Raw genomic sequence first — 72089 nt, forward strand, 5'->3', positions numbered from 1 at the left:
GACCAAGCAGAACTAATAGACATCTGTAGAATTCTCCACCCAAAAACAACAGAATATACATTCTTCTCAGCACCACATCACACTTTTTCTAAAATCAAACACATAATTGGAAGTAAAGCACTCCTCAGCAAATGCAAAAGAATAGAAATCATAACAGTCTCTCCTACCAGAGTGCAATCAAATTAGAACTCAGGATTAAGAAACTCACTCAAAACCGCACAACTACATGGAAACTGAACAGGCTGCTCCTGAATGACTACTGGGTAAATATCAAAATGAAGGCAGAAATAAAGATGGTCTTTGAAACCAATGAGAACGATGATGTACCAGAATCTCTGGGAGGCATTTAAAGCAGTGCATAGAGGGAAATTTATAGCACTAAATGTCCACAAGAGAAAGCAGGGAAGATCAAAAATTGACACCCTAACATCAAAATTAAAAGAACTAGAGAAGCAACAGCAAACAAATTCAAAAGCTAGCAGAAGACAAGAAATAACTAACATCAGAGCAGAACTGAAGGAGATAGAGACACAAAAACCCTTCAAAAAAAACCAAAACCAATGAATCCAGGAGCTGATTTCTTGAAAAGATCAACAAAAAAGATAGACAGTTAATCAGACTAATAAAGAAGAAAAGAGAGAAGAATCAAATAGACACAACAAAAAATGATATAGGGGATATCAACACTGATCTCACAGAAATACAAACTACCATCAGACAATATTATAAATACTTCTATGCAAATAAACTAGAAAACCTAGAAGAAATGGATAAATTCCTGGACAAACACAGCCTCCCAAGTCTAAAACAAAGAAGAAGGCGAATCCCTGAATAGACCAATAACAAATTCTGAAACTGAGGCAGTAATTATTAGCCTACCAACAAAAAAAAAGTCCAGGACCAGACAGATTTAAAGCCAAATTCTACCAGAGGTACAAAGAAGAGCTGGTACTATTCCTTCTGAAATTATTACAAACAATAGAACAAGAGGGAATCCTCCCTAACTCATTTTATGAGGCCAGCATAATCCTGATAACAAAACCTGGCAGAGACACAACAAAAGAGGAAAATTGCAAGCTAATACCCCTGATGAACATCCATGAGAAAATCCTCAATAAAATACTAGCAAACTGAATCGAGCAGCACCTCAAAAAGCTTATTCAGCACAATCAAGTCGGCTTCCTCCCTGGGATGCAAGGCTGGTTCAACATACACAAATCAATAAACATAATCCATCAGATAAACAGAACCAAAGACGAAAACTACATGATTATCTCAATAGAAGCACAAAAGGCCTTCGATAAAATTCAACACCGCTTCATGCTAAAAACTCTCAATAAACTAGGTATCGATGGAATGTATCTCAAAATCATAAGAGCTATTTACAACAAACCCACAGCCCATATCATACTGAATGGGCAAAAATTGGAAACATTCCCTCTGAAAACTGGCACAAGACAAGGATGCCCTCTCTCACCACTCCTGTTCAACACAGTATTGGAAGTTCTGGCCAGGGTAATCAGGCAATAAGCAATAAAGGGTATTCAAATAGGAAGAGAGGAAATCAAATTGTCTCTCTTTGCAGATGACATGATTGTATATTTAGAAAACCCCATCGTCTCAGCCTAAAATCTCCTTAACCTGATAAGCAACTTCAGCAAAGTCTCAGGATACAAAATTAATGTGCAAAAATCACAAACATTCCTATACCCCAATAACAGACAAACAGAAAGCCAAATCATCAGTGAACTCCCATTCATAATTGCTACTAAGATAATAAAAAACCTAGGAATACAACTTACAAGGGATGTGAAGGACCTCTACAAGGAGAACTACAAACCACTGCTCAAGGAAATAAGAGAGGACACCAACAAATGGAAAAACATTCCATGCTCATGGATAGGAAGACTCAATATCATGAAAATGGTCAAACTGCCCAAGGTAATTTATAGATTCAATGCCATCCCCATCAAGCTACCAATCCCTTTCTTCACAGAATTGGATAAAACTACTTTAAAGTTCATATGGAACCAAAACAGAGCCTGCATTGCCAAGAAAATCCTAACCCAAAAGAACAAAGCTAGAGGGATCACGCTACCTGACTTCAAACTATACTACAAGGCTACAGTAATGAAAACAGCATGACACTGGTAGCAAAACAGAGATATAGACAAATGGAATAGAACAGAGGCCTCAGAAATAACACCACACATTTACAACGAACTGGTCTTTCACAAACCTGACACAAGGAAGCCATGGGGAAAAGATTCCCTACTTAATAAATGGTGTTGGGAAAACTGGCAGGCCATATTCAGAATACTGAAACTGGACCCCTTCCTTAAACCTTACATAAAAAGCAACTCGAGATGAATTAAAGACTTAAACGTAAGACCTAAAACCATAAAAATCCTAGAAGAAAACCTGGGCAACACCATTCAGAACACAGGCATGGGCAAAGACTTTATGTCTAAGACCAAAAGCAATGGGAACAAAAGCCAAGACTGAAATATGGGATCTAATTAAACTAAAGAGCTTCTGCACAGCAAAAGAAACTATCATCAGAGTGAACAGATAACCTACAAATGGGAGAAAATTTTTGCAATCTATCCATCCAACAAAGGGCTAAGATCCAGAATCCACAAAGAACTTAAACAAATATACAAGAAAAAAAAAAAACAAACGACCCCATCAAAAAGCAGGCAAAGGATATGAACAGACACTTCTCAAAAGAAGACATGTATGCAGCCAAAAAAAAACCATATCAAAAATGCTCTTCATCACTGGTCATTAGAGAAATGCAAATCAAAACCACAGTGAGATACCATTTCATGCCAGTTAGATTGGCAATCATTGAAAAGTCAGGAAACAGCAGATGCTGGAGACGGTACGGAAAAATAGGAACCATTTCACACTGTTGGTGGGAGCATAAATTAGTTCAACCATTGTGGAAGACAGTGTGGTGATTCCTCGAGGATCTAGAACTGGAAATGCCATTTGACCCATCAATCCCATCACTGGGTATATACCCAAAGGATTATAAATCATTCTACTATAAAGACACATGCACATGTATGTTTATTGTGGCACTATTCACAACAGCAAAGATGTGGAACCAACCCAAATGCCCATCAATGACAGACTGGATAAAGAAATTGTGGCACATATACACCATAGAATACCATGCAGCCGTAAATAAGGATGAGTTCATGTCCTTTGCAGGGACATAGATGAAGCTGGAAACCATCATTCTCAGCAAACTATCACAAGAACAGAAAACCAAACACTGCATGTTCTCACTCATAAGTGGGAGTTAAACAAGGAGAACACATGGACGAAGGGAGGGGAACACCACACACTGGGGCCTCGGTGGGTGGGGGACTTGGGGAAGGATAGCATTAGGAGAAATACCTAATGGAGGTGACGGGATGATGGGTGCAGCAAACCACCACTGCACATGTATACCTAAGTGACAAAACTGCACATTCTGCACATGTACCCCAGAACTTAAAGTATAATTTAAAAATTAAAATAATAAAATAAAATAAAAATAAAGCAATTTTTCAGAAAACAAAAAATTTCAAAACTCACCCGACAAAAAGAGATAATCTGAATATTCCTGTAACTCTTACATAAACTTAATTTTTAGTTCAAAAACTTTTAAGATAATCTTTAGGCCCAGAAATACTTTCACGTGAGTTTCAGAAGACAAAATAGCGCCAAATTTACACATTTCTTTTGGACAACAGAGGGAAGTGAACACTTCCCAAATCATTTTTTGAAGCCAGTCTTATCCTGACATTAAAACCAGGCCAAAAGAGAACAGGAAGAGAAAACTGGAAGCAATTATCTTTCACGAATATAGATGCAAAAGTTATGAGAAAAATTTTAACAAATCAAAGTTATATGTTATATATATGCATATACATATATACAGACACACACACACATAGAAACACATAATGGCGAAGTGGAGTTTATACTGCCAATGGAAGGCTGGATTCATATACGAAGATAAATCAATGCAATACACCATGAACAGCTTAAAAAAAATCAATGTATCATATTAACTGACGCAGAAAAAAATAATATTCAGTGTACCTCAATAATAGAAACTCTCTGCACGGTAAAAATAGAGAAGACATCTTCTACTTAGTCAAAGATATCTACCAAACAAAACAAAACAAAAAGCAACAATAAAAACAATTCCAGCTAAGATTTTACCGAATGGTGAAAGACAATGCAACTTCCCACTCATGATTAGAAACAAGGCATGTGTATCCTTTCTCAACATTTCTAATCAGCATCATATTAGAATGTCCTAGATAATACAAGGCAAAAAACTAAGATAAAATTAAAAATGGAAATTGTCCCTATTTACAGATGATATGATTATTTACATTGAAAATCCCAAATAATCTACAAGACATTCATTATACAAACGTGGGATTAGGAAAGTTTCAATTTACAAGGTCTATACAACAAAAAATACGTATTCATATAAACTAGCAATAAGCAATTGAATACCTGTATCATAAACCAAATTTACAATAGCTACAAAAATGAAATAATTAGGTATGTCCAAATGGTTTCTATAAGACCTGTATGATGCGTACTATAAAACAGTGTATAAAATAGTGATGGAAAAGATCCAGAAAAACATAAATACATGTAAAGATAAACTGAGTTCATGAACATATGATACAGATTAGTAAAGATGTCAATTTTCTCCAAATGGATCTATAGATTTAACTTAATTTTTAATAAAATTTCATGCAGAATTTTTTTGTAGTTTTATACATGGCAGTTTTTAAATGTTTAAGGAAAGTCGAAGAAACAAAAACAGCCACAGGAAGTTTGAAAAATAAAATGAAATTGGAGGAATGACACTAGCTAATTTTAAGATTTACTCTACATGAGGACAGTGTTGTACCGGCAAAAGTATAAACACATACATCAGTGGAAGTATGGAGAATCCAAATGTAGACACATTCAAATATGGCCATTTAATTTTTGATAAAAGTACAAAAAAATTTTCATCAAGTCAGGCTGGAGCAATTGGGCATCCAAATAAAAATGAATTTCAACACAAAAACACATGCTGTATATAAAATAAACTCAAAACGAATCACAGACCTTAATTTAAAACCCCAAACTATAAAACACTTACAAGAAAAGGTAGGGAAATATATCTGTGAGCTGAGGTTAGGCAAACAGTGTTTAGATATGACAAGAAAAATGTGTAATGATAAAATGAACTTTATAAAATTTTTAAAATATCTATGAAAATGACATTAAGTGAATGAAGTCAATGCAGAAATAAAAATTAGCACATAATTAGCCAATACAGAAAAGTAAGTTGAAACTGTAAAAGAATATTGCTACATAACTGCCTGAGTGGCTTAAGTGAAAAATGCTGAAAATATCAAGTGCTGACAAGGCTGCAGAGCAACTCAATCTCTCATGCAAATCTGGTGGATTAAAAACTAGTACAGCCACTCTGCAAAAAAAAAAAAAAATTGTTAGGCAGTATTTTATAAAGAGACACACATATGTGGGAACTTCATTATTTGGCATTCACTCAAGAAATTTGAAAACTATCGTTCATATAATAAACAGTACACAAATGCTTATAAAAGTTCTTTTTTATATTTGCCAACAACTAGAAACTACTGAAATGCCCCTCAGTGGATAAAAGGAGATACACACCTTGGTATATCCATGTAATAGAATATAACAGCAGCAAAAGGGAATGGGCTACTTATTCATCCAACTTGGGTGGATATCAAAGACATATGCTGAATGAAAAAAAAGCCAGTCTCAATAAGTCACATGCTATATGTTTCCATTTATATTATATCCCTGAAAAGACAAAACTGTAGTGAGGGAGAATCAGTCTGTGATTGTAAGAATTAAGGATGAGTGGAAAGTGTGTCACTGAAAAGGAATAGCAAAGAGGGAGTTTATGGAATGGTGTAACTGTGCTGTATCCTGACTATGCTACTGGTTATGTGAATCTCTACAAGTGTTGAAATTCATGAAACTTTATACAAAAACAAAAATCCCACTGAATATTTATATGAAAATATCAACTATAATGTTAATAGTAACAAAAGAAAAGTAATTGGGAGAAGAATTTCTAGACTTGATTATCCATATAAAGTCTAGAATCTTATTCAAAAAATATCCCCTTGCTTACTAAAATTTCTCTAAATGTAAAAGTGCCATTTGGTCTGTGAAAGAGGAAGGAAGGAAGGAAAGAAGGAAAGGAAGGAAGGAAGGAAGGAAGGAAGGAGGGAGGGAGGGAGGGAGGGAAGGGAAGGAGGAAGATGGAAATTTATCACTAATTAAATAATATGACAATTCTATGGTTTCATAATTTATTTCACATGAATACAAACATTAATGATCAGGTTCTAAATATACACCCTGAAAATACAATTATAAGACAAATCCATTTATATTTTATTATTTATAACTTGATATGATAAAGTGAACAGCAAAGAACTGAGAAAAATGTTTCCAGTATGAATTGTGTGTCTTTTCAACTCTTCTCTATTTATAACTTTGCATAGTTATCTAGATGCAGTAACTTAAACTTTCTGACTCTTCTGTTGAGGTGATGATAAACCATACTTTGCTGAGTTATTATGAAGATTAAATGAGAAAATGTATACTGTGATATATACTGAAATATACCATTTATATCTCTGACGACTACCAAGGAGCCAATACCCTTGAGAAACATCATCAGTTAACAATTTGATTGATGTACATTAGGTACACTGCATTAATTGTTCAGAAGGTATACCTGTTCAGAATGGGACATTTAGTAGAACCAAATAAATATAACTAAGCAACCAAATAGAAAAGCGAGACAAATATGAAGCCATGACCTATCACAGAGACAAAAATACAAAGCCTTTCAAAAGAATTCACAATAGGTTCACTGATTTGAAATGGCAAAAAAAAAAAAAAAAAAAAAAAAAAAAAGATTGGAATGAAAGTTTTAGCATAAATTTTCAGTGTTGTGATAGTGTGTATTCACAGATAATACAAAAAACTTCATGAACAGTCTTCTTGTGTGTATCTTTGCTATTTCCTCCCACCTCTATATTCTACTTCCCACCATACACTGAAACACATCTACAATCTAGTTTGTCACAAATTAGCCGAAGGAAGCTTAGAATTAAAACCAGGCTTGCCCTCATCTCTTCTCAGATACTCTAATGTTTCTGTTTAGGGAAGAGAGGGGAAAAAAAAAAGAAAAAGAAAAGAAAAGAAAGAGGCTCGGCATGGTGGCTCACGCCTGTAATCCCAGCATTTTGGGAGGCCGAGGCAGAAGGATCACCTGAAGTCGGAATTCTACACAAGCCTGGCCAACACGGCAAAACCCCGTCGTACCAAAAATACAAAAACGAGCCGGGCGTGGTGGCGGCGCCTGTGGTCCCAGCTACTCAGGAGGCTGAGGCAGGAGAATGGCGGGAACCCGAGGGGCGGAGCTTGCAGGGAGCCAAGATGGCGCCGCTCACTCCAGCGTGGGCCACAGAGCCGGACTCCGTCTCAAAAACAAAAACAAAACAAAAGAGAGCCCGCGACAGAGAAAGAGAAAATGTTTTCACAGCCTACAGTAACACTCCTTGTTTTCCATCCACATGGGCTTCCTTTTCGTTTCCCAGGTGTGTCTAACTCACTCTATTTAGCTTCTGAACATGTACACTCTGGAACGCTCCCTCCATGGTTCTTAGCACAGCTAGTCTACCGGCATCTCTTGGATCTGGGTTTCGATGGTACCTTCTGTAGAGGCTTTCTGATAACCATATTTAAACGGACTTCTTTCATTTACTGTCAACTTCATTCATATAACTTATTTGTAATTTTCTAGGCTTTTTATTTATATTTATGTGAAGTATATATCATTCCCAGAAGAACACAAGTTTCATCATTCATGTCTTCTTAGTTCCAGCAGTTAGAAGAATGTCTAAAATAAGAGAGATACTTGCAGCATTAATTTTGTTGTTGAATTTCTTTAACCTTTATTTTTTCATCAGGTAGCTTAGCTTTGAATGACCCTGAATATATAAGGGGAAAAAAGAAAACAATGAATCTCAATTTATAATAGTGTCAAGTAAAGGAAAAAAAATAAAATGATTAAAATATGCCCAAGCAAAAGTTGCTTTCTGCATAAATATTAAGATTATATTTCTATTTAATAAAATTAGAGTTCCTTTTGAACTGAGCCCTATTTAATACATGTACTCTTACAACCCAAATATATGTATACCCTAAAATCTAAATGTTATTTCAAACACTTACATTCTCAGTGTAACAATGCATTTTGGTTTGCAAAAGAGAAAAGTCTGCGACTGCCAAGACCATTCTTCTCAGAAATGTGATTTCTTTTAAAAATATTCTGTTTCTAAATTACAAGTGGTTTAATCAGAAAATTGATTCAGAGAAATGGCTTTCCAGACAAAATATACTGAATTAATTATTTTCTTGGAATTAACTACCTTTAATTTTTCTCCTTTATGTTGTTAAAGTTTAATAAATTAAAATTTGCCAGAAGGAACTAAGTCATTCGGGTTTAGATGCTCACATTCTTTGGCATTAGCTTTCTGGAGACACAAGGATTTTGTCCTCTCTTTATGCTTACCACCCTAGATGCATCTGTCTGTCATCTTTTTTAATTTAAACAGGCAACATTGAGGATTCTTAACAATACCTCTGACCCCTGAGAAACAGGATATATAGCAGTCCATTAATTAATTGTTTGAAATGAAGGAATATGGCACATCAAATATCATGCCTCTCTGCTCCATTGCACAGCACACCCACATCACATTGTCCATTTATATTTCTGACGACTACCAAAGAGCCAATACCCTTGAGAAGCATCATAAGTTAGCAATTTGATTGATGTACTTTAGGCTGTCAATGACTTGTTCTATCTGGAGTATTTTCTTTTTTGCATGAAAGAAAGATGGTCAAAATATGTATCAGACCTCAAATCAAATTAAAGCCCAGAAGATTTCATTGCCATTCTGCTTTTTGTTTCATACATAAATTTACATAAAATTGAGTTAAGATTTCATATCTGTTTCAATTTTCTTCCCATTTTAGACATTCTGAAATGAAAAGCGGTTTAGCAGAACATTGCATTAATTGTTTCAGGAGAGTTACACAATCAACTCAGCTATTTTCTAATTTAACTTCAGGAGACACTATTGTTCTTTTGCATATTCTCCTTAGTTATAATTTATAAATTATTCACATTCATAGTCACTAAAAGAAACATGAACAGAAAGAGTGTTATCAAGAGGCAGTAAAATGACAAGTGGGAGGCCTGGACTTTCCTTCAATATTTTAAATGATCTTTTGACCTTCACAAAGAGAATTTATCTTGCATAGAATCATTTCATAAGAATTAATAATTATAGTACACTAAAGACTTTTAAATGAGGTAAGTTACTTTTTTTTGACACAATTAAGCATTAAGACTATTCCTATTGTTGGGACTAGTAAAGTACTAGTACTTTTACTAATATAGTAACTATTAAGAATAATCCAGTTTATTAGATATATTAAAAGTTTGACGACGAGTTTCTGAATACCTTTATAGAAGGTCAAGTTAATTCAGCTTAAAAACCTACATCATAAAAACTGACAGAAATGTTAGTTCTGAGAAAATCACAGCCACTCTTAACATATAATATTTCTGACTTCAGAATTAAATAATTCTTATACAGATAATTGTAGATCGTGCCTTACATGTTTTCTGCCAATCTACTACACTAAGAATATGTACATTTGATTGAAGTTTGAGCAAATCCCTGTTGGGGGTGTTGTTGTATAAGGAATTCACTAGTTTTGTCTGAGGCCCATTTGCTGTTCTTTTCCATCTCAATAACTTGAATAATCTCTACTTGGTACTAGGAATTAGGACCTACTTTGAAACATTCTCAAATATCTCGATTCATTGCTGCATTTTTTCTTATGCTAATTCCTAAAACCATAGCACGCCTGCAGTACCCAGTTTTCCTGTAGTTTTGTTATGCAATTCTTTCCTACATGCATTAACCAGACATTTTCTTTCCTCTATAATAATACTACACTTTGAATCTTTCATTGTGCTGTTTAGAGATCCCTTAACATCCTTTTTTGACTATATGAATACATGTCTTTTCTGTTGAAACATAACCTAAGGGAGCAAATGTACTTTATTATTATTATTATTATTCAAAAGGGTTAGTCTTATGCGCTCCTAGCTCATTATTCATTTTATTCTATTCTGTCCTTCAGTTGAACTGAATAAAAGATGCACAGAAAGATGAATCTTAAAAAGCAGAATAAGTTATCTCTTCAAGCAAATGGAATTCAGCTCACACTTTACTACAAACTTGAGTGGATACTATAGCATTCTAATTTCAATTTACTAAAATATAATATTCCACAAATATGTTAGGAATTAAAAGGTATTTTTAATATTACATAACCTCTTTACCATATATTGCTCAGATAGTTAATATCAGTATTCCAATTACTGGGGGTAGGTTGTGGTGGTGTGCAAGAAAAAAACAAAACAAACAAACCAAAAAAGTCTTGGTTACCTACATTTGAGGTTTACAGGGACTAATTGTTTCTGAAAATCATGATTCATGAACATTTGGGTCTCCCTTATCACTGACCAACTATAGGACCATAAAATGAAGCAACAGACAACTCTGTTTTCAATATTTTCAAACACTGTGCGCTTCTTTTCTCCTAGACTTTTTGCCTTCTAAATCAGTTATAAAATTTTATTTATCTTTGTAGGCCTAAAGCTTAGCATAGTTTCTCACTCTTCTCATGCTGATAGAAAGAATGGAAGCAAGGATGAAAGAAATATGCAGATGAGGAGGCAGGAAGACAAAAGATGCAGGAGAAAAGCAAACTGGCACAATAGTCTACCTACTTTACAAAGCTATGGTAAAGATGAAATATGTGGAAAATGCCTGAAAAAGAAAATATTATAGTAAAAATATTATATATTTGTTTTGCTATATGCCAAGGCACTATTATATGTGTGTATATATATAGTACATGTATATATAGATGTGTGTGTATATTTGTATGCATATGTATATGTGTTTATATACATGTATGTGTGTATATTCCAAGTTTTACAACATCCCTTTGAAATTGATGCTATAGCTTTCATATTACAGGGGAGGAAACTGTGTCACTAGGAAAAAAAGTAAACTTTCTAATATTTCAAAGCTGGAAAGTGGCAGAAACAAGATTTTTAACCGAGTCTGTCTAACCAAAAGACACCTTATTCTAATATTCACCTAAAAATGAATGTTATCGTTTCATTCCAATTTGAGAAAAATTATAATCTACATTAGTTCAAATAAAGCTAATCCATTAAAATGAGAATTTATCGATTTTATTTTTTATCTCTTCTTTCAATATTTCAACAAGCAAAAAAACAGGAAGAAAGGAACAAATGAATGAAGGAAAGAAGAAAGGAAAATGGGAAGAAATGAGAAGAAAGAAGAGAAAGAGGAGAAGGGAAAAAGGGAGGAAAGAAGGGAAGGGCAGAGGGATGGGGAGGGGGAGGGAGGGAAGGAGGAACGAAGGAAGGGAGGAAAGAAGGTAGGGAGAAAGACAGAAAGGAAGGGAGGGAAGGAGGGAGAAAAAAAGGGAAAAGAAAAGAGGAAGTCTCTTCTATCCTCCAAGCCCACATGTTTAAACTGCCTGTGGTTTCAAATATTTCTGATCGTCACATTGTTGCAGATTCGACGTGCACATTATGAAATTTTTACTTTCCAGATTTAGCATCGATTAAAAAAAAAACCTACATTATTCTTTTCTAGAGTATTACTCAGATGAATTCATTTGATGGTAGCTACTAGTTCTTTGGAAGGTATCATTTTCCATTCCAGAAAGGAATGGTTTCAGCGTACCCTAAAAATTAGAAATCAATCCCCAATGTCATACATTTTATTTCATTTATTTAACTAGTCTAGGTGATACCCTTCTATTTATTTATTTATTTATTTATTTATCTGAAACGGAGTCTTGCTCTGTCGCCAGGCTGGAGTGCAGTGGCGCGGTCTCAGCTCACTGCAAGCTCCGCCTCCTGAGTCCAAGCGATTCCCCTGCCTCAGCCTCCCAAGTAGCTGGCATTACAGGCGCCCGCCACCATGCCCGGCTGATTTTTTGTATTTAGTAGAAACTGGATTTCACCATGTTGGCCAAGACAATCTTGTCTCCTGACCTCGTGATCCGCCCAGCTCGGCCTCCCAAAGTGGTGGGATTACAGGTGTGAGCCACCACGCTGGCCTCTAGGTCATATTATTAAAATCGATTGTGCAGCCTTGTCACGTATATGATGGAAATCTTTACTTAGATATCTAGTCCGCAGCTTCTCCCTGTATGGGGTTATAGATACATTATTTATGAATGATAAAGTAAAAAGCTACACCTAGGTTTTCCCCATAACATTGAAATTTACAACTCAGAAATCTAACGTCAAAGATTGTTTACTTCATATTCCAATGCAAAAATTTTCAGTACAGTTACAGATAATAATAGGAATTAAAATATATTTTATATATTTAATATAATCACTATATGCACATACATAGTTTTAAACTAAGCGGCTACAAATACAGATGATGCTCCTTTGTGCCCCTGCCGGACCTAACTGTGCACTTTCCTGTAAGCTCGCAGGCGATGTTAATACATTTGAGGCTTATATTTCCATTAAAAATAGAGTTGTACATATGATACATTTTTCACTTTGAAAAAGTATATGAATTTTATCATATTGTATGTAGCCTTCTTCAAATTGTGTTCTATTCAACATTATGGATACATTTCTACCATTAAATAAATATTGAAATGTATAAATAAGAACTTGATAATCCCGCATCCTCTTCAACTACACAGCTCTCTTTTTCTTCTCATCTATTTTCTGTGTAGTCCCAGCTGCTTAGGAGGCTGAGGAAGGGAGATCACCTGAACCCGGGAGGCGGAGCTTGCAGTCAGCCAAGACTGCACCACTGCACTCCCCGCTGGCAACAGAGCCAGACTCCCTCTCAAAAACAAAAAAGAAAAAAAAAAGTGTTTTCTTAAGCTGTTCTTGCTTCACGCTCACCTCCCACTTCCCTTTGACTTTCACTCTGGTCACTTAATAGTTCTCACTAAAATTATTCATTACTTTTGCCACATTAGGCAGATATATTTAGATATCATTTTACTTTTCAATATCATTCAAAAATTATTATGACTATTTTATTCTTGATTTTTTCTCTCCTGATCTGCTCTACTCTATGGTTTACAACACCACCTTAGATTTTGAACTGGATCTTTACGTATTTGTTTCCTACCTGTACTTTTTCTCTATCAATAATTACAAAACTAGTTTAGGCAAAGTTAAAAAAAATTCTTGGCAAATCTTATCGCAAAGTATTAGTTGGGCTTACAGACAAATTCCCAAAACTTAATGCTTCCATCTTTCTTTCTACTGTTTAATTCATTCTGCTGGCACTTTAAAACAAAGGATATTTAAAAATAAATAATTTTTATTATATTTAAATTTATATTATATTTATTATATTATAAATCTAGAAACCTGCTATTTAAGAGCACTACTAAATTTTGAATTTGGTAGACGCAAATTGTTCTCTTTCTGAAAATCTTTGGCTTATATTTCATATATTGTGTAAAACAAACCCCAACATTGACATATTAGACCAAAAATCACTGTGAGAGTTACAACCAAAACTACAAGAGCTGGATCTTAGCGGGGTCAGTAGCTTCAGATACAACTTGGTGAAGAATGCTGCCCAAGAACACTTCTACAAGACGGCCAAGTGGCATGGCCACCTCGGCTCTCTATTTTGGAAAGGAGAAATACTTGATTAAAAGAGCAGAGAGCCACCAGCACTCAGGTGTGGACATGGTTTTATGGAAAATGTGGCCTGCTGTACTTTCATGGAAGTGAAAACCACATAGCAGTAGAGTGTAAAATCTATACCCCCAAATATATGTGTGATCTTTGGAAAATTATATATTCTTTTTGAGTCTCAATTTTTCTACCAGTGAAATTAAAATTACTAAATTAACTAAATTACTTTAGTAATTTAAATTTACTACTTTAGTAAGTTAAATTTACTAAATTAAATTACTAAATATGACTAAAACGAAATTAGTCATATTCACTTATTTGAGATATGCAGAAGGATTGTTAATTTCAATAATATAAATGCTCGATGTTTAACTTATAATAATTAGTCAATAAATGGTCACAGTTATGATGTTAGTTTGGAAAAACTGTTACTAAACTTCCCCAGATAGCCAGAAAAACAGTATATTATTTTTGTTTTCATTGTTTTATCCCTAAAAATCCAAACAAATAATACTATAGCTCTCTTTCTTCTACGTAATCTTAAAAAGCCATGTTAATGAAAGGTCAAATACAAAAAGAAACTCTGTTATGCAAATAAAACTGATTTGATCAAATGGACCTTTCAAAAATAGAGTAAACACACATACACACACCAAAAATATGTGATCATATGCATCCTTATGTCAAATATTTCAGTTATTCTAAGATTTGTTTTATTTAAAGAATTTGGATTCTATTTCTTTTTGTAGGAATAGCACTAAGCAAAAACAAATAAATATATAGGCACTACACATTGCTAATTCTGAAATAGCTGGGATTCAGGGTTTTATAAAAAATTAAAATAAAACAATAAAGCTGTATTAGTTTATTTGGGCTACTATAACAAAATAGCATCAATGAGGTGGTTTTTAAGCAACAGAAATTTATGTCTTGTGGTTCTGGAGATTGGAAATTCCAAGTTCAAGGCACTGACAGAGTTGGTGTTTGATGAGGGCCTACTTCCTCACAGACAGCATCCTTCTTCCTATGTCCTCACATGGAAGAAATATTGGGGGCTCACTTAGGCCTCTTTCATGAGGACATCAATCCCATTCATGAAGGTTCTAGCCTCGTAACCTAATCACCTTTCAAAAGTCTCACCATCTAACATCATCACATTGGTGATTACATTTTAATACATGAATTTTGAGGGCACAAAAACTTCAGACCTTTGCAAAAGTCAACCAACACACATTAAGAAGCACACAAAAACAAGATCGGTTTTCATTGGAGTACAAACCCCAAAGATTTGGAATAGGAAATAGTACATAATTTCTCTATTTTCCTTAGTTACATATATTAACCACGGTTATGAAAAGGGTAGGCAGAGGTGATTAATAGTATCCAGCTATCTGCTGAATAGATTTTACATTAAACAAATGTATAATTTGGACAAATTACGGGCTAATATATTCTTTTAGAATTAGACACTTTGCTCAATTATCAATCTTTTAAAACTGATTTATGGTAGTCTATTCTCAGTCATAGTTGTGATCATTTTAAAATGAAGACATACAACAAATCATATCGCTTCTAGGGAAAAAAAAAAAAATCCTCCCATCTCTCCTAACTCACTCAGAATCAAATCTCAGGCCCCTACTTTAGCTTACCAGGTCCTAGTTACTACAACCTTATGATTATTTTACCGGACCTAAATTCTAGCTTTCCTCTTTTTACTCAGGGGGCCTCAGTCACTGATCTCCTTTTACAATTTTGAAAGTGCCAATCATGCTTATTGCGGTGTGACATTTACTGTTCATTATGGTTTGAATTTTTTTTCCTAATATGTCTGAAAGACTTCTTAGTTATCACTTCATTCAGGTTTCTGCTCAAATGCTTCTATATCTGAAATAGTATCCTACTCAACCAACAGCTTCCCATGCTGTAAAGCAGCGTTCATCTTCATAGCTCTTATTGCCATTAACATAACAGACATTGACCTGTTTACATTGTTTGTTCCCAGTTGAATGTAAACTCCAGGAGAGCAGGAATTTATTTCCCAGTTGTATTTGCAGCACCTATGAGAGTTCTTGGCACATAATGGAAGCAAAATAAATATTTGTTGAATCAATCAATCAAATGAATGAATGAATGAATAAGAAGATAGTCATTAAGCACTTTTTAAAGTATAACTATTTGAAGTTGGCAATTAAAAGGGAATAGAGATCTCTGGATAACAGGCAGATAGAAGATAAAAATACTAATTTGTGTTTTATGTATTTAAGATTTTAATTTAGATAGATGATAAAATATTTTGCTAGATAAAGAAATACTCCTTGGAATCTGCTAGTATAGGTTCATGTTATTTTACCATAAAGATGGTAATTATGCATTCTTTATCAGCTACTAATTTAAATTCTTTAAACATGTGGTAAAATTTCATAGTCTTTATTGACTTGCTAAATTAACATAAAGTTCTTTTTAAGAAACTACATTGTATTACACATTATGTGTATGCCATTCTAATCTCAAGTTTAACTTTTCCTTTTTTTCTACATAAAAGAGTCACAAAGTGTAAAAGGGAGATTTTCAAATCATCACTAGAGATTAAAAGAGCGATTCCCTCCCAAATGTGTGAAACTTGAAGGAATTCGGTTAGAAAATACTTTGATGGGGGGAGGGAAAAGGGGAAGGCACAGTAAATTATTTTTATGACTCCGAATCCTGTGTTGTACATGCGCGCGCGCACACACACACACACACACACACATTCATTAGTGTATCTTGATCTTCAGTGATGCCTCTTGTCAAAAAATAGACAGACTCCGTGGAGCCCTACACGGAGCAAGAAAACTGAAGCACTACCTAATCGGTAGCTGGGGCTACAGGTATCGTGAATGACCTGGTGAAGAGGGACTGATGGTAATGAGACATCCAATAATGCACATTTCATAGACTGCTTGTACGGAGGTCTCTTTTCTTGTCGGATTTAACCTTAACAGGCAGCCAAAGTTAGGTTGGGCTTGAATAAATGTAAAATTCAATGTTCTATCACTTTACAATATCACCTCTTCTCCACATAAATAACAGAATCTTTAGGATGTTGAAAATCACAATAACTACAATCCCTTTCCCATTGGTTTTGCTCTGACATTGAATAAAGTGTGGAGGATTTCCACAGTCACTTAGGAGTCTTACTTGGTTTCTGTTATGGAACAAAGAACACATATGTCTGTAAGTTTGAACACACAGAAAAAAAACAACAACAACAAAAAAGATACAGACACATAAAAAAACTTAAAACTTTGTCAAAAGTAAATAATAACATATATTCCACAGTAAACATGGGTCAAGCATTACTTTGAGCTTTTTATAGGTATTGAGTAATTTATTCACTTAAAAAATTCAATAAATATAATACTGAAAATTACAAAGGTAATTATTTCCAATTTGTCTTTCTTTTTTATACATACATATAGATACAGATATGAATTGATAAAGTTATAACTATATAGATATTCATTTTCTATATAAGCATTAAATAGGAAATGATAGTAAACATGGCAAATTATGCCTAAATCATATTTTAAATGTTAACTTAAAAGCAGAGAATATAATTATGGCAAATAATTGAATACATTAATTTTCAAAGGAAACTAATTCAGATTCTTGAAAAACACCAACATAAAACATTAAGGCAATTTTTCTACTTTATAGATGAGTAAACCAACTCAAAGAAAATTATGTAAGTTGCTTATAAACACTTGGGAATAAAACATTTCCTAATAATGAGATAAAATGTAAAACTAGGCTGGACACGGTGGCTAACTCGTGTAATCCCAGCACTTTGGGAGGCTGAGACGGGCAGATCACTTGAGGTCAGGAGTTCGAGACCAGCCTTGCCAACATGGTGAAACCCCATCTCTAATAAAATTACAAAAATTAGCCGGGCGTGGTGGTGTGTGCCTGTAATCCCAGCCACCCAGGAGGCTGAGGCAGGAGAATCACATGAAACCAGGAGGTGGAGATTACGTCACTGCACTCCAGTCTGGGTAACAGAGCAAGACTCTCTTAAAATAAATAAATAAATAAATAAATAAATAAATAAAACAAATAAGTAAAACAAAGCCTATATTAATAGTAAAACATATATATATATAATTATCACAATCACATCAATATTCTATAAGTAAGATCATTCCACATTATAGAAAAAGATGATCTTTTAAAGTTATGTTTCAGATTATTAAATTGACGGCAACCATCAACTAAGCTATCCCAAATAAAATTAGACAGCAATTTCATGTATGAATATAAGTAGAAAATAATTTTTAAAATGTATAAATATATTCAATATTATAATATAATAAAACCCATAAAATCCAAGTAATGTTTATTCTAATAATATGTATTATGTTGTATATTTGTATATTAAGATATACAGTAATATATTTCACTGGTGTGATACTTTAAGGGAAGAAAATGAATGTAGACCACATCAATAGATGTTGACATATAATTCTATATAATTAAGCATGTGTTAATGAGTAAAGCAAATAATAAACTCCCATTGGCTTAAGGGGTTATTCTTAAAAGTGGTATTAGATCTATCCGAAACCAACACCTTAAATTAACTACTACATGCAACTCTTCAAGTTCAAATACTTACAAGTAAAGCATAGAAACAAAGAATGAAAATAAATCATTTCAAAGACAAGGTTTATGAAAAAACAACATCTTTTGAAAAGTGTCTGTTCATGTGCTTCACCCACTTTTTGATGGGGTTGTTTGCTTTACTCTTGTAAATTTGTTTAAGTTCCTTGTAGATGCTGGATATTAGCCCTTTGTCAGATGGATAGATTGCAAAATTTTTCTCCCATTCTGTAGGCTGCCTGTGCACTCTGATGATAGTTTCTTTTGCTGTGCAGAAGCTCTTTAGTTTAATTAGATCCCATATGTCAATTTTGACTTTTGTTGCTATTGCTTTTGGTGTTTTAGTCATGACACTTAATGAAGCCAACAAACATATAAAAAAATGCTCATCACCACTGGTCATTAGAGAAATGCAAATCAAAACCACAATAGATACCATCTCATATCAGTTAGAATGGCAATCATTAAAAAGTCAGAAAGCAACAGATGCTAGAGAGGATGTGGAGAAACAGAAATGCTTTCATACTGTTGGTGGGAGTGTAAATTAGTTCAACCATTGTGGAAGAGAGTGGGGTGCTTCCTCAAGGATCTAGAACTAGAAATGTCAATTGATCCAACAATCCCATTAGTGGGTATATACCCAAAGGATTATAAATCATTCTACCATGAAGACCCCCCACAACATACGTAAGTTTATCGCAGCACTATTCACAATATCAAAGACTTGGAACCAACCCAAATGCCCATCAATGATAGACTGGATAAAGAAAATGTGGCACATATACGCCACGGAATACTATGCAGCCATAAAAAAGATGAGTTCATGTCCTTTCCAGGGTCTTGGATGAAGCTGGAAACCATCATTCTCAGCAAATTAACACAGGAACAGAAAACCAGTACCACATGTTCTCACTCATAAGCGGGAGTTGAACAATGAGAACACATGGGCACAGGGAGAAGAACATCACACACCGGTGATTGGGGGTTGGGGGCCTGTTGGGGGTTGGGGGCAAGGGGAGGGATAGCATTAGGAGAACTACCTAATGTAGATGACAGGTTGATGGGTGCAGCAAACAACCATGGCACATGCATACCTATGTAACAAACCTGCACATTCTGTACATGTATCCCAGAACCTGAAATATAATTTAAAATATCTATGTTATATCTAAGGTCTTTCATTTTAATTTTAGTTCATTTCATTTAACAACTTGCCAGCCAAAAGAGGGCTATGGCAGCAAGGAGGTGGTTAGGGGATTGTACAAATTATTTCAACCATCCTTTTCTCTATGTTCTCTGAAATGGCTATTAATAGTATTGGATTTCCTGGGTTAATTATCATGATTGATTTGTATTTGAAAGTGTGAATTTTATTGTATTTCCTTAATTTTGTAGTTTAGCTACTCCTGATATTTTCTTCTAGCAATCAAAGTTTTAATTCCCAATAACCCATTTTTGCACACAAATTTTTCCTTTCTCTTTTTAAATAATAGTCTATCGTTCATTACTTAATCTGTCTGACCTGCAGATTTGAATTCTTATCTGCAATCTCAGATGCACAGCATGTGACAAGCAAGCGATAGCCTCTAATCGAACATAGCCTAAGACACTTCTTTCTTCCTGCCTCGTTCATAAGCTGCTATTCATCTTCCTAACACTAATTTCCATCCATCATAAGAGAAACTGGTTTCTCTTTGTTTCCTTTGATAACCAAAGCCTGTGATACCCAATTTTATCACTCACGAGTTTTACCTTAAACACCAGAATGTGATTCAGCCATTTTTATTTTGCTGCTTTGTAACAAGGATGGCTTTTCCTTCATTACCCAATAATATGTGCTTTACTTCCATTTGATACCTCATCAGAATGGTCTTTGCCATTCCTATTTCTAACAAATTCTCTTCAGGCTTACATAAGTATTCTCTAAGAAGGCTGAGTCTTTCTCAATAGTCTTCTTTCTGAGTCTTCACCAGAGTGACGCTTACCAGTGCTTTCAGGACAATAGAGGCTTTTCCTAGCACGCAGTCCAAAACTCTTCCAGCCTCTACCCGTTACCCACTTCCAAAGAATACAGTAGTTTTAGTAAATATTACTAAATAGTAATAGTATATACTTCCAAACTGATACTCAATTTACTGTAACTTCTTCAATGTATTTTTCAAAAGTTATCAGATAATAATTTTCCAATCTAATATATTAAATCATACCTAATTTTTGCTTGATTTGTGCTTCTTTCATTAATCTTAGGTTTGATTGTATTTTGTACTCTTTTTTAATACTTTGAATCTGTCAAAATATCCTTTCAGTTTTCTGCAGGTCCAGCTCATTCTCATCTACAAGATCTTAACATAAATAACATTGCTTTAGAGAGGTTAGTTTGGATTATCCTATGTGTGCTTTCTAATTACTTTTTTTCTCATCTCTTTAAAAATGTCCTTTATGACACTGATCACAACTTGTACTCTTGCCTAATTATTTGTTAATTGTTTACATCCTGTTTCACAACCCACAAAGCAATGTACTCCATGTTGACATGTATTATAACTCTTTTTTATACTATACACCAACGTCAAAAAGAACTTCACACATAGTATGTATTACATGAGTTCCTGTGCCATAAATTAATTAATCATAAAACAATTATGTGCCAACTGTAGAAAATTTCCACTAGAGTATAATTTCCAGGCAAGGAGAGACTTCTTTTTCCTAGTAATTATTGAACTAAAAAAGTGCCTGGTGTTTAATATATATTTAACATTTATTTATGGAATTGAATTATTTTGAGTCCTCAGAAGTTGGTTAGGGTTATCTGCTATTTTAAATCCAAATAATATATAGTTAAAATTGCTAAAAAACACATAAATAGAAACAGTGTTAGTTCCAAATTAAATAGGTATTGGCTGTTACATCACACACACACACACACACACACACACACACACACACACACACACTTTATCTCTGCAACGTATATTTTGAGGGCTAACTTAAATCATAGTGAAGACTTCCCTTTAAACAAAAAAAATTGGAGAAAAAAGGCAAAGTAAATATTAACGTATTAAGTCAGCGTTGGTGGACAATTAAACTAGATTATGAAGGATCATCTTTAGAGCCTTTCTAAACATTATAAAATAACTTTGTTATGTTGGCGAGTACATGAAACAGCTCACAAATGAGTTGACACTTTGCAGGAAGCAATTATTGCCTAAGGTAGGAAGTTTAAATGTTTGCTTTTCTTTTATGCATCATGAAGTGGGAAAGGTCTTCCTATAAGTAAAAAAGATAATGATGTTGACACAAAGATTATAAAGAGCCACATTGCTTTGAAAAACTCTCTGAAATTCTAGTTAAAGATCAAAACACTCTTTTACAAAGCACATCTGAACAATGTGTGATCAGAAGATGGCAAGAGTTGTACTACCAAATCCTTGCTGGTAGAGCAGCTTTTCCACATATTACTCATTCCTCTTTCCTTTTTCTTTTTTGAATGGTTGCATAAGAACAAAGAAAGCTGATTTTATGTCTTCCTGTAGGGAAAAGAGATCAAACTACTCAATGTGATGGTTTATGTTGGCTTTTGTATATAAATACCAGTTTCTTCTTATTGTTTAGCTGGATCTATATGTGTCATAGTTTTACACTTTTGCATAAACCAGCAAGTGTGCTATAGCTAACACAGGCAAAAGCATTGCTACAGATGTTATTTTTGTTAACTGGAAAATAAACTTAATAAAAAAAAAAAAAAGTTTATTCTGCTCAGCTGGGCAGCTGGTTTAACTCAGCCTTTCATCATGCATCTCAAATGCTCCATCCAGGACAGCAGAACAGCCTAGGCATGTCCTCAAGATAATGGGAGGGACACACACTTGCAAATAGAAACCTACCCATAAATCATCTCCAAAAGTCTAGGCTTAGAACGGGTATATTATTTACTTCTAGTTCAGTCCTTGACCGAGCATGTATAGAGCTAAGGGGTAAAGCTGGTCACTCTACACATGGTGAAAAGATATTGTCATATACTAGGCAAAAATGTGGAAACAGACCATAGAAAGAAGGAAGGGATTGAATCTACTGGTGCATTGACTGCTGCTTTTGTAACTCCTTCCATCAGGGTTAACTTATTTTAAAATACAGGTTAGGACAGAGAAAACATTTCCGAGAACTTTGGTCTTTAAACTGTCAAATGTATGGGTCTAGATACCTACATTAGGGTAATAACTACAATGGAAGTCTAATAGATTATGGGAGAGATTTTTTTTTTCCATTTTAATTGATGTAAGCCTTTCTGGTTATAATTCTTAGAGTCATATGATTATGCTATTGTAGGCTACTAAGTGCTTGATAAGAACATACCGATTTAAACATTATCACTAGTGCAAAGGAATATCAGATTAAAGATTAAATCCTTAAGTAATTAACTTAATAAGTCACTTTAAAGAAAATACAATGACAATCTTCACTTACCTGGAGTTAAATCGTTTTATCTAATTTTGTAATCTCATTTATTGATAGAAAAATGTATGGCATGAGACTCTATGATGTTCACAATTTCCTACATCTTCACATTTTGCAGTTATCCCTAACTGGTTTAATATATCTTAGTAAACTAAAATTCTATTTAACATATATTATAGAATTAAGATCACTGATTCAAAGAGCATGATACATGCTAACTCCTATATAATGTAGTCATCACTATCGACAGCCTGCAATTTATTTTCAAAGTTAAAGAAACAAGATTTTGACAATATATTATCTAATCTGTTTGTGTAAAAATATTTTTGCCAAACTAAGTGTTCTTGAAATGAAATTCTGAATAATGCTGTTAGGATAGGAGACTTAGTCACAAAAGCAGCATACATTGTTTCTGAAATCATACAGGAAAAAGAGAGCCATATAAACACACAAAAAATGTGAAAAGTGCATTACTCCAGAAATGTATATACTACAGTACACATGTGTAGAAAGACTCTTGAGTTCTAACATTGCCTCATACATTTTTACTATCTTTTTCAACACAGTGAAGGGCGGCTACTCATTCTTTTGGCAAATGCAGAAATTGAGGCTGGGAACTAAATAAACGAGATCAGGTATCAGTGTAATAAGCATTATTATATATATATGAATTCAGTCCTCCTTTAGCTTATATAAAAGGCACCTCATGCATGAATTAAGTTTGGTAATAGAATGAGTCAGTCAATTAGTAATTGGAGCCAGAAAATTGTAAGTGCCCTTTCTTTGAAAACTCATATGGGATACTGAACAAAAAGTGCGAAAGAAAAGTAACGTTCTGTAAAAATATTTGTAACTGTGGATAAGCAATTTTAAATTTCATACTGCTGAAAATTTTCACAATACCACCACCAGGTAGGCATGTTTATAACTACCATACAGAAAAATACACTTAGAAACACAATTATAATTTAAATTTACATTTAAAAATCAGGATGCAGTCCCCAACAAACAAAATACGTAGAAGAAAATATTAAATTTGTGTATCATGTAAAGATACGAAAATTTATTTTAAAGTCCAAAAAGCTAAACATGGTCTCTGCTGATTACTCTGGGATCATTGCTTACTATTCCCATTCCTCTTTCTCTGCTGTTTTGTTTTGTTTTGTTTTGTTTTGTTTCAAGACAGCGTCTCGCTCTTTGGCCCAGGCTGGGGTGTAGTGCACAATCTCGCCCCACTGCAACCTCTGCCCCCTGCGTTCAAGCGATTCTCCTGTCTCAGCCTCCCAAGTAGCTGGGAATACAGATGCCCGCCACCACGCCTAACTAATTTTTGTATTTTTTTAGTAGAGATGGGCTTTCCTTATGTTGTCCAGGTTGGTCCTGAACTCCTGACCTCAGGTTATCCGCCCTCCTCGGCCACTCAAAGTGTAGGATTACAGGCGTGAGCCACTGTGGCCAGCCTCCCAGGTCTTTGAAACACTCATAGCATACACACAAACACAAAACAAACACCAACCAGGTCACATTAAATGTGCTTCAGTTGCTGCACTCTGCCATGTTATCTCTTGCCATGATTTTACCCACGTTGATCCCTCTGCCAAGGTAACTTTTTCTTCTTACCTTCATCTCTTTTACTTTTTTTGATATCTCATCATTTTAAACTATTTTATTTTTAAAAGGAAATCGTAACAATTAGCATGATTTTTTGTGATAATTAAATGAGTTAATACTTGGAAAACACGTAGGATAGTTACAGAAGCATACAAAGGGTAATATATGTTATTCTTAATATTACTGCTCACCCTGCAGATATCTGCCTAAGAATCATTTCCATCTGCAAGTCTCCTCGGGCCTTCTAATAGTAGCCTTACATCCCAAATGTGCAACATCTATGTGCCCTGATGTATTTCACGCTGTTTTACAATTGTGGATGCTTACCTGTATACTCCCTCCGTTCGTCTGTATCATCACTGAGAAATGGTTCTCTATCTTTTTGTCTCATAAAATAACTACCAAAAAGAGAGAAATAAAGATGATATCCAAAAAACAACATGCTTAGGGGCATGCCAGAAGATGATATGGACTGTAGACTCATCCCTATCTAAATTGTTTGAGGACCGCTGATTTAGTTTTTGAAAGAGGAAGTGAAAAACATTTTATGGTGATTAAAAAGAAAGGCCAAAATGCTATCAAAAAATTGGGTGAAAAGCAACCAAAATTATAAAGGTTGAGTATACATAGATACACATTTGGTAAAGAAAAATTTTTTAAAAATTCAGTAACAATAGCATATTCACCAACTGTGTTAATTAGGGTTATACAGAGAAACATAACAAATAGAATATTAGGTATAGATAGATTGGATAGGCAGAGAGAGAGAGATTTATTTTAAGGAATTAGCTTATGTAATTTTGGGGTCTGGCAAGTCAAAAATCTGCAAGGTAGGCCAGAAGTTGGGACACCCAAGGAAGAAGTCATATTGCAGCTCCAGCTCCAGTCCAAAAGTAATCTGTTGGCCAAATACCTTGTCCTTCAGAAGACATCAATCTTTTTTCTCTTAAAGTCTTCAAGTAATTATTAGGTGACGCATATCCCCACGTTATGGAAGGTAATCTGCTGTATTCAAAATCTACTGATTGAAATGTTACCCTTTAGAAATAACTACACAGCAACATCTAGACTTGCATTTGACCAAATATCTGGGTACTATGACCTACCTAAGTTGAAGCATAAAATTAACCATCACAACACTAGAAAAGCGAGGTTTGAATTAATTTGTTCTCTCTACGTTTTTACCCATTGGCCAGTTTATTTAGTCTCCTTCATTTCAAAACAAAAGTCATAAAGAGACCAGGTTTGGAAAATGAGGTGCCCGATGGAATCTGCCTGTACTAGGCCTTGCTTTTGAATAATTAATGACTACTTTTTATTTGTAGCAGTATTCCTGTTATTAATTAGAGTAATTCTTTGCTATATTTTGCTGTTATAAGCACAGCCTTATATTCCAAAGGCCTGAATCTAAATTATTGAATATCATTAGTAAAGTAACTCTAATCAAATATTCACAAACTCTTGTGGCAGCCTTCAAATATCTACAGAAAAGGAAACAAAAATTTATCATTTTAAGTATTACAAGGTCATTATGAATTAAAAATGAAAGGTGTTTTTAAAACAGATTAGTGCCTGGCAGATGGCAAATTCACAATCAATGATATTGTTAGTTTGATTACCGCTTTATCTTTCTGTTAGAAGAGCAAATAAGTAAGAGAATAAGAATAAAAATCAGGTCAATGTCGACTAAGGCCTATCTTAATCCACGCATAAACTTATGCATTACTTAATATACTTTTACACCTTCCAAATGTTTGCATGACAACATACTAAAATATAATTTCAAACTGTTAAAAAATAAATGACCAAGAAAGTAAGATTACCACAATTATCTTCACATCCTGTATAGAGAAAGAAATTAACTTCGGAGTATTGTACCAACCTCAATGTGTATCTTGCAATTACGTATTTCTTGTTATAATAGAGATTGATTCGTAATAATATAGCCACATACGAGTCTAGCTTGTCAGTGCAATATGCCATTAAAAGGGGAAAATAACTACTTAGGGAGAAGTTAGGTAAAGAGCTCTTTAGGCTGACCTTTTGCTGATAAATTGATGATGTTCTCATTAGCAGCAACCCTGCTGTTTGCCCTCAATAAAGGATAACATCCTGCTGTTAACGTAATTTCCATTTTTGTGATTTAATGACACAATTACATTGAAGATACTTTTTCCAAATGGATTAGGGTTTAAAAGAAGGTAAAAATGTTTTAAACATTTGTATTCTGTTTTCCCTGAACCAAATAATATTTTTCACATTGTGTGATTATATACGATAAATATATCAGAAAGGTGGACGACATTCAAGTCATTTTTAAATATACTTGCTACTAAAAATAATAGTTATTAAACCTTGTATTATAAATATTTTAATATTTTTTCTTGCAATACAGTTAGTATTACTGTCCATAGAATAGTCAAATTAATTTATTTTATATCATGAAAAATATTACATCTTTTTCTCTGAAATTCAGATAACTCTTTTCGTAATTTAATTGAATCCTGATACTACAGAAGCCTGGTCATTAGATATATTTTCTGAAGGGAAGCAGCATATCATTATGGGAAGAGCAGAGACTTTGAAATCTAGCAGATATATGTTTAAATTTTGGCTTTAACCTTTATTAGATAAGTGATTTTGAACAAATTATAGTCCTTAGAAAAATATTAGTTTTTTTCATCTGATGAAGTAGTGAATGGAAAATTAGATAATGGATATAAATCATATGGCTTATAACTGGTGCCAAAGTTCAGACCTTTCAATTTGGGGCATCTAATGATTTAATAAAAGAGAACACCAAGGAAGGAGTTTCCTTCATTGTTGAGTCTCTTGCCTTGATTCATGAGACAATTAAATAATCTGTAAATTGTGATATATATATAATTTCTGTTGGAATCATTGTTTCTTTATTTTATTATGATTCAAATGTTTGTCCATAAAATACTATTAGTATATTTCTTAATTGTAGTGGTCAGTTTGTTTTTGAGGAAAAAACATAAAAATGAAAAGCTCAAGAGAAATCATGTAAATATTGAACACATATGTAGAACATTGAGGCTCCTATAATCAATTCCAAAATAAAGAGAAGGCTATTACCAGACGGTCCTCCCACCACACACACACACACACACACACACACACACACACACACCCCGGCACACACACTTTCCCACAGACGTGAGTACCTGGAAAAGAAAAGACAGAATAGTGGCACCATAGTTGGGCAACTGCTGTACTCAGAGGAAAAACAGGGATCCCCTAAATGTCAGAAGCCAGCAGAGATCTAGTGGAACACTAGAATTTCTGGTAGAAATAGACACTGTTATGACCAAGGCAGAAACACCTTAGAGTTTCCCAGAAATATGAGGGGCCAGATTTTGTAGATATTTAGATGTCTATTATATTGTAAACAATTGGAGACAGAAAGCAGGCAAAATCTGAAAATATTTGTTTTCAAAGTTATGTAACAACATAGCTTTCTATAACTGTATGGCATATTACCATTGTGCTGTGTCAAAAACAGTACAGATTTGCCCTTTACAAAAACAATATTGTCTATGTGTATATATGTGTGTACGTGTGTGTGTGTGTTTGTGTGTAGGATATAGAAACATTTATATATAAGGTAGCAAATATAATATATATTAAATTGACCATGAAATAGGTGGATCTGTAGATTCATGTAGATCTGTATATTTAAGTACACCATGAAATACGTGACTCTGAAGAAAAAATGTTCAGAAGCAGAACATCTCTAAACAATGTCAAAAGTCTTAATTCTACAATTCATTTTTCTATACACCAATATGTAAATAAATATTTCAACATTCTACACATTAATATTGTAATATGCTTAAACTGTTACTTTTTTTTTTTATCCCAAAGTGATCTATTGCAAGCATATTGGTTTTGTTTGTTTGTGTTTGTTTTCTGAGACGGAGTCTCGCTCTGTGGCCCAGGCTGGAGTGAGTGGCGCGATCTCGGCTCACTGCAAGCTCCACCCCCCGGGTTCCCGCCATTCTCCTGCCTCAGCCTCCCGAGTAGCTGGGACCACAGGCGCCGCCACCACGCCCGGCTATTTTCAGTAGAGACGGGGTTTCACCGTGTTAGCCAGGATAGTCTCGATCTCCTGACCTCGTGGCCCACCCGCCTGGGCTGCAGTGCTGGTATTACAGGCGTGAGCCACTGCGCCTGGCCACAAGCATATTGCTAATAGCTCAGGTAAATATATACATTTTAACTCACCATTTTACTACATAAAATTTATTGTTTAAGGTTATTAAATTATTAATGCACTGCATGTATTATATAAAGGTAGACATTTTCATCATCTAAATTGGAAACTTTAATATTTCCTGAACTTTTATATAAAAAAAAATGAGGGTTTGTTTTTATATTATTTATACTGTGAATTCAACATTAGCAAATTGTTGAGAATACAATTAAAAATTCATCATATTATTGAACTCATTGCATATATTTAAATAAGAATACAGCACTTTTTCCTCTTAAAGTGTTTACTTTTCCATGGTTGTTTAATTCAAGACAGACCAGTGATCACTTACTTAAGTTTTGAACAATCCTTTTAACTTTCTATAGCAAAGGCTCTTAAATGAAATAATACCTATAATTAAGATTTTCCTATGATTTTTAAATTTAGAATTTTAAATTTCATTTAATCAACCATCTTTAATCTTTTATAATTTCCAAAAACCACAATTAAGTGGGCCTCCAGAAGACAATTAAGAGTATCAGTTCCCAAGTTCCGATTTACACTGATTCATTATTGACAATATGCCTTTCTCTCATCTTACATCTTTCAAAGGTACTCATCCTTTTTATCCTCACCCTTTATACATAAAACTGGGTATTGGATTCCTGGATTCAACCTGGGCTCAATGTCATCACCATTCATAACATTTCTCTTTTTCTACCACTTTTAGACAATTTAGGTTTATTAAAGTCAATACCGGTTCTCCATCTCTTAGTACTTCCTGCATGAATGGAGATCCAGCAGCCATCTAAAACAACTAGCAAGGTAAATGGAAACTTTGCTCAAATGCATTTACACAATTAAGACTAGAATAATGAGAGAAATCCTCCACAATACATTTAGAAAGAGCACAATGCTGTTTTCAAAGTGTAGATGTCACTCATGTCTCTCCATTATTATCATGTGTAATTATTGAAATAATGAAAGATTTCACAAGTTTGCACTTAATGGTCCCGTGAAGCACATAAACTCCACTGTTAATTCCATACTATAGACATCAAAGATGGAGTAATTCAAACTGAGTTCACAGAAACAACATACATTTTAATCTAGTCACAGAATAAAGATATCATTATGAAACATTCCATGAGGCTACCATTTCAAAAAGCCCAACTGGGCCATATGAATAAATAAATCCATAAATAAATAAAACAAAAAATGGATATGAGATATTCATCATCCACAGATCTATAAATATACACCTTTATATGAATTAATATTAAATTTATTTTGCCATAGGTCAAGAAAGCTTGAGAATGCAAGGGTGTGATGAAGGCAGAAAATATGGTTAAGGAAGTGAGAAAAGTAGGATCTGATAGCTTAAGATTAGTAAATTCACAATAGCAAAGACTTATAATCAACCCAAATGTCCATCAGTGACAGACTGGATTAAGAAATGTGGCACATATACACCATGGAATACTATGCAGACATAAAAAAGGATGGGTTCGTGTTCTTTGTAGGGACATGGATGCAGCTGGAAACCATCATTCTCAGCAAACTATTGCAAGAACAGAAAACCAAACACCGCATATTCTCACTCATAGGTGGGAACTGAACAATGAGATCACTTGGACACAGGAAGGGGAACATCACACACCGGGGCCTATTGTAAGGTGGGGGGAGGGGGGAGGGATAGCATTAGGAGATACACCTAATGTAAATGATGAGTTAATGTGTGCAGCACACCAACATGGCACATGTATACATATGTAACAAACCTGCACATTGTTGTGCACCCTAGAACTTAAAGTATATAAAAAAAAAAATTAGTAAATTATCATATGGGATATTAGAAGCAAAGAACAACCCTAAAAGATAGTAGGATAATTTGTTGTAATAGAATAATGTGTTCTAAATTATTTTATGAATTGTATCTTTATATAAAATGTAAATTTTATGTTTTTTGTATTTTTTTATGTTTTAAAGCTTTACAATAGTATTGCACAATAAAATGACAATATAAATTATTCTATTGTATGAGAAAGTTAAAATAAAGTGAAAGCTTATTAAACCTTAAACTTCATAGAAAAGATAGCAAAATATTCTAATCGGTTGCATTTTGAAGTATAGCTCCTTTTAAAAAATATATATGAGATAATATAAATTAATTAGGTTGAGGAAACATAGATCATTGTTTTTTTCCAAAATTGTTTTACTGGTTAATGTCAAAAAGGCATCTTAAAATTAGTGCTCCTATCTCCCATTTACTGTTCTTTCCACATCAAATCCTTACTTCTTTTAGCTATCAATTACCAGTTTAAAAGTAAGTATGTAATAGTTGTAACTCTCTATAATTATGTTTTCTTCCATTAACTTTCAACTTCATCTTCCATTGTTTTTCTTCTGTTGTTCTGGGTCTAATGCCTTACCATACAAAGGATATTGATTATGACTTAGTTGGTATTTGAGGTTTGAAGGAGTGTTTCTGTTTTAAGTCCTGCGAGTGTGTTTGAAAATTAAATCAACAACAAACGCGTTTTTTTGGTTGTAAGAGTACTTTTTGTTTGAGTAGGAAAAAACGCTTAGTAATATGTCAAGTTAAATAATCCAAAACAATTATTACATTTAACACACGGGAGAGAAATATTGTTTTAAAAATATAGCATATATGGTTTGCCAATTGTACGCAAGCACTTTTGTGGGTGATAGGCCGATTCAACACCTTATAAAATGTCATTCACATTTGTGGACAATATTGACACTGACCAATAACCAATTTGCTCTCCCTGAGCGCTGCAGACACAATAGTTTCTGCTCATTTCCAGTTAGGCACGGGTATAGGACTAGTTCTGGGTAAAGAAATGTGAGTAGAAGTCATGTTTGTTTTTTACAGTTGAGATAAAGTAAAGCTCATGTGACATTCTCTGTTCACTGTCTTTCTCTCTCTCTCACTCCAGCAGTGATTGTAAAAGTTCTGAGGTTGTTACTGCATCAAAATTTAGTCTACATTGACTGTAATACTGTTAAACATAATTTCAAACATACATCATGATGATTCCTTACAACCCTGTACAGGAAGGCCAAGGGTAGAAGTCAAAGCCTGGCAGGAATCTTACGTACCTAAAGACAAAAGCAGATGGTATAAGTGACATCTGCCAACAGGCATATGAGAAGGATTCAGAAAAATTCACATAGGGCATCAGTTACATACATGATCTGAGTTACCCTCAGTACCTGTGTTTTCAATATGAACTGGTTTAGCTAATACATGATCTCAAGGATAAGAACACCAGAGACAAAGAATCAGGAGAGCAAAACAATAGTTCTCTAAATGGCCTGAATCATTTGTAAATTATCTACAGTATTCAAATCCTGTAAGACTAGAAGTGATATCATATTCCACTTACTCTGTGAATGAAAGTCCCAGTTTTAGAGGAGAGGAGAGAAGAACTGTGACCACTGCATGTTAAAGCTCAACCATTCATATTTCTCTTCATTTAATTAACTCGCTTTCTGGAAGAGCTTGATGTTCAGTTTGACTACTCAGTTTTTACTTCACGAGCACTACTACATCCTCTTATTTTTTAGGGCCTTCCTTTTATGTATCATAAGTTTCTGCAATTTACTGTCTGAACACTGTGTAATTTTAACTTCCAGACAATTATTCTATTCACATTATGCTATGCAAAATTGATCCTTATCTGACATTCTTTCAACCTATACTAGTCTACACACACACACACACACACACACACACACACGCTTACACTGCCCCCAAGTCTCTGGTTTTTGTTCTGGTTCGATTGAAAGGAACTGACTTCAGCACAGTGAACTGGACATGCAAGTAAGAAACCCTGTATTCACACATGACACAATATAGAGACACTCTAGGCAAGAGCAGAAAATCAGCAATAACATCTAATGAGCCAACCAGCCAATCTTGGCATCAAGTGGATATAAAACTTGACTGCAGGGCTTCCCTTGCAGATCCAATGCAAGTAAGTAATGATAAAAGTCTTATGTATACTATGCAAATTAAAATAGTATCTAACATTTTTAAGGAAAGACACTTAGAAATATATTTCTATATTAATCATAAAAAGTCAAACTCACACTTAAGCCTTCAATTAGCTGATACATTCTTTAAATGATTTTCCAATACACTAACACCTAGAAGGGAAAGATAAAACTTATTATAATAAAAAAGGATGCACATTGTTGAGAAATCAATAGGTAATTTTGTCCATAGACCCCTTCTTTTCTCCTTGCCCCGAGGTGCGTGAAAACAAATAGCTAGACAGTGGTTTCTGATTTTTATATATGATTGCAAATCCTTCAATTCTGGTTTAGGCATAGGCATTTGCATTTTATAGCTAATGTTTATTGATATATATTTTCCCTAAATTTACAAAGTAGTAATGAGAAAACAAATAAAATATAAAATTTAGAATTTCTTTTACTTTGTCAATTTTGATTTAACCGAATCTCATTCTAAAGATTATGAAGACTGACTGTATCAGTAATAAATGAACACTGATATATTTTAATTTAAAAGACATTTGGAGGTTCTTATGATTTTTTTTCACTTACATTTAATCTTCTAAGGTTTTTTCACTTATATTTAATGTTCTAATTTATCTTTAATTTTTATGTTGTGTCTCTTATTTTCAAGCTTCAATTTCTTCCATGCCTGGGTAATAGAACTAGACTTACCTGCCCCACAAATGTCTTTATCAGTATGTACTTTATTTTAATCAAGTCCATGTCCTCAGACAATTCCCTTTCTTAAGTCATGTATTGAAAACAAAGTGGTGGAGTCTTAAGATAGAAAATAATACATGCCCTTCATACAGACAACCTAAGAACAAGTACAACAGCATGGTGCCTTGAGGAGGGCACTGTGGAGAACAACGCAAGAGGATGGGGCGGACACAGCAGACAATCTGAGCCCACTTCCCAATTTGGCCCAAGACAGGCAGGAGAGGGAGACAGCACAACGTCTATTTTTTAACATATATCAATTCATATCTGAAGTTCCAGGGTACATGTACAGGATGTGCAGGTTTGTTACGTAGGTAGACGTGGTTTGCCATGGTGGTTTGCTACACAGAACAACCCATCACCCAGGTATTAAGCACAGTAATTAGAGAAAACTCTCAAGGATTCAAGGGAGTATAAAAATTAATTTTAAAATAAATTATTATGTGGAATTGTTATTTAATACTTATTGAAAAAAGTTAATTCTATTAGAAAAAGCAGACATTAATTCTTTAGATTCAAAGTAAATGGAAATAATATACTGGATAAATATATAGAGAGTTAATGGCTTTTAATCCTTTTTATTAACTCAGGCTACTGGAGCCACATAATGACCTTAATGTCTAATGAATAAATTATTTTAGAATAAAGTTCTTTTCGGAGAGTAGTAGTTAATTGTTGAATGTCCTTTATCTCAAGAGAATTGATTTGCATTTAAATGAGCAGTCCTTCAAGTAATTATCCATGTAGATTTTTTTTTAATATAAAAAGTGTTGAGCACCTGTTTTAGTACATATAGAAATTATGGTGTAGTTTGGTTAACACTGATAATGTTAGACAATTAAATTAATACCTTACAAATTATATTCTACCACTTAATAAACAAATTAAAGATTCTTAAGGAAATAATACATTATCCACTTCAAATTAAGCAACAGCAAGTTTTTACTGTTTAGAGCATCAGTGTACATCTTGATAGGATAATTGTGTGTGTGCCATTTAAAAACATAAACAAATCCCTCAATTATCATCATTATTTACTAATATCAAAATTTTTACTCCAGGAGAAACATACCTCAGAGATATTGTGGGTTTGTTTTCAGACCACTGCAATAAAGTGAATATCACAATAAAGCAAGTCCTATGAATTTTTTTGGCTTCCCCATGCATATAAAAGTTATGTATACACTGTACTATAGTGTACTAAGTATTCAATAGTATTATGTCTTAAAAAAGTACATAAATTAATCACAAATATATTAATTGCTAAAAAATGCTGATGATCATCTGATATTTTGGTGAATCACAGACTTTTTACTGGTGAGTGGTCATGACTCCATGTTATTGGCTGCTGACTGATCAGGATGGTGGTTGCTGAAGGTTGAGGTGGCTGTGGCAATTTCTGTAAAATAAGATAACAACAAAATTTGCTGTATCAATTGACTCTTCATTTCATGAAAGATTTTTCTGTAGCATGCAATGCTATGGATAGCACTTTATCCACAGTAGGGCATCTTTCAAAATTTGAGAGAGTCAACCCTCTCAAACCCTACTATTGCTTTATAAACTAGGTTTATGCAATATCCTAAATCCTGTGTTGTTTCAACAATGTTCATAGCATCTTCACCAAGACTAGATTTCATCTCAAGAAACTACTTTCTTTGTTTATTCCAAGAAGCAAATTCTCATCCATTCAAGTTTTACCATGAGATAGCAGCAATTCAGTCACATTTTCAAGCTCCACTTCTAACTCTAGTTCTTTTGCTATTTCCACCACATTTGCAGTTATCTCTGCCACTGAAGTCTTGAGCTCCTCAAAGGTACCTATGAGGGCTGAATCAATTTCTTCCAAACTCCTGTTAATGTTGATATTTTGACATCCCATGACTCATAAATGTTCTCAATGAGATCTAGAATGGTTAATCCTTTCTGACTTTGCCCAGATCCATCGGAAGAATCACTATCTTTGGTAACCAGAGACTTAGAAAATGTAGTATGAAATCATAAGACTTGATCATCAAAATTCTCCTTGATCCATGAGCTTCAGAATGGATGTTGTGTCAGTAGGCATAAAAACAACATTAATCTCCCTAGACATCTTTATTAGCGCTATCAGGTGACCAGGTGCATTGTCAATGAGCAGTAATATTTTTTCTAAGTAGAAGGCCTCAACATTGGGCCTCAAATATTCAGTAAACCATGCTGTGAACAGGTGTGTTTTTATCCAGGCTTTGTTGTTTCGCCTGTAGAGCACAAGCAAAGTAGATTTAGCGTAATTCTTAATAGCACTAAGATTTTTGAATGGTACATGAGCATTGTGACAAATTAAATCCACCAGCTGCATAAGCTTCTATCCAGAGAGTCAGTCAGTCCTTTGAAGATCTGAAGCCAGGAAGTAACCTTTCTTTAGCTATAAAAGCCCTAGATGGCAAGTTTTTCCAATAAAAGACTGTTTTGTCTATATTAAAAATCAGTTGTTTATTATAGCCACATTCATCAATGATCCTAGCCTGATTTTCTGGATAACCTGCTACAGCTTCCACATCAGCATTTGCTGCTTCACTTTGCACTTTTATGTTTTGCTTTCTTTTCTCAAACCTCTGAACCGACCTCTGCTAGCTTCAAACTCTTTTTTTTTTTTTTTTTTCTCGGCACCCTTCTCACTTCTCCTTTAGCCTTGATGGAATTAAAGCGAGTAAGAGTCTTGCTCTGAATTAGGCTTTGGCTAAGGGAAGTATTCCAGCTGATTTAATCTTCTGTCCAGAGAGCCAAAACTTCCTCCATATCACCAATAAGGCTGTATTACTTTCTTATCACTTGTGCAGTCACTGGAGTAGCACTTCTAATTTCTCTCGAGAACTTTCCCTTTGCATTCATAATATAGCTATTTGGTACAAGAGGCTTAGTTTGGAGCTGATTTCAGCTGTTGACATACCCTTTTCACTATATTTAATTATTCCTACCTTTCTATTTACAGTTAAAGACATGCAACTTTTCCCTTCACTTGAACACTTAAAGGCCATTGTATGGTTATTATTTGGCCTAATTCTAATACTGTTGTGTCTCAGAGAATAGGGAGGCCTGAGGAGAGGAAGGCAGACAAGGGAAAGACAAGGGAAACACTGGTCAGGGGAGCAGTCAGAACACATAAAACATTTGTTGATTAAGTTTGACTACTAACATAGGCACAGTTTGTGTCACCCCAAACAATTAGTAACATCAAGGATTGCTAATCACACATCACCATAACATATAGAATCACCATAACATATATAATCATAACATAAAGTTAAAAATATTGTGGAAATTATCAAAAGGTGACAAAGACGAAAAGAGAGCACATGCTGTTGTAAAAATGGTGCTGATAGACTTGCTCAAAATTTGTAAAAAACTTCAATCTGTAAAAAATGCGTTATATACAAAGAACAACAAAGTGAAGTTCAATAAAACAAGTTATACCTGTATGTGTTAACCTTTAAAAACCATCCAGCACAAATATGTAAGATTGTAGAAATGTATAAACTGAATATATGTATTATCTTATACATATAAAAACTGCTTAGAAATTATTCCAAATTAATAAACTAATTTTGCATGTTAAATGCTGTAGAATGTTTATAATCACTTAAAACCTTATGAAAAACTGTACCTCTAATGCACTTCTAAGATTATGTCGCCATTATTATTATTTTTTATTATTATACTTTAAGTTCTAGGGTACATGTGCACAACGTGCAGGTTTGCTACATATGTATACATGTGCCATGTTGGTGTGCTGCACCCATTAACTCATCATTTACAATAGGTATATCTCCTAATGTTATTCCTCCTCCCTACCCCCTCCCCACAATAGGCCCCGGTGTGTGATGTTCCCCTTCCTGTGTCCAAGTGATCTCATTGTTCAATTCCCACTATACCCAAAGGATTACAAATCATGCTGCTATAAAGACACATGCACACGTATGTTTACTGCAGCACTATTCACAATAGCAAAGACTTGGAATCAATCCAAATGTCCATCAGTGGCAGACTGGATTAAGAAAATGTGGCACATATACACCATGGAATACTGTGCAGCCATAAAAAAGAAAGAGTTTGTGTCCTTCGTAGGGACATGGATGCAGTTGGAAACCATCATTCTCAGCAAACTATCGCAAGAACAGAAAGTCATTATTTTTAATGTAAAGAAATGACAGCCATACATTTACTTTGTTAAGCTACTAATATAATCCTTTACCCAATATTGAAAATCTTCTGGTTTCTATTCAATCTATTTACTTTTTTGCCAACTCATTTAGAAAGAGTAATGAATCACCTCTAATTTAAAATGGGGAAAGAAAATTAAAAACAAATATGCTTACATATATACTGTTCTCTTTCTAGTATGAGTGGGCTGTCTCTTCCAGTTCTCTTTATATAACATACTACATAAAATTACGATTAACTTGCAGCTGATGTGAAATAGCTCTTTGGTTATGTCCAGACATGTATGGAACTACAGGACTGAGCAACTGGCCAAGACAGCATTAAAATTTAATAATACTGATTCATAATATACTGTTTAAAGTCCTGAAATCATGCTGGATATTCCTTGTTCAAACTTGCGTATATTGTTTATTAAGAATGCATAGAATAATTTTTCATCATCTGCACCTCATTTGGGATATGTAACCAGTGGGATATAAAATATTTCATAACCAGTGTGATATAGAATATTTCATTATATCTACATTTGTACCTTTGTTTATCTGAGAATGAAATACCTTGAATATATTGGTGGTTTATGAGTCACAGACAATTGTTTGTTTTGCAACTCTTTAATCTGAGCTTGGATATTTCAGAACTTTTTAATTGTGTCTGTATTTTGTATCTCTCCCTTGGAAAAGAAACCATAAGTTTTGAAAACTATATTTTAAAAAATTCAAATCTCAACCCATAGAACATATAGCAAATGAAGAAACATTAAAGAAAATCTTCTAAATCTTGGTAAGAAGAACAAAATCTTGTGCACTTGTTCTGCAATCTGCTATTCCCTGTCTGATGTCCCAGCCCAGGCACTGAAGGCTCTATTCTGGAATGTGTTGTCAAGAACAAATGGTTCCCTCTCCCCGCAGGTTCCCAGGCTAAGGCTCTCTCCCTAGAATGGGAAGGCTGTTGACATCTCACCCTCATTGGTAGGGTGGAAAGTCTACTTCAACAAGAATCTTGGGCCCCAATCACCCTCCCATGGCTCATTCACATGGCATGCTGAAAGAGGTTGAGAAGACCTAGGTCTATTGCCCTGACAATAACTCATGCATAAAAAAGGACCATCATTTTGAGAGAAGTCAGCCACTGTTCCTGTCACCAGCTTCACAGACATTGCATACAGTATTATCCCAGAAGGAAAAACAGGATCGTTGCTCACTCTAAATGAACTAACATTTTGTGAGAATGTGAAGCCTAAGGATACAGTCAAAAACAATGGTGGTTTTTGTGAAAAGTAGTTATAAGGAATCTCATAGTTACCTAATAGCAACAAGCTAAACAAGTTAGACATTAAAAGAGAAAACCATGCAAGGAAACAGCTAAAAGAGAGATCTCCTGAGATCAAAACAAGATTCAAGATAAGTCAATGATTCTCCCTGCAAAGATCTCAAATTTCACTGTTTTAGGTTTTGGAAGAGTTTATGCCCAGGATATTGACAACAATACTGTTTTTGTTTTCAGTGAGCAAATAGTGGAGGCTACCAGATGGGTGTGATGTCAACAGAGGTAGATCTACTCTATTTTTGACAGACCATCAGGGAAAAAGTCAGTCAAAGGGAACGCTGTCATCCTAGGGTGACTGTGTGCCGCCTTAGAACAACTTTTTAAAGCATGCTACTTATGCCCTATGAGCGAGCCATGGTTTGCATGCTCTGAGAAATGAAATCAGAGGCTACATACTTTGGGGAAAACGGGCTTCACTAAAGTAGTGCAGCCAAGTATCTAAATAAAAGCAAACAACAACAGGCTCTGGAAGTGAGTTCAGGTTCAGCAACTCGGTAGAACTGCAATAGTACACTATCTAAAATATTCAGTTTTCAACAACGTATTATAAGATATGTAAAGAAACAGGAATCCGATACACAAGAAGAAAAGCAAGCAAAAGAGGCTTTTTGAAAAGGCTGGGGTATCAACAGACAATGGCTTAAATAGATAGCATAAATATATTCAGAAAAAAACAAAGAAAACCAAGCTTAAAGAAGTAAAGGAAGGTATAATGACACTTTCATTAAATCAAGAACGTCAATAAAGAGATTAAAATTATAACGAAGAATCAAATAGAAATTTTTGAGGTGAAAAGTACAATAATTGAAATGAAGAAATAAAATCATTACAGTCTCTCACCAGTAGGTGAGCTGGCAAAAGAAACAGCAAATTTAAAGATAGATTGATAGAGATGAAATGATCTGAAAACCAGAGGGATAAAAAGAGAATGAGGAAAAACCAATAGAATCTCAGAGAAATATGGGACACCATTAGGCACATCACCATGCCTGCAATGGGAATGCCAGAGAAGAAGAGAGATTGGAAGGGTCAGAGAAAATGCTTAAAGAAATAATGACTGAGGCCGGGCGCGGTGGCTCACGCCTGTAATCCCAGCACTTTGGGAGGCCAAGGCAGGTGGATCACGAGGTCAGGAGATCGAGACTATCCTGGCTAACACGGTGAAACCCCGTCTCTACTAAAAATACAAAAAATTAGCGCCTGTGGTCCCAGCTACTGAGGAGGCTGAGGCAGGAGAATGGCGGGAACCCAGGGGGCGGAGCTTGCAGTGAGCCAGGATGGCGCCGCTCACTGGGCGACAGGGCAGACTCCGTCTCAAAAAAAAAAAAAAAAAAGAAAAGAAAAGAAAAAAATAAATAAACTGAAAATCTCACCAATTTCATGAAAATATTTCTATGCACAATCAAGAAACTCAACAACTCTAAATAGTATAAATGCAAAGAGGTCCTGTGCACCCAGCCACAAAATAGTTAAAATGTTGAAAAACAATGACAAAGAGAAAATCATGAAAGAAACAAAAAAACTCCTTCTTACATACAATAGAACCAAAATAAGATTAAAAACTGACTCCTAAACAGAAACACTGGGTAATTTCTTAGGATTTCTAAATAGCCTAAAATCTAGTATCTTAAGCAGAAACTTTAGGCCCAAGAGAGAGGAGAATGTTAAAAAATATTTTTAGTGACTTACTAGTCACGATTGTACAGAGAAACAGAATTGATAAGATGTAGCTAGGTGGGTGGATGGATGGGTGGGCAGATAGGTAGATTGATTTATTTATTTTAAGGAACTAGCTCATGTGATTGTAGAGACCTGGTACATCCAAAATCTCATGTGGGAGGCTGATTGGCTGGAGACCCAGGATAGAGTTGCAGTTCAAGTCCAAAGACAGTGAGCTGGGAAACCAGGTACAACCAATGCTGCAGTTGAAGTCTGAAGACAGTCTGCTGGAGAATTCTCTCTTGTTTGGGGAGGTCAGACTTGTATTATTTTGAGGCCTTCAACTAATTGGATAAGGTCAACCAACATTATGAAGTACAATCTGCTTTATTCAAAGTCTACCAGTCAAGTTTCATCCAAAAGTATTCTCATGGAAACATCCAGAATAATGTTTGACCAATTATCTGGGCACTAAATGAACCACAACAGTAACCAGTGAAGAGTTCCTTTACTGACAGTTCAAGAACAAAGGGAATAACATCTGTGGCTTATCAAATAGCACTGCCAGTCATCCAAGTGTAGTCAAATATTATCTAATGATCATGTATTTAATTTAAAAATACTCTTAGAACATATTTATTTCAGAACTTGTAAAAATACTTTAAAGGAAGGAAGTAAATTCAATTCATTGAAGTCAGTACTTTTGAACTTTGCTGTTTAGATTTTTTTCCAGTGTTAATTCTTTTTTTTTTTTTTTTTGCAATGCATTCTCTCTCTTAGAAGCAGCTGAAAGTGTGCCAATTAATTACTTTTCATTTTGGTTCACAATGAGTTTTTTCTTTATTTTTATAACCCCATGCTAATTTTCTACTTCAGTGAATTTAAGACAAAACAAAATGAATCTATTTCAAATAGGCAAAAATTAACTCAATATTTCTTTTTCTATTAAGAGGCACAAACCCCTTTTAAACTTTCATCTATTGTTAATTTGTATTCAAATTTTAGCCTATAACAAAGGTTATCAATCCTCTATTATTTCAATTTGTTTTCAGCCACCTTCTCCATCATTTCAATGATAGTACTAGTTTGAATAGTCCAAGGTTATGAAATGCAAAGTCATCACAGTTTAACAACATCAGGTCGGGGTGGTGCCTTGCAAGGCCAGATTACTGCCATTAACAGCCTAACAGTGGTCAGTTTCTTGCCATGGTCACCGTTCACCAGGGTGTTCCTCCTTCCCGTAGTGTGGTTACCATGCACCACAGTTGCCCTCTTCTGCCAACCACGTGGAAGATTCTGAAATTTTATCATATTCAGATATAGAAGCTTTATTTGTTGTTACACACTGGCAAAAAATATAAAATAAGGTCAATTGTGGATATTCAGGAAAGATATATAGCTTTCTGATCATCTAATTGCCTGTGCTTGATATTAAGTGCATCTACTCCCTAAGATCAACAGAATTTGCAGCCAGAAATTTTCTTCACAATGTTGACTTTTACATCTAGAATCACCGAGTGCTGAAAGATGATTCATGCAGATACGTGGTGTTATGCCTGTTCAGATATTCTTATACCAAATAATCTCGTTGTCAGAACCTGTATCTGCTGGATTCAGAGGCTTTCTTGCCTGAATAGACTTAGATGTCAATGCCACATTCTCGTTGCTTGGTTTCCTTTTTGAAGACTGTATTAGTTTGTTACGGCTGTCAGAATAATATAGCACACATTTGGGATGGCTTAAGCAACAGAAACGTATTATCTTACAATGATGGAGGCTAGAAATCTGAGACAAACGTGTCAGGAGGGTTGGTCTCTTCTGAGGCTTGGTCCTCTCTTCTTGGCTTGTACCTAGCTATTTTCTCTGTTGTCTTCACCTGGTCTTCCCTCTGTGTGTTTCTGTGTCACAATCTCTTCTTATTATAAGGACATAAGTCATATTAGATTAGGGCCAACCATATGGGCTCATCTTAAAATAATAACCTCTTTAAGGGCCTTATCTCCAAATATAGTCACGTTCTGAGGAATTTGGGGTTAGAACTTCAACATAGGAATTTAAAGGGCAAACAAGTCACTGCGGAGACCCCAAAAGATTATCTCTGTTCTTTAAAGGTAGTCATCTTTAAACTTGATATAATTGTCTAAGCAAGAATAGTGTTCAAATGAACTAAAGATAAATCTATATAACATAATCTAAATATAATTAAAACATTGCATTTCTATAAAATTGAGACTTGCAGTATTGAATAAAAACATTACCAGCAATAAGGTGTAATGCTTTGGAACACAACTTTGTTGTGTTATTTACAATTAATCAGTTACAAATTGCAAGAACCTGATTCATTGGTAATCATTAATAGGAATTTATATTTATCTATAGATGAAGTAAATTATACATGAAGTTCTACTTAGAAAGTGATAGCTCACTGTGTTTTTCTATTTTTCGACAATATTATCTTCTGACTATTACATACAAAACCAATGTACAAAATGTGGAACAGAGTTAGCGAGTACAGCATAGTTGAAGATGTGATCAGAGGTGTAAGAGGCAGGTGCAATCTGCGACAATTTCTGCAGGGGAATGTAAGAAGTTTGGCTTTTATTCTGTAATGAAAACCCCATGGCAGTTTTTAGGACATAATGATTGGTGACCACAGAGTAGACTTTGAATAAAAAAGAAAATAAAAATTACTAATACCTTCAAATGTTCGCTGATATGAAGTACTAAATTTGATAATTAGGCAAGTGTATAAAATAAGTTGATATAGCTCTATAAACGTGTGCATATAAAATATTTTCTGTAGGACAAGTCATCTGTTATACAATCATGCTATTCATAAATGTCAATAGCAGTCACAGATTTATGGTTAGGCTAGTCATTGAAACAGCTTGGGTAATCATACAAGATTTACATATCCAGAAGTTACTGAAGGAATTCAGTGGAGTCAAGACACCAAGCAGAAGGCCAAAAATGTTATCAAACTCAGGGAAAAATTAGCAGGCCCCCATTCCTGCAAACGGTATATTGAAGTGCTAATCCCCAGTGCTTCAGGATCATTGTAGATGTAATTACGATGAACTCATACTGGAGTAGGGTAGGCACTTAATCCACTATGACATGTGTCTTCATAGAAAAGGCAGTGTGGCCATGTGGAGGCAGAGGCACACGGTGAGAATGCTACATGACAACAGAAGCACAGGTGGAGTTACGCAGCTGCAAGCCAAGGAATGCCAGTGGTTGCCAGCAAGTCACCATACGCTAGAAATAGGCAAGGAAGAATTCTCCTACAGACTTCTGTGGGCGCTCAGCCCTGCCTACACCTTAATTTTAGACTTCCAGCCCCTAGAACTGTGACCAAATACATTTGTGTTGTTTTAAGCTACCCAGTTCATGGTAGTTTGTTATGGCAGACCTAGGAAAATAATACAGGATCTAAAGTGCTTCTCCAGGGAGTACTTTGTCATTTATGATAACATCTATTTAAGTGAAGGTTACAACTCTGCTGAAACAGAATTGTTTCTTTCTAGCCCAACTTTATCTCTTAAAGGCAGAACTGGTCTAACAAATATGTAGTGTTATGTGGTACTGCTGATGTGGTACTGCTACTTGGATAAGAAAAACAAAAAGAAAAAACAACCCCAAGAATAAGGAAACTCCAGAAATAGATATACACATGTATGGAAATTTAAAATACGGTACAACAGGTATCTAAAAATTGAGGCACGTCAATTGGATTATGCAATAATCAATATTTGTATACTTCTGTATATATATATATAATTCTATGTATTTATATAATTCTGCATGTATATACTTCTGTATATACATAGAATTCTATATACTTCTGTATATATATAATTCTATATATATACTTCTGTGTGTGTGTGTATATATATATATTTACTTCTGTAAGTCAATAAGAAAATAGCAACATGGTCAAAAATGAGCAAAGTATCATAAAAATTAAATAATGGAAAATAAAATATAAATATTTGTATTATGTAAAAGATGTTCAAAGTCTTTTATAAGATAAATTTGAATTTAAAATAAAACAAGTTACCATTTTTCACCTCTCAGGTTGACAAAGATCAAATATTTGACATTATCTATGTATTCAAGAATTAACATAAGAGATACTGCAGTAGATTGAATATGTATACTGGTATTTTCTGTACAAAGGGTAGTTTTGCTATAGGTTCCAAATTAAAAGTATACATATCCTACGATTGAACAACTTTATATCCTAAAACTATATTCATATTTTTAAAATAATGATGTATTTTGACCTTGTTTATTGCAACATTATTTTTCATAGAAAATATCAGCAATGAATGCTCAGCAATAGAAAATTGATTAAATAATCTATTGTACACTATGATAAGCAATGACATACTCTGTATCTGTAAATAAACTAAGAAAAACTTAAAGAAAACTAATTTCTGGTCAGCGTGGTGGCTCACAGCTGTAATCCCAGCACTTTAGGAGGCCGAGGCGGGCAGATCACAAGGTCACGAGATAGAGACCAGCCTGACCAAAATGGTGAAACCCCGTCTCTACTGAAAATACAAAAATTAACTGGTTGTGGTGGCTCGTGCCTGTAATCTCAGCTAGTCAGGAGGCTGAGACTGGAGAATTGCTTGAACCCGGGAAGAAGAGGTTGCAGTGCACCGAGATCGCACCACTGCACTCCAGCCTGGTGACTGGTGACCGAGAGACACCGTCTCAAACCAAAAAAAAAAGAAAACTAATTTCTTTTAGCATGATTGATAATAAATCAGTTATGAAGCTCTTTTAGAACTAATATGGAAAAACTTCTAAGTTATGCTGCTATCACCAAAGAAAAGCAAGGTGTGCTACAGTGTACATACTGTAGGCTATTATTTGTGAAATAAGGACACATGCAAAACACGGTTTTATATATACACACACATAAACATACATATATGTGCATATACACATATATATGTGTATATTTTTTAATTGATGTGCATCTGTGATTATACATCTATGTATATCTAACAACATGTCAACAAAATTGGTAACTATAGTTTTGTTCTTAGAATACAAAGTTCTTGGACTGAGCAAGAAATACAAACGTTTTTGTGTCCAGTTTTCTATGTATTTTTAATTTTTGACATCTGTAAGTATACTAAGTTTTAAGTGTTCAGCATAATGTGGATAATGGCATATATCTTTCTCAAATTCAGACTCAATTATTTTGTTTGCCTCAGATAGTCAGGTTTTCATATGGCCCTTTAATTGTACTCACCTGGGACTGAGAGGCTTTGATCAAATAAGCAGAAAGTGAGCAATATAAAGAAAGCAATCTTTTGCATAAAATGGGAGCAATGTGGAGCTGAAAAAATATTGAAACCGTGAAATTACCCAGTGGCATGTATTAACAGAGTTTCCCAACATGACTACCATAGATTATTGAATTAAGAGAAGTCACCCCCTACAATGATATCACTTATGGTCCACATTCCTACTTACACTACCTGTTGATATGGTTTGGCTCTGTGTCCCCATCCAAATCTCAGCTTGAATTTTAATAATCCCCTACGCGTCAAGGGCAGGGCCAGATGGAGGTACTTGGTTCATGGGGATGGTTTCCCCCATGCTCTTCTCTTGAGAGTGAGTAAGTCTCATGAGATCTGATGGGTTTATAAGCCTGTGGCATTTCCCCTGCTGGCACTCACTCTGTCCTGCCGCCCTATGAAGAAGGTGCCTGCTTCTCCTTTGCCTTCCACCATGATTGTAAGTTTCCTGAGGCTCCCCCAGCCATGTGGAACTGTGAGTCAATTCAACCTCTTTCCTTTATAAATTACCCAGTCTTGGGTATTTCCTCATAGCAGTGTCAGAATGGACTAGGACTAATATACTTGTCCTAATCTTGAATCATTCATAAATGAGGTAGAGAAGAAAGGCGTATTCAAGAGCAGAATTTAATCCTTGTCCACGTGAAATTTCCTTGAAAAAAGAATCAAAATATCATGTCCCAGGTTAAAACTGGTACCCTCTCTACCACCCTTCCCATCAAGATGTGAGGCTTATTCTCCTTTCACTTGAATGTGGATTGGCTCTGTGACTGTTTCACTGATAAATAAACATCGTTAACCAGCTAAGACAGTTTGTTAATGCTACTGGCAACCTATGATCCTTCTTTCTTAGCAGACATGCTTTGGGAAAAGCCAGCTTCAGTGTAAAGGATTTGAATATGCTAGGGTAGCATGCTGTGAGGAAACCTAAACTAGCCACATGGAGAAGCCACATGAAGGGGTCACATGGAGGGATGGAGAAGTAGGGAGAGAGAGAAAGAGAGACAGAGAGAGCGAGAGAGCGAGCGAGAGAGAGAGAGAGAGAGAGAGAGAGAGCATTCAACCTCAGATGTTCCCAGCATCCAATCTGTGTTTCTAGGCATATATGTAAGGAACACACCTTGCCTGTTTGCTCAGTCAAGCCTACACATGACTCTGGTCCTATTTGCCTTCTATCTGCAACCACATGAGAAAAAAAAAGCATCAAAATCCACCTGAGACAATTAACTATCAGAAATATGAAAGTCAGAAAAGAAATTAATTTGTGAGAGTGAATTGCTACTGTGAACTTTTTCCTTAATGAGGACATATGAGATTGGCTCGGGAATGGGCAGCAGTCCTGTTTGAAAGGCCTTAAAAAGACTGTTCATAAAGGGCAGGTAGCAATTTGTTATAAGGCTATTTACAAAAATGTGTTTTTAGTGACAAACATTGGTCATACTCTGATGTGTGGTAAAGTGGAAGTAAAATACATTTCTGCTGAATTTATGGACCTATAAGTAGATTGCCAGGTAAAACTTTATAACGCCCATCTGGTTTCTTGTAGCTCTGCTTGATAATGTACAGGTAGACAGAAAAACTGAAAAGGGAAACGTTCCATCTCAAAGTAGAAAATAGAGAAATTATTTCTGAGGCAGGAATTGTTGTGTTCAAAAATGAAATATTTTCTGATCTCCAATCTCTCCCAGGAAAATACTCTTAAAATAAAAAATGTCTTCAGGGCAACGAATGAATTCGGGACACTGGTCACGTTTTCAAAAATGACACTCCGAAAGTTTCAGTTAAACCCTCAGAAACATGGAATGCAGCGGTTCATAAATCCTCTCCGCTAGACAAGCAGACCTGTAAGATTCTCCAGGGTATTGTCCTACGACACTCTGACTTGGGTGACTTGTCTAATGAAGTGGGTTATAATTTAAAGTCCAAACATTTTTAAAGTAATGTTACCTATGTTGACTAATTTATGGATAAATTAGGTTCACCATCTTCTATGGGTACAGTTTGTGGTGCCCTAAAACAATTACAATGGTAGCATCAATTTTTCATGGGCGGAAGCAGGCTACGAAATTTACTCAGCTTGACAGAAAGAAAGATAAAGAAAGAAAAAAGAGAAAGGGAGAGGAGAGGGAGGGACGGAAGCAGGGAAGTAGGATGATTTAATATACAAAAAAATATGACTCCAAAAACAGAACTTAGCAGGTGGAATGAAAATCCACGTAGAACCACCCTCCCAGAGCGGGACTGGGCTTGAATCAAGGAACAAGTGACATGAGACTGACTGTATTTTAGAATTCCCCTGGACCTGTGACTTCTTCATGCCTTCCTTGTTCGTCTTTGGACTAAGAGCCATCTACTGCAGGTTCCCACACTCTTCTCTTTGTGTGTCAGGTGTGAGGACGACAGATGACTTGCTCCTTTAGTTTGCAACTTTGAGAAAACAGAAATAATACCTAAGAATCCAAATACAAAAAATTGCTCCAAAAGAGTGTTATTTTCACCTGGAGCTGATTTAAATGACAAGATCTGGAAACTAAAAACTGAAATTGATTTCAAAATGGGATGAAATTTTGGGAATTTTAGGAGGGGGATGAATGTATTTTGCGTTTACAAGAAATGCAAATAATGTATGCCCAGAGGGTGGGTTAAAGATGGATGGCCTCCACCAAAAGCTGAATTTGCCTCAGACCTGTGACTATTCTGTAACTAGCAGAATGTGTCAGAACCTTGCCGTGCCCGTTTCAGTTCTAGTATTTGAGAGGAAGGCGGGAGGGGCATAGTGGATCATGCCTCTAATCCCAGCGCTTTGGGAGGCTGAGGTGGGAGGATGACTCGAGCAACATAGTGAGATCTTATCTCAAAATAAATAAATAAATAAATAAAAACAGAATAAAGAGTAAGAGGAACTTCTGTTTCCTAATGTCTAGGAACACTGGGGTGTAGCCAACTGCCAAGTTTAAAGTCCTATTAACCTGAGAATAACTCACTGCAAAAGAACCCAAGATTGTCATATGGAATGGCCTCATAGAGCAAGACAGAGAGAGAACCCAGTGGTTCCACTCCTTACATTGGAATTAGTTTCTTATTGCTGCTGTAACAAGTTACTGCAAATTCAGTGGCTTAAAACAACACAATTTATTATCTTATAATTGTGGAGATCAGAAGTAAAAATTTGTAACTGTGGGCTAAAGTCAAGGTGTCAGTAAGGCTGATTCCTTCCGGAGACTTTTGGAAGAAGGTCTCTTTCTCTGTCTTTTCTAGAATCTAGAGGCTACCTTAGCTCTAGCATTTCTTAGCTCCTTAGGCCACTGCCCAATAATGGCATCTCTTCAACCTCTGCTGCTTGGTCACACCTTTTTTTCCCCTCTGTCTTGCCCCTCTCTTTTAAGGACCTTTGTGATTATACCAGTCCATCCAGATAATCCAGAATATTCTTCATTTGAAGATCCTTTAGATAATCACATGTGGAAAGTCCTTTTGTGAAATATTCATATGATGCAGGGATTATTAGGTATGCACATTTCTTTCTGGTGTGAAAGGGGAACTATTCTACCATACCATCTGAAGTTCCAGACATGTACGTTGGTATGTGAGCTGTCTTGGCTCATCCAGCCTATTTGAGCCTTCAAAAGACTGCAGCTTTAGACACCATCTGATAGCAAATACATTACAGATCATACATAAGGACTGTTGGGCTGAGTACAATCTACAGAAATGTAAAAGTTAGTATTAAATTTGTATTTTAAGCCTTGACTTGTGGTTGTTTGTTATACAGCAATAAATAACCATAATTCTATAATTGATAAGACTAGGATTTCCTAACAATGTATTCAGGAAAATCAAAGAGGCTGTATACTGGGTCAAGGTAAGTTAGGTTGGGAATAAAGAGGAGTGCTTCCTCGGGATTCTAAACACTGGTACTTCATGCAGTCATTCCCAGTCACTGTGATAAAGGTTGCAGGGTTCCATAAGCCTGAGGATGTGGGGCAAAAGGAAGCACTGCATACACAAATTGCTAGCATGTATTCCAAGGAATTTGTTGTAATTTCAATAATGGAATACTATTGATGTGTACATAATAAATAAGTTTTTACAAAAAGAATGTCATTCTTATCTAAATGAACAGGTTATAATATCTTCCTTCCTGATATTTAAGTGGTTTTGTGGAGTGGGGTTGCATCAAAGATACAGACTGGTTAATATGAAACATTGTAAATTCCCTGACAGACTTCTAATCGTTGTTCCATGTCTGTTTTGTTTTACTTTTTATTATAATAGTTGAATGTTACTCATATACCTAAGCATGGACTACATTTTCCAGCTCCCCGCATATCATGTGATAAAAGCTGAGTTGGTACATGTCACTTCTGCATCTTGATTGTAATATATGGATGCTCTTCTTTCCTTTCATTTTCCTTTTGTGCATGTAGATATGGATATGGAAGACGGTATCCACGTGAATAGGAGAATATCTGGTGAAGAGATGAAAAGAGCTTGGGACACTAACAGTCTGTGAAATTTAGGTAATCCTCCAAATAGAGCCACTAACTTCCAGACTATGAAGTAAAAGGAAAAACAGCAACAACAATAACAAGAACCTTCTATCTTATTTAAGCCATTACATTTTATAATCAGTTTTTGTTGTTGTTGTTATTAAGGTAAAAGCTAAGTAAGGTAAAAGCATAGTAGTTAAGATAAAAGCTAAGTTTACCATAACTACTATAAACCTGGAGGAAGATTTATTCTCACCATTACATACTCTTGGAGAAATAAAAAGTAAGACTTTTATTGCAAAAATGGTGACTGCATAAATCTTGTATTATAGCCTTGGTTAGCTAGTAAGCAAGAACAGCAATGAGATGACATTACATAAAAAGAACAATAGTTGTTTCTCCAGATGTGTGATTGTGACTGTATTAGTTCTGTATTGCTATGTAAGAAGATACTCTAAAATGTAGTAGCTTAAATGACAAATATTTCTTATCTCTCCATTTCAGTGTGTCAAAAATCAAGGCATAGCTTAGTGGGGCATTTCTGACTTAAAATCTTCTATATATTGTAGCAAGTTATTGACCAGCAATCAAGCATCTCAAGACTTGACTAGGACTAAAGTATTCACTTCTATGCTCACTCATGGCTTCCTTTGTTCCTCCTGGACTTTAGGGCTAAGGCATCACTGTCTCAGATGGGCCTCTGCATAGGACCATTCACAGCAATGTGGCATATTGCTTCTCCCAACACTAGAGGTAGAAGAAAGGAGAAACAACAATACAGAATCTAATATATTTACAGACATGACTTCAGAAGCGAAGCGTCATCACTTTGCTGTATTTTCTAGAAGCCAGTCAGTAAGTTCATCCCATCTGCCACAGAAGAAGTTCTATAGGGGAATCGATACCAGAAGACAGGGATCATGGGTGGCCATCTTAGAGGCTACCTTTCACCCACCGTAGAAAACAAAGTTTAGCAAACTCAAGGAAAATGTCTTTTTAGATAAACTTGCTGACAGCTTCTTTTTCATCTCTTTTGCAAAGACAGAGCAATGTGTTTTTCCACCAGAAAGAATGCTGCATATCATTACAGGGCTGCCTCAAGTATGCTTATTATTTCTTATTATTTTCTCAAGTAGTAAAAAATTTCTAAAGTAGTAAAGAATTCTGATAGAGATGTTGATCATTTGTATGGTTATCCATTATGCTGATAATAAGGTAGTAAGGTGACAGAGGCAGAAAAGCATTTTGATCTGGTAAAAGTATCAAAACATATTTTGAGTTTGTCAGATTGTTCTGATTAAAATATAAGAATATGTGAATCATTTCACAAATTACCTTGCTAGATCTACCTTGGACTGGAGCTGATAGGCCACTTAGGGATAGTCTAGCAAGGAAAACCATAAATTGGTGATCACTGAAAACATTCAGAGATGAGAATGAAACACAGAGGCAGTAAGAATATAATAAAGTGTTTCTTTTAAACTGAAGTGAACAGTGAGTGAACAGTGGAGCAGTGGTCATTGGGTGAAGCTATAAAACTTTTAGGACAAGCATCCCTATGCATGTTGTGGAGCCCAGTTGCTATGGTTTTTCTGTGTCCCCACCCAAATCTCAATTTGAATGGTGTCTCCCAGAATTCCCACATATTGTGGCAGGGTCCCAGGGGAGGTAACTGAAATATAGGGGCTGGTCTTTCCCGTGTTAGCCTTGTGATAATTTATCACGAGATCTGATGGGTTTAATAGAAGTTTCCGCTTTTGCTTCTGCCTCATTTTCTCTTGCCACTGCCATGTAAGAAGTGCCCTTCACCTCCAGCCATGATTCAGAGGCCTCATCAGCCATGTGGAACTGTAAGTCCAATTAATCTTCTTTTTCTTCCCAGTCTCGGGTGTGTCTTTATCAGCAGTGTGGAAATGGGCTAATATAGTAAATTGGTACCAGTAGAGTGAGGTGTTGCTGAAAACATACCTGAAAATATGGAAGCAACATTTTAACTGGGTAACAGGCAGAGACTGGGACAGTTTGAGGGACTCAGAAGGAGGCAGGAAAATGTGGGAAAGTTTTGAACTTCCTAGAGACTTGTTGAATGGCTTCACTTACAATGCTGATAGTGATATATGGACAATAAAATCCAGGGTAAGGTGGTCTCAGATGGAAATGAGGAACTTATTGGGACCTGGAGCAAAGGTGACTCTTGTTATGTTTTACCAAATAATATGTTGGCATTTTGCCTCTGCCCTAGAGATTTGTGGAACTACAAACTTAAGAGAGATGATTTAAGGTATCTGTTGGAAGAAATTTCTAAGCAGCAAAGCATTCGAGAGGTGGCTTGGGTACTGTTAAATACATTCAGTTTTAAAAGGGAAACAGAGCATAAAAGTTCAGAAAATTTGCAGCCTGACTGTGGAACAAAAAAGAAAAACCCATTTCTGGGGAGAAATTCAAGCCAGCTGCAGAAATTTGCATAAGTAGCAAGGAGCCTAATGTTAATTCCCAAGACCATGAGGAAAATGTCTCCAGGCCATGTCAGAGACCTTCCCAGCAGCCCCTCTCATCACAGGCCTGGAAGCCCAGTAGGAAAATGTGATTTCATGGACTGGGCCCAGGGTTCCCATGCTGTGTACAACCTGGGGAGTTGGTGCCCTGTGTCCCAGCCACTCCAGCTGTGGCTGAAAAGGTCCAACATACAGCTCTGGCTGTGACTTCAGAGGGTGAAAGCCCAAAGCCTTGGCAGCTTCCATGTGGTATTGAGCCTGTGGGTGCACAGAAGTCAAGAACTGAGGTTTGGGAACCTCCACCTAGATTTCAGAAGATGTATGGAAATTCCTGGATGCCCAAACAAGTGTGCTGCAGGGGCGGGACCCTCATGGAGAACCTCTGCTTGGGCAATGTGGTAGGGAAATGTGGGGTTGGAGCTCCTACACAGAATCCCTCCTGGGGTGTTACCCAGTGGAGCTGTGAGAAGAGTTCCACCATCCTTCAGACCCCAGAATGGTCAAACCACCAACAGCTTGAACTGTGGGCCTGGAAAAGCCACACACACTCAACACCAGCCTATGAAAGCAGCTGGGAGGGAGACTGTACCCTGCAAAGCCACAGGCATGGAGCTGCCCAAGACCATGGGAAGCTACCTTTTGCATTAGCGTAACCTGGACGTGAAACATGGAGTCAAAGGAGATCATTTTGGAGCTTTAAGGTTTGACTGCCCCGCTGGATTTTGGACTTGCAGAGCCCTGTTACCCCTTTGTTTTGGCTAATTTCTCCCATTCAGAGCAGCTGTATTTACCCAATGCCTGGACCCCATCATATCCAGGAAGTATAGTTACTTGTTTTGATTTTACAGGTTCATAGGTGGAAGATACTTGCCTTGTCTCAGATGAGATGTTAGATTGTGGACTTTTGGGTTATTGCTGAAATAAGTTAAGACTTTGGGAAGGCATGATTGGTTTTGAAATGTGAGGACATAAGATTTGGAGGGGCCAGGAGCCGGATGATATGGTTTGGTTGTGTCTCCAACCAAATCTCAACTTGAATTTTATCTCCCAGAATTCCCACATGTTGTGGGAGGGTCGTAGCGGGAGGTAATTGAATCATGGAAGCTAGACTTTTCCACGCCATTCACAGGATGGTGAATATAAGTCTCACGAGATCTGATGGGTTTATCAGGAGTTTCTGCTTTCTCTTTTTCCTCATTTTCTCTTGGTGCTGCCATGTAAGAAGTATCTTTCACCTCCTGCCATGATACTTGAGGCCTCCCCAGCCATGTGGAATTGTAAGTCTTATTAAAACTCTTTTTCTTCCCAGTCTCGGATATATGTTTTATCAGCAGCGTGAAAATGGACTAATACACCAGTGATCCTATAATATTTGAAATACCAACTACAAAGCTACAAACTGACTGAAGGCTCCAGGAAAGCGGTTCTATAGCAACAGGAGCTAGGATATTTCACCTGAGAGTTGCTTGAAGACACCATTCACTAGTTTATTTTAAAAAGACAATTAGGCTATTCTTTAAGAATAAGCAGAACTGTGCTTACCACCAAAGGATGTTAACTAGCACTGAGAAAACAAATTCAGTCATCTCTTGGGTGATTCTAGAAAAATACTTTAAGCAACCTGAAGTGCTTAAAATAATTATATTTCAATAATATGTAGAAAGAATTTGATATTACCTGTCTGGGCCTCTGAATTTTAGAGAATAATTTTTAGCCTAATTTACCTATGGCAATGGTTGATTAACTGAGAAGAATGAAGCTCGTAAGCATAAAACCATCTGATCAGCTGCAGAACGACCCATGCAAATCAGTCCAACAAGCTGGATTTAAAGCAATGTGGCTCTCTGTACTTTTCCAATTCACGTATTATGATTCTGAAATTGGGCCAGAAGGAATAGAGCGTTAAAAGAGATCTTGTTTGGGCATAGGCAACATCATGGCCTTTTTATGTCAATGTTAACACACCAGTCACATCTGTAGGAGGGAACTGCTGGAGACTGGAACAAAACAATTGATCTTTTACTGCAGCCTGTGTGGGTGGCAATTATTTGCAGCAATGAGATGAGCAGATGCCAGTGTATACAATGTGCTAAAGGTTCAACGGCAATATACTCGCCTACCCTAATCTAAAGCCATACCCAGTGTTCAGAATTTTCTGGCGTTTTATCAGCAATGACACATTTGGCTTCAGTCTGCGAAAAGATCCAGAGAACATCAGCAAGTTTAAAATCAATTTTGACTAGTACTGATACTTCAACAGGTTTGAGCTTCAGCTGATAGAGCCTACTCTGTAATTGAACTTACTTAGACTTCTCTTACTGCACAGTGAATTGTCACAAAGTTTGAAGTTTAATAAAACAATACCAAATTATTATGCTGTAGTTTCCATGGGCTACGGTGTGGCACATTTTAGTTGAATATCTGGTTCAGGTGTTCACCAGCCTTGCTCTCATCTGGAAGCTGGACTAGGGAATGCTTCTTCGGGCTGTTGGCAGAATTTATTTCCTTGCAGTTGTAGAACTTTCCAGCTCCCATGATTCAATTACCTCCCCCTGGGTCCCTCCCACAACATGTGGGAATTCTGGAAGATACAATTCAAGTTGAGATTTGGTTGGAGACACAACCAAACCATATCATTCTGCTTCTGGCCCCTCCAAATCTCATGTCCTCACATTTCAAAACCAATCATGCCTTCCCAATGGAACCCCAAAGTCTTAAGTATATCAGCATTAACCTGAAAGTCCCCATTGTGCTGCTGGCTGTGGGTCTAACACTTCTCTCGGTTCTACTACTTTCAAATCAGTTCAATAGTAATGGCCCCCCTTCATCTCAGCTGGGGAGAATCTCTCTCACATGAAATCTGTCTCAAGCTCTCTGACTTCTGCAGCCAGTAGAAGGCAAACTCTCTGCTTAAGGATTTATGTGATCAAATCAGGCACATGCAGATAATCTTTCTTTCTAAATGTCACCTATGCCATATAACATAATCATGGGAGTAAATCCCGTCATATTAACAGTCCCAGGGATTATGTAGGATGAGGAACAGGAAGCCTTGGGGACCTCCTTTGAATAATGACTACCACAGAATATACGGCAAAGACAACAATATAAACTAAAATTCTAAATTGTCTACCAAAAGAGATCACTGACTTACATTTGAGCAGGCCAGGAAACATGTCTGAGAGCCCAAAGTATGTGAAAGCAGTGCATATATCTTTAAGATAACATTTTGTATTTATATTACCCAAAAAGGAATTAAGGTGACATTTTATGTTATGTTACCCAATAAGGAATAAAGAGCATACAAATGGAGTGGAGAACTGAAACAAATGCAACAGAATACAGGTGTAAGAAGCTGGAATGAGGGAAGAAAGGGCTTGCCTTGATAGAAAAATGTGATGTCATCAATCTAAATTTATGGGTTTACAAGGGAGTGTTGCCTTTTGAATGTTTCCCAGATGACATAGTTGAAATGACTATAGTGAGAATGAATTATATAACTGACAGCAAAATACAAAAAAGACCTACTTTTTGAGAAAACATTTTATTTGAGTTATGATTACTTCAGTACTAATAATTATAATGCATTTCCCAAGGTAGGCACAAGAAAATCCCAAACAACTGTGATTATCATCTGAAAACAATTCATTACTGCATGGTCCAGTGGGATGAAGAGCCTAAAGTGACCAGATGAATCTGTAAAGGCTGACTTAAAAAAAAAAAAATAGTCACAGCTTCATCTTCATTTTTACTTAGTCCTCTCTGCTCCTACTCGTTTATTTCTCTTGGACTTCCCTATTTTGTTGAAGCCTTTGCCATCTCATGCCCACCTGCTCTAAATCCAAATTATCTTCCATCTCCTCTTTTTGTGCAGGGAACTAGAAACCCATTTGACCCTCATCTGCAAAGAAAAAGCTAAGAAATTCATATCAGTTTATTATGTTGTGAACATGAACTCACAGAAACTCTCCCTTCATTTCCTTTTCCATTCATGTGACAGTCCTCTCTGCTCCCTGTTAGAACTAAGGTTCTCCAGAGAATTTTCCTTATATATTTGTTTAAGTGTTAAATTATACGGTATATTAGATTATGTCAAGTTGTCTAACACAGAATAAGACTAAGACAAAAAGCAATGGAAGTAAAAGTAATATATGATGTATAAATTGTTAGATTTTAGGGATTCAAACGAAAACTAAACCTATCACTGCCTCTAAGTTAGAGAAAAGATTTCCCTTCTCAAAGTATGAAGATTTTTTCAGGAATTATCCTTGCAGGAGGAACTGGTAAGGACAATTTCAAGAATAAGATTTCTTCAGGAATTATTTCCCCTTTCCTTCTGATTGGATTTGGGAGTGTTGGACCCGGTGGAGAGGATTGCTTCCGGATGCCAGGTACTTGTAGCATAATCCCCCTTACTAGCTTGGCCTGGAGAAACTCCTGCCACCTCCTTTACAAGAAGCAGTGGAAGCCCCGGATGCCTAAGACGGAACACAAAAAACACAATAACAAAGCAAAGTTCTGGAAATTAGATTTACAAAGGAACACAGCCCCCAAAAGTGGGTCAGGATCTGTGTGATAAACAGGATGACAGCCTACTAAAATTATTAAGAAAATAATGAATAGGGTCCAGAGTCTCTGAACAGAATAGCCAAAATGTCCGAAGTAAAGTTGAGAATCACTTGGGAATCACTAATCATACTAGGGACTGAAAAAAATGACAACTTGAGAAAGAAAAGACAACCAAATGAAGCCATCACTGAGATGAAATCAGCCATCAAAAAATATGTAAACAATTAAAAATTCTCTTGATGTGAAAAAATAGAAAATTTTAGCAAAGAAATATACATTTTAAAGTGAACTAAACTGAAATTATTTCAGTTTGAAAAATGAGATAAATTATAAGAATGTGTTATTTTGGTAAACAACAGAGTAAAGATGACAAATAATAGAATCAATGAACTTTTGGGCAAAACAATGTAATTTACCCAATCTGAACAACAGAGGGAAAAAAGAAGACTGAAAAAAGAAACAGAGCCTCAGGAAAAGAAAAAAGAAAAAAAGAGAAGAAAAGAAAGAAAAAACAAAAAGAGCAGAGCATCAGAGACCAATGGGACAATAGCAAATTTTCCAACATTTGTACAGACTCTGAAAGAAACAAAAGACTGGAGCAAGAGAGAGCAGCCAAAGGAAACAATGACTGAAAACTTCTCCAGTCTCATGAAAGACATAAACCCACACATGCAACAAGGAAACCTGAAACAAAGCAAAACTAAGGATATGCACACCAAGTCACACGGTTTGACTCTGCACCCCTGGCCAAATCTCATATTGAACTGTAATCCCCAGTGTTGAGGCTGGGACCTGGTGGAAGGTGACAAGCTCATGGGGGCGATTACCCCAGGTGCTGTTCTCTTGATAGTGAGTGAGTTCTCTTGAGATCTGGTTGTTTAAATTTGTGGAACACTTTCCTGCTCCCTCTATTCCTCCTTCTCTAGCCATGTTAGATGTGCCCGTTTCCCCTTTGCCTTCTGCCATAATTTTAAGTTTCTCGAAGGCCTCCCAAGCCATACTTCCCGTACAGCCTGCAGAACTGTGAGTCAATTAAACCTCTTTTCTGCATAAATTACCCAGTCTCAGGTAATTCTTTACAGCAATGCAAGAACAAGCAAATATATCAAGACATATCATAACTTAGCTTCTGAAATAAAGATTAGAAAAAGGCTTAAAAGCAGCCTTAAATAAATGACATGTGACTTATAGGGAAACATCAAGTCTCATGACTGAATTTCTCATCGAAAACCAGGAGGAAGTGGTATATTTATTCCAGTGATGTTAGAAAATAACTATCAATTGTGGATATTCTATAACTTTTGAAACTATCTTTCACAAACATGGGGGAAATAATAACATTCTCAGACAAAAAAAAAAAAAAAACCTACAAGAATTTGTACTATCAGACCTACTCTTAAAGAATGACTAAATGATGTTCTTGCAACACAAAGGAAAGGAGAAAATAGGAATCTTGGAGCATCAGAAAAGAAATAACAATTAAACAAGTAGAAATATATGTAAGTACAACTAACCATCCTCCTCTTAAGTTTGAAAAAATAATATGTGATGACTGAAACAAAAATTATATAACACAATCAAATCTCAAGATAATGATATTTAATAGTGGGTAGGGTAAATGGATCTAAATGAAGTAAGGCTTCCACACCCTGCTCAGAGTGATAAAATGTTGATACCAGTTGACTGTGATAAATAGCATATGTGAATTGCAATGTATAGAGCAACCACTAAAGAAACTATATTAAGACAGAATCCCCTCAAGTATTCTAGTAACCCAAAAAAAGTCAAGAAAAGGGACATATTTTTTTCATAATAGCCAGCAACTAGAACCAACACAGATGATCTTCAATGAGTGAATTGTTTAAAAACTGTGGTATATTTATACCATGAAATACTCCTCAGTAATATGAAATAACAAATTACAATATGTGAATAATTGTGGATGAATTTCCATGGAATTACACTAAGCTGAATAAATCAATCCCAAAAGGTTACTTATTGTAAGGTTCCATTTGTGTAGCATTGTTAAAATGACAACATTTTAGAAATGGAGAACTGATTCATGCTTGCCAAGGGTTAGAGATAAGCAGACAAAAGTCGATATGACTATGAAACAGTGACAGAAGGTATCCTTGTGGTGATGGAACTATTCTATATTTTGACTGTATCAATGTCAGTATCCCTGCTATAAAATTGTACTATAGTTTTATGAGATGGTGCCATTGGAGAAAAGTGAGCAAAAGACTCACAAGCAATCTGCATTATTTGTTATAATTGAGTATTTTAGGATAATTGATGGAGTCCTGTATACAATTTACCTCCATCTCCCATATTTTCATGAGTTGTTTTGTTACACCTGTTTTTACTTTATATATTCATTGTGCCTGCTGAACATCCTCAGATACACTCTATGTGTGAAATAAAGATGGTTCTGAATCTCATGAAACTGCAAAAGCTATTGATTTTTCACAAAGAGCTTGAAGCCGCCTTCCGAAGTCCCTGTGGAAAATATGCCTGGAGACCGAAGTGTAATTTTCATAAGTCCAAACATTTGTTGAATTGAGGTGATTGTGAATTAAACATGAAGCCTGACTTTCCTCTTCTCTCAGGTGAAAATACTGTTTTCAAAGAGAAAAGCATATCTAGATGAAAAATATAGACATGAAAACCTAGAAATGACACATGAAAAAGTGCTGAAATTACAAATGTCTCATAGTCTGTAATGTTTTAACTAAGCTTGTTTTATTCAAAATATTTATGAAATAAGAATATGTGGATTGTTGTAAAGAACATGATTTTTTTTTCTATTGGAAATGTTTAAGTAATTCAGTAATCTGCCTGAGCATTCATCCCTGATTCCCAAACTTCTTAATGTTCCATGATTGCTTAGATGATAATAATCCATCTCTTTAATATACAGATGGTCAATAAACATATGAAAAAATGTTCAACATCACTAATTATCAGGGAAATGCAAATCAAAACCAAAATGCAATACCACCTTACTCCTGCAAGAATATCCATAATTTAAAAATAAAAAAATAGATGTTTGCATGGATGTGGTGAACAGGGAACAGTTTTATACTGCTGGTGGAATGTAAACTAGAACGACAACTTTGGAAAGCAGTATGGAGATTCCTTAAAGAACTAAAAGTAGATCTACTATTTGATCCAACTATCCCGCTACCCATAGGAATATCTACCCATAGGAAAATAAGTCATTATATGAAAAAGACACTTGCACACACATATTTGTAGCAACACAATTTACAATTGCAAAAATATGGAACCAGCCTAAATGCCCATCAACCAATGAGTGGATAAACCAAATGAGAGATATACACATATACACATATATACACACATACACATATATACACATATATATATGTATACATATATATGTTATGTGTGTCCATACACACCATGGAATACTACTCAGTCATGTAAAGGAATGAAATAATGGCATTCAAAGCAACCTGGATGGAGTTGGAGACCATTATTCTAACTGAAATAATTCAGGAATGGAAAACCAAACATATGCTCTTACTTACAAGTGGGAGCTAAGTATCATGATGCAAAGGCATAAATGATATAATGGGCTCTGGGGACTTGGGGGGAAGTATGAGGGGAGGTGAGGAATAAAAGACTACACTTTGGGTACAGTGTGCACTGCTTGGGTGATGGGTGCACCAAAATCTCAGAAATCACCACTAAAGAACTTATCCATGTAACCAAACACCACCTGTTCCCCAAAAACTATTGAAATAATAATTTTTAAAAACTGAAGAAATAAGGTAGACTTGAGATTTTCACATTATAGAGAACATGTACCATATATACTGATATATAAGCAGCTACAAATTAAATACAAAAATAACAAGAATACAAATATATATTCTTTCAAAACCTATATTATATGCTAGATAACAGTTCATAAGTTCTGACAAACAGAAGATCAACTCTCATAATTTTTTTTTATTACAGTTAACTTTCTAGTGATTTCAGTCATTTTGACATTTATCAACTTTGGAGGAATCTTGAAGCATCACCACATTCATGTAGTTACTGATTTATTGATGCTATTATTTGTTAAACAAATATGTATTTCATATCTGCAGTATACAGATCACTGATCCCTAAGGAGAACATTAAGTGCTCGTTAAAATATCCACAGACCTAGAGAGAATGCATTATATATGTGAAGATCTTGCTGTCATCTAGAGGGAAGAATTATTTCTAATAGGACTGGGAGATGATTAGAAGAGAAGGAGATTAATTTATTTTAAAAGTAGTATGTAATGTAAATATGACCAAGAAAAAAATTACTAATTTCGCCCAAGCAATTACTAGGTATATCTACTGAATTATCTAATAGATAAAGGAAAATGACTTCAAATATTTAACTTGTATAAAGAGATATACTTCTTTGCAAGCAGAGATACACATGTATTAACATAATGTAACTCAAATGTACAATCAAAAATATATTTACTGTACAACTTATAAATAGAAGTCTATAAGTACATGGGAGTGATCAAATAAGATGACCTGGTTATAAATAAACTACAACAATGAAAATGTTGAAAATGACAAAGCACCCAGCAGAAAGTCTCAGTGTACATGGTGTTAGAATCTATGGTAACTATACATTAGCTGTTGATGGTTTAGGGAGGGCATGTCTACATTTTCTCTGCATCATATTAAGAGAACTCAAATCACATAAAACTTCAGCCTTAATTAAAGTAACTCTATGATCTGTGATGTTCTTTATTATTTTTAGAATAGTTGAAAATTGCATTATACTCACAGTACCAAGGCAAGCATTTTTTAGCAACATGCATCTCAATACCATCTTTCTGAATTTTACTTTACAATTTTAATGGAATTATTTAAGGTATGCTTATGCATAAACAGGGAAATGTTTTTACTTTATTATTTAAAAATTGTAATGCAATATACATTATTCTAAATTGACAGCTTTCCCCCATGACTACCTACATAAATTGGTTTGAAATGAAAAGGTAAAGACATTTAAAGGGCTTTTCTTTTACAGAAACTTAAAGTGATACAGCTGTTTCAGCTAGAGCAAATGATTATAAATTATTAGTGTCAATCAAAGACTTGATTTCCATTTCCTGATTAAATCTATACAAAAGATCTTCAAACACACAGTTCAGCTGCCACCAAATGACAAATCAATCAGGAAAGACAATACAAGTGAGTGATTAGGCTTCAGGAAAAAGACAATAGTATGTAGGTGACATTTTCCCCCTCATTCAAAGCCCTGTTATTAATCAGAAAATGGGAGTGGCCATTTATTGCATCTAATTTTATTTAAACATTAAAAGGTTTCAATATGAACATTCTATATCCTAAGACATTGAAACAACAAAAGAAACGGCTTCAATGGCTTTTAAATATGTTGGCTTAAGAGAACAATATAGGTTTACTCAAACGCATTAAAAAATGTGAGTGGGTAGCAATTGCTTTGAAGGAAAAAAAAATAAAACCCTACAGATCACTTAATTAAATAAGAAAAATGTCAAGCTTTTTCCATGTTTTCTAGATTGATTTACACCCTTATCAAGCTGGTTGTCATGTCCAATAGAGTTTGGTTTCCATCACTAAACTCAACAGATTTCAGGCACCAAAACATGAAATTTGAAAAAATGTTAGCAGCATTGAATTCGTAGCTTATAAACTTTTATTTTAAAGAATTAAGCATATATTGTTTTCAATTTCATCAGTACATTTTTTGATAAGTCATAAGCTTCCTGACATATTTAAGTTTAAAGCATTTAAGCTTGTAAATGTTCTGAATAAATGTTATATATAATATATGTATGTATATGTGTGTGTGTACATATATATACCTACGTATATATAAATGTATATGTAGGTATATATGAATAATATCTGGATATGTAGGTATAATCTCTATATTTAATACTTTATTTAAAATATTAGGTATATAGGTGTAATCTCTAGATTTAGTACTTTATTTTAGAATGCAATAGGTATTTTGATGTCTAATTTATGAGTGATTTAAACTTATCCTCAGAAAAGCATTGGCAATAGATAGGTATGCAAAATGCTTTAAAAAGCAATTATCACAATAAGTATTTCCATTAAAATTTATAACTGCAAAGTGTTTTTTTTAAAGGTACTCACTAAATAATTTATGCATCTTATATACTGAGTAGTTTTAAACTTAATACACTTTTTCCTCTTTATCCCTGGGGAATTGCTTCCAGGAACCTCTTCAGATGCCAAAATTTGAGGCTGTTCAAATCCCTTACAAAATGATGTAGCATTTCATATAACCTACACACATCCTCCCATATACTTGAAATCATCTCTGAATTACTTATAATACCTAATATAATGTAAATGCTATGTAAATATTTGTTATACTGTATTTTTCATTTGTATTGCTCTGTTATGTTTTTTCAAATATTTTTAATCCATGGTTGAATGAATCTGCAGGTGCAGAACCCATGGACACGGAAAGCCAACTATATATATACAATTACTTTCTGACATATGTATGAAATAAAAATAACATTAATGCATTAGAAGTGGTATAAACTAAACCTCCATAGTGGTAATACTTCAGGATATATTGTTATTCTCATTTTATAGATCAGATGCCTAGCAAAACCTTATAGAAGTTGTACAGCATACGAGTGGCTGGTGTTAAGTTTTTAAATTATCCACATATCTGTTTTTAACATTCAAAGATTACATAGCAATTTATTTAGAAATGTGGGCAAATTAGTGACACTTGATATAAATGAGGAAATTCAATTGCATTTTTTTTCTTGAGATACAGAAAATGCCAACATTCTCCTCATTATATTCTGTACTCCCGTCCCCATCTACCACTTTTTTAACTGGGCTGTAGAATGATCAATGTCACACCAAGCCAATTTATCCACCATTGACCTACGTAACTGTTTTTGTTATTTTTTGCAGCTTTGAATATGAGAATAAAAGCATTTTAAAAACCTTCAGTGTCATTATTCTGATGCTTCTCTGAAATGCTCTTAATTTTTTCCTCTAGACAAATCACTAGGAAATACCAGTAATGAACTTCCCAGGCTTTATATATCTAGAACACAAGGGAATTTTGAACGTTTATGTGTGGGCAAAAATGTGTGTTTTTGCACATAAATGTGTTTTTGCACATAATTTAGAAAAAAGTGATTGTGTGTTTTTACCACCAATGTTTTATTTAAATAACTATTTTGAATAAAATATCTTCAAAATTCAACTCGATCAGGCTTTTATCTGCACCATTTATTATGCAGAAAAATACTTTCACTCAACCTTTTTGTTTCAAAAAATAAACTTTGCAAAAGACTTAATTAGCATCAAACATTAGATTTTGTAGTAGATTGCATTATTTTAAAATAATATGCCTTTTTCTTTCTTCCTAGAGAATTATATTTATCTCATCCACATCTGGCTTGGTTATGAAATGTTATCTGTTATATGCACCTCTGAGCAGAAACTTTCAAGTTCATTGATTAGTTTCAACAAGTTCTCTTTTCTCTGAGCCATAACATATGCAAAGTCCAGACAGGGGCTATTTTTTGGCCTCAGTTTCCAAATTATGAATGAACCATAGCAGACTTCCAGCCTGCCCAGCATAGATATAGACATTTTTTTGTTTTTGTTTTCATTGGAAGTCTCTAAGGTTTAGAGTTGTTTATTATCACGATGACTCTAGAATAAACCGATAGATACAGCTAAGAGAGAAAAACTTTAAATTCTTACTCTTCCCTCTCTCTGAGCACTCAAAATTTATATTGTCTTAACAAAATAACATTTAGTTACATTGCATACATAGCAATACCTTTTCTATCATAGCAATACATATTTGAGTTATCTACTATTTGCAAAAACAAACAAAAAAAACCCAAAAAGCTGGATTAAGTATGTAAATTATTTGTAAAGGATAAGTAGCCATAGTTGCAAACAGGACCTAATACTACAATTTGTGTAATAAGACAGGAACATGAAGTGTAAGAATGTCACAAGGCAATGCGTGATTCTTTTCCAATTAAGTTTTGTAAAGGAGGCTCCCATGGGTTGGAGACTTCTTTGTCAAATATTCCTGAACAATGTGGGAAATTAACAGTACATTAAGTGATGGTAAATTTTAGATTTGGTGGTACTGGAAGTGGGGCACTTTGATAAAGATAACAGAAAATGCGGAGGCAACTTTGGAACTGGGCAACAGGCAGAGGCTGGAACAGTTTGCAGGGCTCAAAAGAAGACAGAACGATTTGTGCAAGTTTGGAACTTCCTAGAGAGTTGTTGAATGGCTTTGACCAAAATGCTAATAGTGATATGGACAATTAAGTCCACGCTGAGGTGGTCTCAGGCAGAAATGAGGAACTTCTTGGGAACTGGAGCAAAGGTGGCTGCTGTTGTGCTTTAGCAAAGAGACTGGCAGCATGTTGTCCCTGCCCTAGAGATCAGTGGAACTTTGTACTTGAGAGAGATGATTTAGGGTGTCTGACAGAAGAAATTTCTAAGCATTAAAGCATTCAAGAGGAAGCAGAATATAAAAGATTGGAAAATTTGCAACCTGACAATGCAATAGAAAATAAAACCCCTATGTCTGGGGAGAAATTTAAGCCTGATGCAAAAATTTGCATAAGTAATGAGGAGCTGAATATTAATCAGTAAGACAACAGGGAATATGACCCCAGGGCATGTGAGAGAACTTCACAGGAGACCCTCTTATCACAGGCCAAGAGGCCCAGGAGGAAAAAAGGGTTTCTTAGGCAGGTCCAGGGTCCTCTTCCTGTGTGCAGCCTCTGAACTGTCTTCCTGCCACTCCAGCCAAGTAAAGGGGTTCAGAATGTTACTTCAGAGTTGCAATCTGCCAGCCTTGGCAGCTTCCACATGGTGTTGGTCCTGCATGTGTGCAGAAGACAAGAATGAAGGTTTGGGAACCTCTGCCTAGATTTTGGAGAACATATGGAAACACCTGGACATCCTGGCAGAAGTCTGCTGCAGGGGCAGAGCTCTCATGGAAAACCTCTGCTAGGGTAGTGTGGAATGGAAATGAGGAACCAGAGCCCCCTCACAGAGTCCCCACTAGGGCACTGCCTGGTGGAGCCATGAGAAGAGGGCAACCTTTCTCTAGGCCCGATAATGGTAGATCCACCGACAGCTTGTATTGTGCACCGGAAAATCCATAGACACTTAATGCCAGCCTGTGAACGCAGTGAAGAGGGGAGCTGTAACCTGAAATGTCACAGGGGCAGAACTGCCCAAGGCCATGTGAGCTCACCTCTTGCATCAGCATGACCTGGATGTGAGACATGGAGTCAAAGGAAATCATTCTGGAACTTTAAGGTTTAATGACTGCTCTATTGAATTTCAGACTTGCATGGGACCTGTCGCCCCTGTGTTTTGGCCAGTATCTCCCCTTTTGAATGGGTATATTCACCCAAAGCCTGTACCCCCATTGCATCTAGGAAGTAACTAACTTGCTTTTGATTTTTCATGCGCATAGGTGGAAGAGACTTGCCTTGTCAGAGATGAGACTTTGGACTTGGATATTCGAGTTAATGATGAAATGAATTAAGACTTTGAGGGAGTGCTGGAAAGGCATAATTGTGTTTTGACATGTGAGGACATGAGATGTGAGAGGGGCCTGGGGCATAATGATATGGTTTGTCTGTGTTCACACCCAAATCTCTTCTTGTAGTTCCCATAATTCCCACGTGTCATGGCAGGGATCCAGTGGGACGTAATTGAATCATTGGGGTGGTTACCCCCATGCCATTCTCATAATAGTGAGTTCTCATGAAATCTGGTGGTTTTATAAGTGTTTCTTTCCCCTTTTGTTCAACACTTCTCCTTCCTGCCATCTTGTGAAAAGATGTGTTTGCTTTTACTTCTGCCATGATTGTGAATTTCCTGAGGCCTCCCCAGCCATGCAGAACTGTGAGTCAATTAAACCTCTTTCCTTTATAAATTATCCACTCATGGGCAGTCCTATAGAGCAGCATGAGAATGAACTAATACACAGTTTCAGTTTTTTTCTAAGATTACATGACCACAAACAACTTCCTTACATTGCATTTTTGTAAATATTCCCTGAAACTACTCTATCTGAAACCCAATTTAGGAAATTATTGTAGCACAATTTTCAATAATTTGTGAAATAATAATTATGTGCTTAATTCTTTACAGTACTGGATTTCAAACTTTTCAAGTATGAGTATTTTAAAAATAAAAAATAGTTTTATGGACCCACCCGTAAAGTAGTTGAACTGGATGTGTGATTAAAAGTATTCATAGCTGAACTGAAATTCCTAAGTTTACTTGTGCCCAATTTACTACTTAGATATGTAACACTGTGCAAGCAAGTTATTTAACTTTTCTTTACTTCACTTTCTCAACTGCACATTGAAAATAGCAATCATATGTGTATCATTCTCAATCATGTGTCTGTGTGTGCATTTGTTGAGTGGGCGTATTTGTGAATTTGTGTGTGTGCCTGTGAGTGTGCTAGGAATATAGGTAAAGCTGACTATTTATTGAGAAATATGTATAATATCCACAAGTTAAAAATTAAGCAACATTTAAAATGAATATTTAATTAACATCATCACACATATTTGGAATATAATAGCACCTATTTGTGCAAGGTATTTAGTTTGCCTTCAGTATATGGTGTCTACATGAATTTACAATTCTTTGTCACACTCTGGGGAGTAACTCAGTCATTTGAGAGTGACTAAAAGTTTTTGAAGAGAGAAATGACAGAAACAAAGGTATATTTAAGACGATAAATTCTCTGGGAAGAATATAGAGAAGATTCAGTCAATGAGAGAGAGGTGGCAATGAGATCAGTGGAAAAACTATTGTATTCCCCAAGCACTGTGTGCATCTAAGCATTATTTCACTAAAACATCAATAAATGACTTCAAGGCAAGAATTTTATTCTATGCTTTAAAAATGGTCAACTCTTTTCAGCATAAATGAAATAAATCAAATTCAAGAAAATTCTAAAAGGAAGCACAGAAAGAGAGATAAAAGAGAAAGTTAGGAGCTATCTGATTTCTAATATATAAAACTGATGCTGATGCCATTCTTCAGCAGCATTGTTCAATACTGTGGCCTTGGGTGGCCCTTATCCAGGCCAATAAAGGAAATTTTGATATGAAATGAAAGATGAAGAAAGATGTACCAACTGTAAGTCCCAGCCTTAAAAGAGCTATTATGGGTTCCTAACAGATTGCTTACCCAACCTGTAATCCAAGTCATTGGGATAACATTTATATTCAAACAACATTTGAAGTACAGAATACATGCACCATACCTGAATTTAGTATTTTTTCAACATATTTATAAAGCAGATGATTTGGTGCAATGCCAGCTTACATATGAGGATAAAGGAAAGTCTATGGATTGAACCTGTATGCATTTTTGCTGAACTATGGATTAGAATCAGAAAATAGGTTAAAATTCAGGGGAAATCAGGTTAAATGAAATTTAGATAAATTATATCAAAAATGTAACAGTTTCTCAGAGAGACAACATAATGCTTATTGTAGTATTGCTAAATCCCAGGTTTGTTAATTAACAGATAAAGCAATCTACTTTAATTGCATCTAATTAAGATAATTTAGACTCCAGAGTATTCTGTGTTGTTGCAGAAAAGAAAGTAAGAATGAAGACTAATGGTAGAGAATGTAGGTCTCTCTGCTTTTGCAGATACTTGTTATAACTAATGATTTTAAATACTTAAATACTTTAATTAGAAAATTTTAAGTAAATAATTGAATTATAAATGTTTAACAGCATTATAATTTTATCACCAATGCTTTATTTTTTTAAAGAATAAACACTTCTATAGCCCATATGTTATAATGTACTGAATGTACTTAATAATCTGTTTTTAATTACTTCTGTTACATCAAAATGAATCTTTACTGACACCGTGTCTCACTAAAGTTAAATATGAGATTTGTTTCAGAAATATCTGTGTGCAAGCCATACATTTTCATGACTTACCTCAGGTTAAAGGAGGTAATGCATGTGCAGGGAACCCAAGAAAGGACAAATTACCAAGCAGAAGAAATTCTAGTACATACAGGTAGGATCTGTTTCATCTGAAGGTGCTATGGAACACAAGGCAAAACTAGAGTCCCATCTTCAAAAGGTATCTCTGCTATTCAAGGCCTAATGGTTCTAGCTCGCAAATGACTTCTGGTCAATCTACTATTTCTCTTTGGCCCTTTCCATATATTTGTCCACATTACAGTATAAGTGGACTTGTAATTCTATCAAAAAACGAGTCATGGCGTTACAACAATTTTCCTTAAACAGGGCTATGATTATGACACATTTCATAACAGACATACCATACATATACTTTTATCAAGATAATATAATCTGCTCCTTATTATACTTTTAAAATATTCCGATATTTTAAAAAGCTCAAGAGAGTATCTTCATTACTCCTACAATAAATGTAGTTCCTAAAATCCAGCATCACTGGTATTTAAGTATTCCTTTTTATTATAAGAGAAACCTGAGAGACAAATTATTTCATTTAGAAATTTCAGTATAACTAACAAAGTGAAAGATCTGTCAGAATTTTTGTTTTAATTAAAATTGTGTAATAAAAGACAGATAACCCATCATATATTTAGCTTCATTCTTTCCAAAGAAGAAAAAGAAAGAAAAGTAGAGGAAAAGGAGAGTAGGAGGAAAGGAAGGCTGGAAGGAGTAGAGCAGAAGAAGAAAGAGTGGAAGAGAGGAAAGGAGGAAAAGAGGAAGGCAGGAAGTAAGAAAAAATGATTTTGGTGCTTTAATTTTAACACTATAAAGCAGGAAGCTCTCTCAGAATTGCTGATGTGGTTTCTTTATCTCTAGGTGCAAGGCAATAGAAAAAGAGTCCTATGAGGCTTTTTTGTAAAGTGCTCTAGTACTCTCTAACTACTAAAAAACCTGCAAGTATTAAAAAATTATCTGATTTTTTGTTATTTCTGACATTAAATTCACACACAAAAATGGAGCTTACTAGAATCCACTGAGGAATGGAAATGGCATACAGTGGCAGAGATCATTAAATGTTTTGATATATCCCTTTAATCATATTAATTTGAAATTAGTTATTAATCACCTATTTTGTTCCAGACACTGAGCTAGGCATTTGGTGTATGTTATCATTTTCAAGCCTCATAACAACTCTGTGAGGTAGTTAGTTTTCTAATTTCATAGATGAGGAAACTAAGACTCTGACACGCCTCAGTTGCCAATATCACGAGCTGTGGTCTTGTGGAGCCAAGATTCAACGTGAAGCCTATTGCCAAAGCTGACTTGCTCTTCCTTCATAACTTATTATACCCACGAAATACTGGTAGACGTAGTGAGTGCTTTAGAAGCACGGGGTTTTCTCCTGTTTTGTAGAAACTTACAATATATTTAAGAATTAAAGAGGGCCATTCAAAATAACAAGGCAGTATATCACCAGTGAATAAACCAAAGGATAAGAAAATAGGGACTCTGCATCTGGAATCCAGAGGTAGATGTTTCAAGTGATTTAGGAAAAATGTAATGAATAAAATAGTTGTTTCTTTTATTTTCTTTTGTCCAAGTTTATATATCAAATAAAAATATTTCTCAGTTTTTAGGAAGCATTGTTGACAGACCTAATTGTTGTGTTAATTGATTTTAACTGCCTAATAAAATGAACTACGTAATCTTAGGAACTACCAGATCCTTGCATAGACTTTGAGTCTTTTTATCGAGGATCTTCCCTCTACTCCACCCTGCACTGCACATATACATTATTCTCACAGATAAATCTTTCCAGTTGTGCAAACTCTAGGTGATTCTGACCTTCCTTGGACGAGTTGGAAATTCCACCATTAACCATTTTTTAAAGACGCAGGGAATGGAAAGTACAAAAATAGCACTTAAAAACATCTGTGTCGTTCAAAGCCCCTTTTTAAAAGTGCAAAGTGAATGCCGGGCGCGGTGGCTCACGCCTGTAATCCCAGCACTTTGGGAGGCCGAGGCGGGCGGATCACAAGGTCAGGAGATCGAGACCATGGTGAAACCCCGTCTCTACTAAAAATAGAAAAAATTAGCCGGGCGCAGTGGCGGGCGCCTGTAGTCCCAGCTACTCGGGAGGCTGAGGCAGGAGAATGGCGTGAACCCGGGGGGCGGAGCTTGCAGTGAGCCGAGATTGCGCCACTGCACTCCAGCCTGGGCGACAGAGCGAGACTCCGTCTCAAAAAAAAAAAAAAAAAAAAAAAAAAAAAAAAAAAAAAAAGTGCAAAGTGATATGTCGCTACCATCACATAAATATAAGTGAGGGGTCAGAGAAAGATATAGCCCATGGGCCTCAGATGCTATGCCAGAGAATGTTAACGCTCTAGTTATAGAACACAAAATTCTATGTGATTTCTTTGCCTT

This window comes from Chlorocebus sabaeus, chromosome 22 (assembly GCF_047675955.1).
Source record: "Chlorocebus sabaeus isolate Y175 chromosome 22, mChlSab1.0.hap1, whole genome shotgun sequence".
Taxonomy (NCBI): domain Eukaryota; kingdom Metazoa; phylum Chordata; class Mammalia; order Primates; family Cercopithecidae; genus Chlorocebus; species Chlorocebus sabaeus.